Source organism: Salmo salar, chromosome ssa06 (genome assembly GCF_905237065.1).
Source record: "Salmo salar chromosome ssa06, Ssal_v3.1, whole genome shotgun sequence".
NCBI lineage: Eukaryota > Metazoa > Chordata > Actinopteri > Salmoniformes > Salmonidae > Salmo > Salmo salar.
Genome location: NC_059447.1, coordinates 49654311 through 49726399, shown reverse-complemented (window position 1 = coordinate 49726399; position 72089 = coordinate 49654311). Strand labels below are relative to the sequence as shown.

The window sequence follows — 72089 nt, the reverse complement described above, 5'->3', positions numbered from 1 at the left end:
ATGCCAGAAATGTTATAAATTGATTTGAATTTTAATGAGGGAAATAAGTATTTGACCCCGTCACACTACTTGTTATTCTGTCTCTCACTGTTCAAATAAACCTACCATTAAAATTATAGACTGATCATTTCTTTGTAAGTGGGCAAACGTACAAAAATTAGCAGGGGGTCATACTTTTTCCCCCCACTGTAACCCTCAGGCTTGTTTGAACAAATTGGATCAGTAAATCGGATGGAAATGTGTAAAGAAAGAGACCGACAACAATCTTTGTATTGTAGAAGAATAACGTTGGTCATGTCTGTTATAGTTACTCTATGACTCTGTCGCATAACTGAAGTTGTTTGTCTGTATTTTGCATCCTCGTCACATGAGCAAGCTCACATTTCCATATTTGGCTGTGATGATACAGCAACAGATATCTCTTCAAGTCGGAGTGTGAGCTCACCTAATTTAGTTGGATCATAAATCGGCAATGGCAAATCAGAACCTCCACAGCCCCAAAGCTTACTACTGCAAAAACATTAAATGGATAGCTTGACATAATTACATATTTTAAAAACAAATGTAAGTTAATGGCTCCAGTTGAACTTGTTTTACATTTCATGTTTTGTAGCTCAATTACTTGTTTTGAAATTATTTTGAGATCATATGTAATTTCGCTGAACTGTCCCTTTAGTGGTGTTTTTTAACAAGTAAGGTGTTCTGTGTTTGAGTCAGTCTTTTGAGACCATAAGGAGACTAGAATTTGAGCAGAGCCAGGGTATATGGCTATGATGTAGAGCTGGGTCATGTTCCACATTTATGAAACAGTTTATGCTTTAACCACACAATGGTTTGACGTAAACAACCTTACCCTTTACCGTGTTTGACCATTCTTTTAAACTATACACACACTTGCATAAGGGTAATGAAAAGCTGTTGGTAAAGCATAATGTTGAACCCCATAGATGGTAGTAGAACCTTATGTATAATTTGCTTTGCATTGCCACCCTGCATTAATACCCTCTCTGATTCAGAGGGCTGGGTTAAAATGGAAGACACAATTCGGTTGAATGCATTCAGTTGCGCAACTGACTAGATATCCCCTTTCCCCTTTCCCTTTACTCTTTGAATATATTGAATATTTGATGTCTTTCATCCTTGAAAATATGTGTGATATAAGCCTAGTGTTTCTAGAAATGACATCATACATTCATGTTTTCTAATACAATGACCTATGCCATAAGTTTGCATTCGGTGTATTGTTATAGCTGTAGACCCTCAAAAGTAAATGAAAATACAGTACATTTCCTTATTGTGATGCAAAATAAATGACAGGACTCTCTCTCTCTCTCTCTCACACTCTCTCTCACTCTCTCACTCTCTCACCATTGTCACATAGCCTTCATGTATTGTACAACAAGCACATCACACACTCAACGCTACACAGGTAACAAATGGTGATCAGCACATAAGACAGCAAACCCCTGGTTACCTTAGGCCTAATCATCATGCACCAGCCAAAGTCACAGCGGGCTGTCATTGGTTGCACAACCATTCTCTAGTGGTGCTCTATGCACTTTTGGCTGGAATCGCTGCTCTTGCCGCTCAGACGCTTGCTGAAATCCTTGTGTTCACCAGAGGAGGCTGTTGAATGCACTTGTCCATGGGAAAATCACTGTGCTGGCAGCAGTACATCGCCCAATGAGATGTCAGAAAAAAATAGAACAACATAGGCTAAAGAAATAAATAATTTTGAAATGGAGAAGAGGAGAAAAAACAGAGGGGTCATTGGCATTATAGAAACAGTAAAAACACAATAGAGAAACAGATATGTGGGCTGTATTCATACAGTGTGTTACATCCCTGATTTAAGTATAATTTGTGTCCAATAGCGGGGTGCCTTTTTTATTCCTGTATTTTCTCAGTTTTATAGTTTTTTCCCAGATCTCGTTGGTAGAATACAGAATGAATAAAAAAATCTGAATAACACATAAAATATGCTGAACCTATGCGTAGCATATGAATCAATGCATTTTTGCATGAAATATTGCATGAGAAGCCATTTTGAATCAGATCTGGCTTGGTTATCTAAATGCCGAGACAGCTACTCGACGTCAGCATGGTGGTAATGAGGCGGTAAGGTGAGCTTGAACCGCGACTTCTTCTTCATTAAGAATTTTGTGCTTGTATAATTAATGTCCTTCTGTACAGTGCTTACATATCTGTAGACCAGGGGAAAAACTTTGTATATCCATCCATTCTCACAAATCCTCTTGCAGCGTTTGCATCAGCAGGTGAGGTTTGATGAGGATGTTACTGCTTACAGGTTAGGAGCCATCATTAGTGTAAATATACCTTGCATTTCCATTCTTTCAAGTTCTCAATTGTATGCAGGCTCAAATCAATCTTCAGATTTGCAATGCAGCATTAAAGGTCAAAGGTGAGATGTAATATTTTTTCTTTAATTAAAATATCAGTCGAATATAAGTGATAGACAGAGCATTCAGGAAGTATTCACACCCCTTCACTTTTTCCCCATTTTGTTGTGTTACAGTCAAAATTTCAAATGGATTTAATTGAGATTGTTTGTCACTGGCCTACACACAATACCCAGTAATGTCAAATTGGAATTATATTTTTCACATTTATAAAAAAATTAAGCTGAAATGTTTTGAGTCAATAAGTATTTAACCCCTTTGTTATGGCAAGCCTAAATAAGTTAATGAGTAAATATTTGCTTAATAAGGATCCACCCCTTTTTTTATTTTTATTTTTAATTTTCACCTAAAATGACATACCCAATTCTAACTGCCTGTAGCTCAGGACCTGACCTTCATTTTTTAAATGTATTTATTTATTATAAGGATATGCATATTATTCTTGATACCATTTGAAAGGAAACACTTTGACATTTGTGGAAATGTTTCATTAATGTAGGAGAATATAACACATATCTGGTAAAAGATAATTACAAAGAAAAAAACGTTTTTTGTACCATCATCTTTTAAATGCAAGAGAAAGGCCATAATGTATTATTGCAGCACAGGTGCAATTTCGATTTTGGCCACTAGATGGCAGCAGTGTGTGAAACGTTTTAGACTGATCTAATGGACCATTGCATTCATTTCTGTTCAAAGTTTTGCATCAAGACTGCCCAAATGTGCCTAATTGGTTTATTAATAAATGTTCAAGTTCATAAGTGTGCACTCTCCTCAAACAATAGCATGGTGTTATTTCACTGTAATAGCTACTGTAAACTGGACAGTGCAGTTAGATTAACAAGAATTTAAGCTTTCTGCCAATATCAGATATGACTATGTCCTGGGAAATGTTCTTGTTAGTTACAACCTCATGCTAATCACATTAGCCTAAGTTAGCTCAACCATCCTGCGGGGGGGACACCGATCCTGTAGAGGTAAGTCACAAAATAAGCTGCATGGACTCACTCTGTGTGCAATAATAGTGTTTAACATGATTTTTGAATGACTACCTCATCTCTGTACCCCACACAATTATCTGTAAGGTCCCTCAGTCGAGCAGTGAATTTCAAACACAGATTCGACCACGAATTTGGAGGTTTTCCAATGCCCCGCAAAGAAGGGCATTAATTGGTAGATTGGTCAAAATAAAGAATACAATTTTAAAAAAGCAGACATTGAATATCCCTTTGTGCATGGTGAAGTTGTTCATTACAATGTGGATGGTGTATCAATACACCCAGTCACTACAAAGATACAGGTGTCTTTCTTCCTAACTCAGTTGCCGGAGAGAGGAAGGAAAACACTCAAGGGTTTCACCATGAGGCCAATGGTGACTTTAAAACAGTAACAGAGTATAATGGCTGTGATTGTAGAAAAGGGTATGCTTGTAATCGTTACGGACTGGTGAGTTAAGGATAAAAAAGAAATAGAATGGAGCTAATCACAGGCAAAATCCTAGAGGAAAGCCTGGTTTAGTCTGCTTTCCACCAGACACTGGGAGATGAATTCACTTTTCTTTTTTCTCTTTTTTTACCTTTCAGAAGGACAATAACCTAAAACACAAGGACAAATCTACACTGGAGTTGCTTACCAAGAAAAGAGTGAGTGTTCTTGAGTGGCCGAGTTACAGTTTTACTTGAAAAGCTATGCCAAGACCTGAAAATGGTTGTCTAGTAATGATCAACAACCAATATGACAGAGATGGAAGAATTTGGAAAAGAATAATAGACAAATGTTGCACAATCCAGGTATGGAACGCTCTTAGACTTACCCAGAAAAACTCACAGCTCTAGTCACTGCCAAAGGTGCTTCTATAAAGTATTGACTCAGGGGTGTGAATACTTATGTAAATTATGTAAAATGCTATTTTTGTCTTACATTTTCAAAAGATATGCAAACATTTCGCCAAGGTTTGCACATGACAGGGACTCCGTGAAGCTCTGTTTAGTCTTTCGAAAGTGAGCGCAAGTTTGGCCACATATGAACCCACGGCATTCATCCTGTGTGACTCAGTCGGTAGAGCATGGCGCTTGCAACGCCAGGAGTGTGGATTCAATTCCTGCTGGGGCCATCCATATAAAAAGTTATGTGCACATTACTATAAGTCGCTTCAGATAAAAGTGTCTGCAAAATGCCATTATATTACAGTACATACCACTTTTTTTTACCTAAGTAACATATAATTTACACTCTGAAGAGAAGCTCGATTCATGTTTCGTACCAAGATTTTATTTTTCAACAAAATAAAATATAAGATAGACAGGCGTACTAGTATGCTAATTATGATCAGTATTGGTTAACCGTATAATATATAGAGTGACCTCCACAGTGCAACAACAACAACAACATTAACAAAACAAAAATAAGGACAACAATACAGTTATTAAGAAAACGGCAGAAAGACAATTATATTGTCTTCAAATGCGCTACTGTTTTTCAGCCATGGTCTGAAAAGTCACCATTCATCGTTCTGGCGCCTTCTGAGAGCCTATGGGAGCGTTAGAAAATGTCACGTTATGCCAGAGATCCCCTGTTTTGGTTAGAGATGATCAAGAAGGCCAAGAAATAGTCAGAGAGCGCTTCCTGTTTGGAATCTTCTCAGGTTTTGGCCTGCCAAATGAGTTCTGTTATACTCACAGACACCATTCAAACAGTTTTAGAATCTTTAGGGTATTTTCTATCCAAATCAAACAATGATATGCATATTCTAGTTACTTACTGGGCAGGAGTAGTAACCAGATTGAATCGGGTACGTTTTTTATCCGGCCGTGCAAATACTGCCCCTTATCCCCAACATGTTAAGTTTCTAAAACTGTTATATTCATGTCTGAGACTATAAATAAATGTATATGGCAGGCAAAAATACGAAGAAAATCCAACCAGAAATCTTTTTTTTTGAGCTCCCAGGCTCTTATAATGGGATCCTATTGTTTCTATGTAAATCCGTCTTCCAGATTGCAATTCCTATGGCTTCCACTAGATGTCAACAGTCTTTATTCAAGCTTTCAGGCTTGTTTTTTGAAAAATGAACAAGTATTTGGAGTTTTTGTGAGAACAGCACTGGAACAATATCGGTATTTTGGCGCGCGAATGAGCGGGTGCGTGCTTACTAATTTTCCTTTCCTATTGAACATAGTACTTTACGTATGAAATATTATAGTTTGCTTACATTTAGAGTACCTGAGGATTAAATAGAAATGTCGTTTGACTTGTTTGGATCTAGATTAGCGGTAGCTTTTTGGACTCCTTTGTCTGCATGTTGAACGAGTGGATTACTGAAATCGATGGCGCCAACTAAACAGACTTTTTGGGATATAAAGAAGGACTTTATCTAACAAAACGATCATTCATGTTGTAGCTGGGACCCTTGGGATTGCAAAAAGAGGAAGATCTTCAAAAGTAAGTGATTTATTTAATTGCTATTTGTGATTTTATGAAGCCTGTGCTGGTCGAAAAATATGTTGTGGGGCGCAATCCTCAGACAATCGCATGGTATGCTTTCTCCATAAAGCCTTTTTGAAATCGGACAGCGGAGTTAGATTAACAAGAATTGAAGCTTTTAAATGATAAGTCACTTGTATGTTCATAAATGTTTAATATTACGATTACTTATTTGAAATGCGCGACCTCCAATTTCACTGGATGTTGTCGGCTTGTGTCCAGCTAGCGGGACGCCTATCCCTAAAGTTCAAAATAACAAACATTCAACATGGCCATTCTGTCAATGAAGCATGATTTGTGCCGCGCTCAAAACAACTGTTAACTCGGAACTACGAAAACTTGACTTCAGTGAGTTCAAGGCAACTGGGAAGCCAGGAATAAACGAGCTCTGACTGGGAAAATACATTTTGAACAGTCATCCAACTCAGAATTGTAAATCCGGCCTTTTTCTAGAGCTACGACCTGAAGATCAATGATGTCATCATGATTCGACTTGTTTTTTTCCGAGTTCCTAGTTGTGTTGAAAGCACCACAATTCCAGAGACTGCCAGATGTTGATGATAAAATTTGCCCACGAAGGATCTTTTGCCACTGAAGTGAGCACAGCAAAACAAGGTGAGTCCAAAATGTATTGTGTACTGCTGAATTAATTATGTAATATGTCAGGGAGATATGTATACTGTAGCTAAGAAAGTAATACTAACTCTATGTTGTTAAGTAAGATGTTAGTAGCCCATGTGCCTCACCTTAATAATTTGATCTATTTACCCCTCTTAATTTTGCCCACTGTTCTGACTTGGTGGTGCACATGTAGCCTATAACCTGTTTTAGAGAAACATAATCATTGAATATTGTAAGAGCTTTCATTGTTTGCTTTTATGCCCCCTTTATTTATCCTATGGTTCTGACTTGGTTTACAGGGAGAATACTGTAAGAACGGCCAATGTTCCTAATTCTGTTGCTGTATATTTTAGAAGTGCTAAACAAATAGTTATATTGACTATGTTCATCCTAGCTCGCTCATTAATGTCTTACATTTACATTTTAGTCATTTAGCAGACGCTCTTATCTAGAGCGACTTATAGTAGTGAATGCATACATTTCATTCATTTCATTTCTTACATTTCATACATTTTCTTTCTGTCTTAATCGAAATTACGGATTGTCTCTTTTCCACTTGTTGTCCCTTATACCATAGTTTGTACATCTCAATTGTCATTAGAAACCACATTTGTTTAAGCAAGACAGCCATATCAGCTATGTTTTTTTTTTAAAGGTAGTAAATAAATCTGAATGAACTGTTTCACAGCCAGACAAGGCTCCGCTGATAGCCAGGTGTAGCAGTGGTAAGATGTTGGGACTGCTGTTGGGGCAGCTTTATGTAGGCCGTTTGTGGGCACCGTTTGTCACCGTTATAATGCAATTTAGTGTTGTGTAGTGGCTTTTGCCCCACCAAAAATTACATGCGAAAATCGTCAATGCGCATGACGCAACACTGGATACAGCCTTTAGCCGTGGTACATTGGCCATATATCACAAACCCCAGAGGTGCCTTATTGCTATTATAAACTGGTTACCACCATAATTAGAACAGTAAAAAGTAACGTTTTGTCATACCCATGGTATATGGTCTGATATACCACAGCTTTTAGCCAATCAGCACTCAGGGCTCGAACCGCCCGGTTTATAATTAGAGTTAGCGATCTAGTTAATATGTTTTCAGTTTCCACTTCCTCATGTGTTGAACCCCAAAATTAATAACCATATGACATTAGTTAGTGAAAATAAAGTATGTAATTCATCTCTATTGAACAAAAACAATCTGGAAAATCTGGAGTCCTATAGTCTATAGTCTAATTGTCATCACAAAATTCATGTCAGTCACTTTATTAGGATGCACATCAAATAATCTTTAATCATGCCTTCCTGCTTGGACGTGTTAAATGAAATGAAACAACGTCTTTATTGAATACCTCAGTAGTCTATTCATTACATTTCTTAATAAAGCACTATGAATGTCTTTATACAATGGACCTAAATCATGGGCTGGTGCCACCAATTGTAAAAGTAAGTGGCACCAGTGACACCAGGGGGAAATACAGTATATGACAGGCAGTAATTTGTATATAGCGTAAGTCGTTAGCATGGCTTTTATAACGTATAAGGCTTAAGCAGACAGGCAGTGATGTGGGGTGGTATGGATTAAATGCTAGGGCTGAATTCTTGTCACAGTGCACCCCTGGCCCAGTGTCAGGCAGCAGCAACACACACACACACACACACACACACACACTGTGCCTATTGTCAGACTGCAACAACAGCAAAGCTGGAGGTTACGGTTGCATAACACAGCTAATGTCAACCCCATCGCATGAGATGAGACCCTCCCCGGAATCCATGTCACCGGCTGCCATTTTCTCTGAGTTGGAGGCATCAGCTTAACAATCACCCATTACAGTTGATTTGAAACATCTTTCACAACCAAGCAATCTCTGTCACCGAGACCAGTCTACTCAGTTCAACGGGTGTGAAATTAAAGTAAGTAGCGTTGTCGTATAAGATTGAATGGGGTTCAAAACGTCCTTATTCATATGATCAGAGACAAGAAAACACACCACGTATGCCCGTCCCCCTCCCACCCACACACACACAAGCACTCATACATTCACTTCTCACACATGCAGAGTGTTTGAATTATCTAGAGGCCTCTTCATGCGATTGCTCTCTGCTCTTGGGCCAGTTGATCCCCAGCATATAAATGCACCAGTTGATTAAAAGCCTTTATAGCTCCCACGCAGGGCCTTTGGGTTAGCTCCGCTGTGAGCAAAAATAGAGTGTGTGAAGAGGAGAGAGATGTTGTAAGTAAGATGGCTCCGATGGATATGGTAGGTCTGCTTCTAGCTCCTAAGCAATTCTGCAGTATGTTGCTTTGTGTGTTATTTCACCATCACACTGCACACTGTCCTATCCCATCTGGACAAGAGGAATACCTATGTAAGAATGCTGTTCATTGACTGTAGCTCAGCATTCAACACCATAGTACCCTCCAAGCTCGGGGCCCTGGGTCTGAACCCCGCTCTGTGCAACTGGGTCCTGGACTTGCTGACGGGCCGCCCCCAGGTGGTGAAGGTAGGAAACAGCACCTCCACTTCGCTGATCCTCAACACAGGGGCCCCAAAAGGGTGTGTGGTCATTCCCCTCCTGTACTGTCTGTTCACCCATGACTGTGTGGCCATGCACACCTCCAAATCAATCATCAAGTTTGCAGACGACACAACAGTAGTAGGCCTGATTACCAACAATGACTCCTCCTACAGGGAGGAGGTGAGGGCTCTGGGAGTGTGGTGCCAGGAAAATAACCTCTCACTCAATGTAAAAAAAACGGAAGAGCTGACCGTGGACTTTAGGAAACAGCAGAGGGAGCATCCCCTATCCAAATCGACGGGACCGCAGTGGAGTAGGTGGAAAGCTTCAAGTTCCTCAGTGTGATGATCTGAAATGGTCCACATACAAAGACAGGAGGCTGAAGATATTTGGCTTGGCCACTAAAACCATCAAACTTTTACAGATGCACAAATGAGAGCATACTGTCGGGCTGTATCACCACCTGGAACGGCAACTGCACCACCCACAACTGCAGGGCTCCCCAGAGGGTGGAGGGTCCAACGTATCACCAAGGGCAAACTACCTGCCCTCTAGGACACCTACAGCACCCGATGTCACAGGAAGGCCAAAAAGATCATCACAGACATCAACCCACTATCATCTAGAAGGTGAGGTCAGTACAGGCACATCATAGCTGGAACAGAGACTGGGAAAAAAAGCATCTATCTTAAGACCATCAGACTGTTAAATAGCCATCACTAGCCGGCTTCCACCCGGTTAAGCAACCTTGCACCTTAGAGGCTGCTGCCCTATATACAGTTGAAGTCGGAGGTTTACATACACCTTAGCCAAGTATATTTAAACTCAATTTTTCACAATTCCTGACATTTAATCTTAGTAAAAATTCAATGTCTTAGGTCAGTTAGGATCACCACTTTATTTTAATATTGTGAAATGTCAGAATAATAGTAGAGAGAATTATTTATTTCCGCTTTAATTTCTTTCATCACATTCCCAGTGGGTCAGGAGTTTACATACACTCAATTAGTATTTGGTAGCATTGCCTTTAAATTGTTTAACTTGGGTCAAAAGTTTCGGGTAACTTTCCACCAGCTTCCTACAATAAATTGTTTGAATTTTGGCCCATTCTTCCTGACAGAGCTGGTGTAACTGAGTCAGGTTTGTAGGCCTCCTTGCTCGCACACGCTTTTTCAGTTCTGGTCACAACTTTTCTAAAGGATTGAGGTCAGGGCTTTGTGATGGCCACTGCAATACCTTGACTTTGTTGTCCTTGAGCCATTTTGCCACAACTTTGGAAGTATGCTTGGGGTCATTGTCCATTTGGAAGACCCATTTGTGACCAAGCTTTAACTTCCTGTCTGATGTCTTGAGATGTTGCTTCAATATATCCACATAATTTTCCTTCCTCCATGAAGCCATCTATTTTGTGGAGTCCCTCCTGCAGCAAAGCACCCCCACAACATGATGCTGCCACCCCCGTGCTTCACGGTTGGAATGGTGTTCTTCAGCTAGCAAGCGTCCCCCTTTTTCCTCCAAACATAACAATGGTCATTATGGCCAAACAGTTCTATTTTTGTTTCATCAGACCAGAGGATATTTCTCAAAAAAGTATGAAGTTTGTCCCCATGTGCATTTGCAAACCGTATTCTGGCTTTTTTTATGGCGGTTTTGGAACAGAGGCTTCTTCCTTGCTGTGCGTCCTTTCAGGTTATGTCGATATAGGACTCGTTTTACTATGGATATAGATACTTTGTACCTGTTTCCTCCAGCATCTTCACAAGGTCCTTTGCTGTTTTTCTGGGATTGATTTGCACGTTTCGCACCAAAGTACGTTCATGTCTAGGAGACAGAATGCCTCTCCTTCTTGAGCGGTTTGACGGCAGTGTGGTCCCATGGTGTTTATACTTGCGCACTATTGTTTGTACAGATGAACGTGGTACCTTCAGGTGTTTGGAAATTGCTCCCAAGGATGAACCAGACCTGTGGAGGTCTACAATTCGTTTTCTGAGGTCTTGGCTGATTTATTTTTCTTTTCCCATGATGTCAAGCGAAGAGGCACTGAGTTTGAAGTAGGCCTTGAAATACATCCACAGGTACACCTCCATTTGACTCAAATTATGTTAATTAGCCTATCAGAAGCTTCTAAAGCCATGACATCATTTTATGGAATTTCAAAAGCTCTTTAAAGGCACAGTCAACTTAGTGCATGTAAACTTCTGACCCACTGGAATTATGATACAGTGAAATAATCTGTCTGTAAACAATTGTTGGAAAAATGACTTGTGTCATGCACAAAGTAGATGATCGACTTTCCAAAACTATAGTTTGTTAACAAGAAATTTGTGGAGTGGTTGAAAAACGAGTTTTAATGACTCCAACCTAAGTGTATGTAAACTTTCAACTTCAACTGTACCACTGGTATGCACCCAAACATTTTTATTGTTCTAATTAAGTTGGTTACCAGCATCAGGCACCTCTGGGGTTTGTGGTATATGACCAATATACCATGGCTAAGGGCTGTATCCAATACACTACATTACCAAAAATATGTGGACACCTGCTCGTCAAACATCTCATTCCAAAATCATGGGCATTAGCATGCAGTTGGTCCCCCTTTGCTGCCATAACAGCCAACACTCTTCTTGGAAGGCTTTCCATTAGATGCTGGAACATTGCTGTTCAGAGCTGACAGACAGGGTGGTTGAGTGGCCATTTTTACTAAACTTAATTTCTGTCTCTTTACTAAAATCCATTTCCCTTTGTCACGCAGAATGACGCTGGAGAGACGGACATGTAACGAGACAGGCACAGCGTCAGCAAACAGAAACTAAGACAAACAATCAATGCAGCAGCCGGGAACCGAGCAAGGGAACAGACAAATATAGGGGAGGAAATAACAGGTGATAAGTGAGTCCAATAACGCTGAAGCAAGTGAGGGAGGGCAGGTGTGAGTAATGATGGCAGGAGCGTGTGATGCAGGGAAATCTGGCGGCCTCAAGCGCCAGGGGAAGGGAAGAGCGGGAGCAGACGTGACAGTACCCCTCCATCTTGGGACGCCACCCGGCGTCCCACCTGGGCGAACCGTCCGAGACATGGGCGCTGGGCAAGCCGGTTGGGGCGTGAAAACCCGACGAACCGGCAGGAGCATGAGAGCCTGGCGAGCCGGCCGAGGCATGGGAGCCTGACGATCCAGCTAAGGAAGCCCGAAGATCCAGCAGAGCGTGACGTGGTATGGAAACCTACCAAGGCAACGAAACCTCTCGAGCCAGCCAGAGTGTGAAAGCCCGACGGGCTGGCTGAGGTACCCCCGGTTCCATCGGCGGCGGAATCCACCCTGACGTCACAAACAAAACAAAGAAAACACTCCTGGACCGGTTGGGCGCACAAAAACTGACGATCCAGCTGAGGCCCAACGTGGGATGAGCACCCTCCGAGCCAACCGGGGCAAGGAAACCTCTCGAACCAGCTAGGGCGTGGAAGCCCGACGAGCTGGCTAGGCATCCCTGGTTCCACCGATGGCAACCCAGAGCCGCTGCCACCATTCCAACCGGAACGCCAGTACTCCCTGATGCTTCGTATGTTTGGCTGCTGCATTCTGTCCTGCGGAATGACGCTGGAGAGACGAAGCAGGTACGGGGAGTAAACATTTTAATAAATAACTGACATAGACGAGACAGGAACACTGTCAAAGACTAAAACTAAAGACAAAAAACAATCAATGCAGCAGCCGGGAACAGAGCAAGGGAACAGACAAATATAGGGGAGGAAATAACAGGTGATAAGTGAGTCCAATAATGCTGAAGTGAGTGACGAGGGAGGGCAGGTGTGAGTAATGATGGCAGGAGCGTGTGATGCAGGGTAATCTGGAGCTCTCAAGCGCCAGGAGAAGGGAAGAGCGGGAGCAGACAGGACACCCTTGCCAAAAAAGTTGTGCTATATTATCTTTAATCCTTTGTCTGGGGAAATGCTTTATCCATAAGTTATAGGGGTCTACTGTCCTCCCTCGGGTAACCTTTGTGCACTCGAGGAGTTAAATAGTTTGTTGTCTTCTTTTACTAAATCAGAAGTTATTATTCTGGGTGACCTAAATTATGATTAGGAAACGCAGGCTTCAGGCAATCTAAAAAACATGTGTAATGATCTAAACCTAACCCAGCTGGTGACTAAGCCTACACGGCCCAACCCTAGAGATCCATCAGTCAACTCTGATTGATCTTATTTTAACGAATACACCAGAGTAATATATTTCTACTGGTGTCTTCACATTAGCAACCATTGCCCAATTGTTTGTGTTAGAGATGTGAGAATACAAAAATCTAAGCCTCGTGTCATCACAAAGAGGAACTTTAAAAACTTCCGTGAACAGACTTTTTTACATTATCTTTATTTTAGTGTCCTTGATTGTATTTCAGCTTTACCTGAACCTTATTAAGCTTTGAGCCTCTTTGCAGATGTCTTCAATACTATCTTATATAATCATGCTCCCTTCAAAAAATTAAGGGTTGAAGGTAGATTGAATGCCTGGTACACTCCAGAATTATCTGAAGTAATTCTTATTCATAAAAGAGATGATGCTTTGGTCAAGGCCAGGAACACCGGCTTAGGCCCAGACTGGCGAGATTTTAACACTAGAACCTCCTGGCCTTTCAGCCTATAAAAGTTGACAAAGTTACCGGGCGACCAATTTAGCATACACATCAGACGCATGTCAACCTGCAAAGTACGCAAACATAAGCACCAAGACTTGATAAATAGTGCATAAACAATTGTAAAGCATGAATTGCATGAAGAAATATTAGTGGAAATACAGTACCAGTCAAAAGTTTGGACACTACTACTCATTCAATGTTTTTTCTTTATTTGACTATTTTCTACATTGTAGAATAATAGTGAAGACATCAAACTATGAAATAACACACATGGAATCATGTAGTAACCAAATAATTGTTAAACAAATCAAAATAGATTCTTCAAAGTAGCCCCCCTTTGCCTTGATGACAGCTTTGCACACTCTAGGCATTCTCTCAACCAGCTTCACATGGTGTAATGGAAACTGTCGGCAAATACAATCCAGCAGCCAAACTCATCTGCTAGCCTTACGACGGAGCAAGCTGCATGAATGGGCAGCTAGGTGGGGTTCAGGCACTTATGAAAACCTACTGTCAATATGCCCTGCTCATTCATTGTTATTCCCACAAACTAAACTTAGTTTTAGCACAGGGGACAAGCAATATTCAAGACGCAAAGTATTTTTTTGTATCATTGACAGTTTTCACAACTTTTTTACCTGGTTATGCAAAAAGACAGCCATGCTTACTGAGATTGACAATACCATTGCGGTAACGGGAGGCTTTGCTATTCATTGGAACTTCAAAAGTAGAGCAGTGCATGCTGTGCACCAAGGCCAGAGATAATTGGATGTTGTTAATTGAAATGCATACCTCATGAAACTGGTTGAGAGAATGCCAAGAGTGTGAAAAGCTGTCATCAAGGCAATGGGTGGCTACATTGAAGAATCTCAAATATAAAATATATTTTGATTTGTTTAACACTTTTTTGGTTACTACATGATTCCATATGTGTTATTTCATAGTTTTAACGTCTTCCCTATTATTCTACTATGTAGAAAATATAAAAATAAAGAAAAACCCTTGAATGAGTAGGTGTGTCCAAACTTTTGACTGGTACTGTACATAGAGCAGCAGTCTCTAAGGTGCAGGGCAGAGTACCAGACGGTAGCCGGCTAGTGACAGTGTATAAGGTGGAAGGCAGGTACCGGACAGAGGCCAGCTAGTGATGACTGCTCAACAGTCTGACGGCCTGAAGATAGAAGCTGTTTTTCAGTTTTGATACTCCTGTACTGTCTCCGTCTGTTAGATGGTAGTAGGGTGAACAGGCCGTGGCTCAGGTGGCTGAGGTCCTTGACAATCTCATTGGCCTTCCTGTGACACCGGGTGCTGTAGATGTGCTGGATGGCAGGCATTGTGCCCCCGGTGATGGGTTGGGCTGACCGCACCATCCTCTGTAGAGCCCTGCAGTTAAGGGGGGTGCAGTTGTTGTACCAGGCATTGATACATCCCGACAGAATGCTCTCGATGGTGCGTCTGTAGAAGTTCTTCAACCTTTTGAGGTTGAATAGAGCCTGTTGCGACTTCTTCACTACGGTGTTGGTGTGGAGGGACCATTTCAGGCTCTCAAGGATATAAACATCAAGGAACTTTAATCTTTTCACCCTCTCCACTGCGGCCCCGTCGATTTGGAGGTGGGCGTGCTCTCTCTGCTGTCTCCTGTATTCCATGATCAGCTCCTTCATTTTGTTGACATTAAGGGAGAGGTTATTTTCCTGGTACCACTCCACCAGGGCTCTCACTTCCTCCCTGTAGGCTGTCTCAACATTTTTGGTGATCAGGCCTACCACTTTGGTGTTGTCAGCAAACTTGATGATTGCGTTGGAGTGCGTAGCCACGCAGTCATGGATGAACAGGGAGTACAGGAAGGGGCTGAGCATACACCCCTGTGGTGCCCCCGTGTTGAGGATCCCCGTGGCGGAGGTGTTATCTACTTTTACGACCTGGGGTATCCTGGCAGGATAGGGAAGGAGCAGTGCAATTGCGATTGCGTAGTCCCTGGATCTGTTGGGGTGGTATGCAAATTGCAGTGGGTCTAGGGTGAAACAGAGTATGTTGCAATCCCTTACGTCTCTCTGAAAGGAGATCCTTGCCCTGAGCTCATCTACGTTATTGTCCAGGGCCTGAACATTAGTGAGTAATATACTCGGAAGCGGTGGATGGTTTGCTCGCCGTCTGAAACTGACTAGAACCACAGCTCTCCTCCCTCTCCTCTGGTGTCATTCTTTTGGTGGAGCACACGGGATGCTCAGGCTGCCGCAGGAAATCCAAACAAAGGATCCAGATCATGTGGAGTAATGTAATAGCTGCCAAGGTTGGGGTGAGTTGTGACACAATGTTACAACTATCCCAAGTGAAATGTGGGTGCAATGATTTGAAACACACAAAGTTGTAGGCCCACAATGGAGTATACATGTGTACATGTTTCACAACTGTGAATCTGACTGAAAAGCTTCCTATGTGTACGTTGGCACTCACGCACACACACAATTATTGTTTTAGTTGTTGTACAAAGTCAAGTGTGAAAACAAACACAATATAACAATGATTGGTGTAGTTCAGTTGTTTGCATAACAACATTTTTGCTTCATTAGACTTCAACTGAAAAATGTTTTCATAAGGTTTGTAAGTTAAGTAGTTTCTTGGTTAAGAATAGTGCCACAATGTGTTAAAAATGACAATGGTCTTCTGATATTTGTTGAAATGCTCAATAAAGGTTATGATTTTTGCATTTTAAAAAACATTTCACCCCAAGCAGTGTTACAACTGACCCGGAGGTGGGGTAAATTGTAACATTTCACTCTTTGTATTTGAGGCAAAATCACACCTTGTACGTTTGACTTATAGAGATAATATCTATACCAATTTGTAACACACATATATGTAAGTTGTTTGTATCAAATGTTGAATGTTGTAGCTCAAACAATCTCTGAGAAATTGACAAAAAGGTGAAAAGTGTTACAACCATATCCAGTCGCCCCTAATAGCAGGGACGCCACCAGGATTGGGCTTTTGGTGTCACACCCTGACCTTAGAGCCTTTTTTATTCTCTATTTTGTTAGGTCATGGTGTGACTTGGGTGGGCATATCTATGTTTCTATTTCTTTGTTGGCCTAGTATGGTTCCCAATCAGAGGCAGCTGTTTATCGTTGTCTCTGATTGGGGATCATACTTAGGCAGCCCTTTTTCCCACCTGTGATTCTGGGATCTTGTTTGTGTGTAGTGTCTTTCTGCACTGCATATAGCTTTACGTTAGTTTTTGTATTTTTTTTATTTTTTTCCAGTGTAATTTTAAATAAAAAAAAATGTATGCCTACCACGCTGCACCTTGGTCCAGTTCTTCAGACGAGCATAACATTTAGGTCAGGCCCGAATCTTCTGCCCTGCTGCGATGGTTAAAAAAAATGTATAGTCAACTGAATGCACTGTTTAGTTCATAGAGCTGTGGTTACGTAACACTCCCAAAGTCATCCAACCATTGTAATAAATGTAAAGCAATTGCCGTGTGTGGTCAGATGATAATTTCAGCACCATTTTGATTCTGACAGCACCATTGTGCTGCTTTGAGACAAGCATGGGAACTCATCTTGATAAATCAATCAATGTAAGATTTTTGTTTTCACTGAATCTCCATTTGGAAATGTTACAATTAGGTTGGCAATGTTAACTAAGTTGTGGTGAGTGCACATGGTCCTTAGTCTAGGAATTGAAAGCAGTGCGGATCTTCTCTAAACACACACACACTAGGCCTATATAGCCTACCTGATGAGCTTCCCTGATGTTTTCCTGAACTTTCTAATACTTTTCTGTTGGCTTTCAGTCATTTTTCCTACTGACGCGAATACACATTTTGACACTTTTTCCATAGGCTATTCAAGTCATTTGACATATTTTCTTATTAGCCTATTGAACATAGAAACTGTGCTACAATGGTTAAACAGGTCAAAAGGCATACGTTGTTTCTATAACAATGCAGTGCCTATAGAAAGTCTACACACCCTTGAAAGTTTTCACGTTTTGTTGAGTTAAGATTTAGTTCTAGTTTTATGTCATTGATCTACAGGACAGGAAGGACACTGGACAGGGATTCCACCTTGAGGCCATTTGCGATTTTTAAACACTTAGAGTTCAATGGCTCTGACGGAAGAAAACAAAAGACGGATCAACAATATTGTAGTGACTCTAAAATAATGATGTAAATTACAGTGAAAAGAAGAATAGAGATATACAGATGCATATGTATTCAACAAAGCACTAAAGTAATATTGCAAACAATACTGCAAAGGAATACACTTTTTGGCCTAAATGCAAAGCCTTATGTTTGGGGGAAATCAACACAACACTTCAATGAGTAACTGCCTCCTTATTTTCAAGCATGGTGGTGGCTGCATCCTTGTATGGGGATTCTTGACATTGGCAAAGACTGGGGAGTTTTTCAGGATGAAAAGAAATGGGATGTAGCTAAGCACAGGCTAAATCCTAGAGTAAAACCTGCTTCACACCAGACACCGGGAGAGGAATTCACCTTTCGGCAGGACAATAACCTACAACACAAATCCAAATCTACACTGGAGTTGCTTACCAAGGAGACAGTGACGAAGTTACAGTTTTTAATTGAACTGCTTGAAAATCTATGGCAAGACTTGAAAATTGCTGGCTAGCCATGATCTCCAATACCTTGACAGAGCTTAAAGAATTTTGAAAATAATGAGTACATATTGCACAGTACAGGTGTACAAAGCTCTAATGAGATTTACAGCTCTGCTGTAAGGTGTTTCTAACATATAGTGACTCAGGGGTTGAATAATTATATATAATGAAGGTATATTAGTGTTTTATTTTTCATTAATCAAAAAAATAAAAATTCTTCCACTTTGACATTTGAGTATTTTGTGTAGTTCGTTGACAAAAAATTCTAATTAAATTTTAATCGCACTTTGTAACACAATAATATTTGAAGAAATCCAAGGGGGGTGTAGACTTTCTATAGGTGTCACGGTCGTCGTTGGTTAAGGAGGACCAAAACGCAGCAGGTATATGTAAGCTCATCTTGAGGTTTATTAACTCCAAAATGAACACCAAGAGAACGACCGATCACCACACAGTCTGGCAAGGCACAAGGCTAAGCTCAGAACAATCTCCCACAGTTAAACAGACAAACACACCCAACTAATATAGGACTTCCAATCAAAGGCTACACCACACAGCTGCCTTCAATTGGAAGTCCACCCCAATTAACCAAACATAGACATACAACTAACTAGATCAACATAGAAATACGTGAATCTCAAACAGTGCCCAAAAACCCCGGAATACTAAATCAAATGCCCTTACTACAAAAACACCACCCTGAACCACATAAAACAAATACCCTCTGCCACGTCCTGACCAAACTACAATAGCAATTAACCCTTATACTGGCCAGGACGTGACAATAGGCACTAAAACCACTTGGCTAAACCGGAAAAATAAGTGATTAGTTGGAAACACTTGTTCATTGACTTACTGAAATTATTCTCTTGTAATTGTAGGCTATTTCCTGATAGGCCTACTGTTGCAATAATATTGAAAATAATCTATCTACTCAATAACATCATATGGGGTTACTCACCACAATCCATTGAATAATAAGAAGTGTTCATCATTAGCTGCAGGAAGGGGGGTGTTGGAAGTGCTCCTGATAAATTGAAATCATTGTGCCAAATGATATAATTACTCCTGTCTGTTCAGAAATAAATGAAATCCTTGAAAATACTACACCAGATAACAATTTAGCCACATGTGTATTGTTTTGTCACATCATTAAGCGTGTTTTGATTTTATTTTGATTTTATTTTATTTAACTATTTAAAATACATACTGATGCCCCACCAAGCAACAATTACATACCGTAATTCAAAATTCAAAAGGTAATCGCACATGTGAGCTATCTCTGTTGCAGGTTCATGGAAACGGTTGAATAAGATGAGAAAAAATAAGAAACCCACACACTGCTTTTGCTAGTATCACCGCTTCGTGATACTAGCAAGAGCAGAGTGTAGGGTTTCTTCTTTTTTCTCAACAATTACCCTGTTTTGTTTCACCAAGCTGTTGAAAAATACTGTGATGAACTGAGATTTTAACTTTCACTTTGGTTACCATTACCACCCAATCAGAATATATAAAAATGAAAAAATAAATGTTGGTACTCAATTTCCAATTTCTATACTTTATTAAGAAAATGTGATTAATAATTCCAACTCAAATAAATGGTAATCTTCAAATCAATCTGAAGTGATTGAATCAAAAAGAGTTTTGATGAACTCAATGTTTTTAAAATCTGTTAAACATTTAAAGTACCATCTCATGATGTTTCAAACAACTCTCATTTCTCAAAAACATAAAGACTATTCCGTAAATCACTAACTTGTGATCATATGACCCTCACCAAAGACTCTATCTGCTTGAGGATGTGCATTCCCAGTCGACAAAACATGCCATGTGACATCATAATGATGGAGTTTTCTGGTTATAAATTGGTTTTCTGGTCGAGGAGATGGAAAATAAGCAGATTAAAACCAAGTAAAGACATATTTTTTCATAATGTCAAGACATCATATTTTGGTTTTTATGACAGCCAGATGTAGACATATTTTTCTGGATGCTAAAAAGGCATTTAAAAATCTAATACCCTGTCTAGTTCAGGATTTGTGCTTCTTCTTGAATGATATACACACGTTGAAAACCGACATATGGTAAGTCAATTCATATGAAAATACATATACATTTTAATATGAATTTGACGATGCAAATTTGAAGCCAATTCTAAGCCTACAAAACAAGGATCCCAGAAGTACAAATGTGTGTCACTTTCATAGGGTATTATAAATCTCCCTTAGACAACATTTAAGAGCATTATACCTATAAGAATAAATTATTTAGGTACCAAAAAATCTGGTGAGTAAGCATAAATTCCAGTGCCTTAAAGCACACAGTAATGTTATAAAGTGCAGCAGTAAATTAGACTGTCTACTACAGTATACACAGTGGTGAAAACATAAAACAAATGAATAACAAACATACAGTAAATCAATTATATGGATGGAAAAAAGCATTAGAAAGTTAATTACAATACTTTTTACAAAGTATGATAGGTCTTGAGTATTGAGAGAATGATACAGTAAGTAACTAAAGCAGATCAAAAGTGTTTGGCTTGAAACTGAACTTCAGTTACAGACACAAGACATGAGTCGACTGAGTTTTTAGAATACTTTAACTGAAAATATAGCTACTTCCCTAGTAAGTACATTGGTTAAAAACTGTATCCATATGAGAAATATATTTACATGTATTTTATTGATGACTACTGGGAGTTTTTATTGATGATTACCGAGAGTCACACTTCAATATATCTCTTGTGATATATTGAAGTGATACTATTATTTTTCAAAAATAATATTATCACTTCACCAAACATAAAATCAAGTGTGACTTATGATGCACAGTTTCTTAAAATTAATAATCCTCGCTTTCACATAAAAATATGTCTCTCATAGTGTCCTATTATCATCCAAACAATCTCCCAATATCGGTGATCAAGAACTTCAACCTTAAATACGGCAAAATGTGAAAGGATGCTGAAAATATAGCAAAGATATAGTTCAAGGGTCAAAACTTCGGCCTATTCTTGTTTTTCGAAAATCAGTGACATTAATCGATCACTTAAGTGCCAGTGGGAAACAAATCACCACAGGACAGGGATCCCATGAGGACTGTTAGTTGAGCGCTCTTGGTTTAGTCCATCTAAAATAGTGCCACAGTCCTTCCATGTGGTAGACAAGAGGTGGAGCTTGGTTTTATACGCATTGCGTCCTCCAGGCCTCTATAAGGAGCTTCGCCGCTTGCTGTGTCCTAGTCTGTATGGGGTGAGACTGTGCAGGCCCGTAGACACAGAGCTGATGGCAGAGTGGGGATGGTGCATGCTGCAGACGCAGCCGTTGGAGTGAAGCGAGTGGAGTGGGTCGGAGGAAAAGGCCTCCCCCTGCTCCATGTATGTGTCCGAGGTGGACAGGTCCCGGGGGATGATCATGGGGATAGAGTACTGCAGCTTCTCCCTGCTCTTGTACCACAGGCAGGAGCACATGGACTGGAAGTGGAGCACCTCCGCGTACACGTTTCGCAGCCCCCGCCCTGCTCCCCCCACACCACTGTTCCCTGATCCTCCACCACACCCTGAGGCAGCTGAGGAGGAGGAGGGCAAGTCGGGGGCGCAGCGCATGTGGTTGTGCCCTCCTGCCTGGCCGTTTCGGGAGAGGAGGGCACGCTGCTCGGCGTCCCGCTTCTCGTCCTCCGCGTTCATGGTCATGAAGCGCAGCACGACAAGATTGAGGAAGGCTCCGATCACGGTCAGGCCAGTGAGAATGTAGATGAAGCAGAAGGCCACGTACTTGGGGTTGGTCTGTAGAGCGTGATCCTTCTGCAGTGCCACATAATCCCCGAAGCCGATGGTGGTGAGCGTGATGAAGCAGTAGTAGTAGGCGTGGAAGAAGCTCCATCCCTCGAAGTAGGAGAAGGAGAGTGCTCCAATGCACAGCGTGCTCATGCAGGAGATGAAGCCAATGGCCACCATGTTGACCATGGAGACCTCGGTGCGCCGCATGCCAAGGCACTTCTTCAGGCGGTGCAGCAGGTAGCGCACCAGGGTGTTGATGCGCTCACCCAGGCTCTGGAACATGACCAGGGTGAGAGGGATGCCCAGCAGGGCGTAGAGCATGCAGAACACCTTGCCTCCATCCGTGCTGGGGGCCGCATGGCCGTACCCTAAGACAGAGAGAGAGACAGCAGTAGAGAGTCAGTGGGGTGGAACAGACTAAATGAAGTCAGTTGAGTTATTCAATTGAGTTCGTTGAGTTACTTTGTTTAGTGAGTGAGCGAGTTAGTCAGTCGCGTTAGTTGAGTTTCTTCTATAGTTGTTAGTCTTTTGAGTTAGTCAGTTAGTTGAGTTACTTAGTTGAGTTATTTAGTCAATGGAATTAGGGATGAAGGTTGAGAGTGCCACAGTTTTGAAATTCAACACTATTTAATATTCTTAATTTTGAGGGGCTCCAAAATTGGCAGAATGCAAGGGAGTTATAAATGTGCAGCAGTAGTAGTGGTGAGAATGGTTCAGTGTGAAAGACCCAGCAGATTTGCAGTTCTTGACACAAACTGGTATTCCTGGCACCTACTACCATACCCTGTTCAAAGGCACTAAAATATTTTCTTGCCCATTCACCCTCTGAATGGCACACGTACACAATCCATGTCTCAATTGTCTCAAGGCATAAAAATCCTTCTTTAAACCTCTTAAGGATTGGACCCTTTTTCAATGTTCGCCTAAACTGACATACCCAAATCTACCTGCCTGTATCTCAGGACCTGAATAAAGGATTTGCATATTTTTGATACCATTTGAAAGGAAACACTTTGAAGTTTGTAAAAATGTGAAACTAATGTAGGAAAATATAACACATTAGATCTGGTAAAAGATAATACAAACAAAAAAACATGCGTTTTCTATGTTTTTATCTCCATCTTTGAAATGCAAGAGAAAGGCCATACATTCAGATAGGAGTTTAGGTGTACTCTACATTTTGGCCACCAGATGGCAGAAGTGTGTGTGGAACGTTTCAGACTGATCCAGTGAAGAATTACATTACTGCACAATATTTTGTATCAAGTCTTGCAGGTGTTTGCCCAAATGTGCCGAATTGGTCAATTGATACATTTTCAAATACATAACTATAGAGAACATACAAAAATGCCATGGTAATAAAAAATGTAAGTTTACACACTCCCTGGAATGTCATACATGATGAATCATTAGCTTATACACTAACTTTCACACATCTAGATGGCTGGGTGGAGTGGGTGTGGAGTCAAAGACAGCAGTGGGGTCAAACTGTAGACCCCAGATCCTACATTTTAACATAAAAATAGATTTTATCAAACAAAACGATGCTACATTTTATCTCTGGGACCATCAGGATGACAAATCAGAGCAAGACTACTGAATGTAAGTACATTACTTATCTTCAGAGGTGAATGTATCAAACCAGTTGCCGTGATGAAAGTGTTTTGTTATTGTGCACTCTCCTCAAACAATAGCATGGTATTTTTTCATTGCAATAGCTACTATTAATTGGGTACCACATTGAGATTAACAATAATTGAAGCTTTCTGCCCATATAAGACATGTCTATGTCCCAGAAAGTTGTCTTTTGTATACAACGTCATTCCAGTCACATTAGCGCATATTAGCAACAACCGTCCCAGTTAGGGACACCGATCCCACAGTATACTGTCTCCCCCCTTCATTTACATGGATTGAAGTGGATTTAACAGGTGACATCAATAAGGGATCATAGCTTTCACCTGGATTCACCTGGTCAGTCTATATCATGGAAAGAGCAGGTGTTCATAATGTTTTTGTACACTCAGTTTATAACCATCTGGGAATGTTTATTACCAGGGACAGAAAGGCCACTTTGTCCTAAATTAAAAATATATTTTGTTTTTGAATTAGAAACAAAACAAGACACATCAATGAGAAATGCCACAAACGTGGCACCAGACCACATTTTGTTAATAATACAATTTCCATAGTGGAAAGAAAATAGGAAACTTGCAAAGTGGCCCAGAGAGTAAGGAGAAGAGAGGACTTAATAAAACTCACAAGCACACAGGTGCACCAAACACACAACCCTCTTTATTCCTCTCTGTCTTTAATTTGGGGAAATTATATAATTCTGGGGAAATAATTTTATGCAAGACCATGCCTGCAGCAACGAAGCAGTCCCTGACTGGTGTACCTGTCACGGCTGTTGTCGGTGAATGAGGACCAATATGCAGCAGGTACGTGAATGCTCATCTTGATTTTTAATTATCTTTCAAAACGAACATACAAAATAACAAAAACACGAACGATCAACAAAAACAGTCTGGTAAGGCACAAGGCGAAACACAGAACAATCACCCACAAATCACACATACAAACACACCCTAATATATGGAACTCTCAATCAAAGGCAGATAGACAACACCTGCCTTCAACTGAGAGTCCCAACCCCAATCAACCAAACATAGAAACACACAACCTAGACTAACCATAGAATACTAAACATAAACCAAAACCCGGAATTATTAAATCAAACACCCTTTACACAAAACACACCACCCCGAACCACAGAAAACAAATACCCCCTGCCACGCCCTGACCAAACTACAAAACAATTAACCTTATATACTGGCCAGGACGTGACAGTACCCCCCCCTTAAAGGTGCTACCCCAGAAGCACCTTAACAAAAAATAACCCCAAGCAACACCAACAAAAAGTCCCCTTTTCTAAAGGGAGGGAAGGGAGGGTGGCTGCCGTCAACGACGGCACTGTGCTACACCCCCCCTCCCCAACCCACCTATTTCTGGAGGTGGCTCTGGCTCCGGCCGTTCCAGGCTGTCGGGGCAGTCTGGCAATTCGGGAGAGTCGGGGCAGTCTGGCAATTCGGGAGAGTCTGGGCAGTCTGGCAATTCGGGACAGTCTGGGCAGTCTGGCAATTCGGGACAGTCTGGGCAGTCTGGCAATTCGGGACAGTCTGGCAATTCGGGACAGTCTGGGCAGTCTGGCAATTCGGGACAGTCTGGGCAGTCTGGCAGTTCAGGGCAGTCTGGGCAGTCTGGCAGTTCAGGGCAGTCTGGCCACTCCGGCAGTTCAGGGCAGTCTGGCCACTCCGGCAGTTCAGGGCAGTCTGGCCACTCCGGCAGTTCAGGGCAGTCTGGCCACTCCGGCAGTTCAGGGCAGTCTGGCCACTCCGGCAGTTCAGGGCAGTCTGGCCACTCCGGCAGTTCAGGGCAGTCTGGCCACTCCGGCAGTTCAGGGCAGTCTGGCCACTCCGGCAGTTCAGGGCAGTCTGGCCACTCCGGCAGTTCAGGGCAGTCTGGCCACTCCGGCAGTTCAGCGCAGTCTGGCCACTCCGGCAGTTCAGCGCAGTCTGGCCACTCCGGCAGTTCAGCGCAGTCTGGCCACTCCGGCAGTTCAGCGCAGTCTGGCCACTCCGGCAGTTCAGCGCAGTCTGGCCACTCCGGCAGTTCAGCGCAGTCTGGCCACTCCGGCAGTTCAGCGCAGTCTGGCCACTCCGGCAGTTCAGCGCAGTCTGGCCACTCCGGCAGTTCAGCGCAGTCTGGCCACTCCGGCAGTTCAGCGCAGTCTGGCCACTCCGGCAGTTCAGCGCAGTCTGACCACTCCGGCAGTTCAGCGCAGTCTGACCTCTCTGGCGACTGTTGACTGGCGGGCAGCTCTGACGACTGTTGACTGGCGGGCAGCTCTGACGACTGTTGACTGGCGGGCAGCTCTGACGACTGTTGACTGGCGGGCAGCTCTGACGACTGTTGACTGGCGGGCAGCTCTGACGACTGTTGACTGGCGGGCAGCTCTGACGATGACTGTTGACTGGCGGGCAGCTCTGACGATGACTGTTGACTGGCGGGCAGCTCTGACGATGACTGTTGACTGGCGGGCAGCTCTGACGATGACTGTTGACTGGCGGGCAGCTCTGACGATGACTGTTGACTGGCGGGCAGCTCTGACGATGACTGTTGACTGGCGGGCAGCTCTGACGATGACTGTTGACTGGCGGGCAGCTCTGACGATGACTGTTGACTGGCGGGCAGCTCTGACGATGACTGTTGACTGGCGGGCAGCTCTGATGAAGACTGTTGACTGGCGGGCAGCTCTGATGAAGACTGTTGACTGGCGAGGCTGGGTTGACGCACTTGTAGCCTGGTGCGTGGTGCTGGTACTGGGATTACCAGATTATGTACACGCACCTCCAGGCTAGTGCGGGAGCGGGAACAGGACGAGTCGGACTGGGTTGACGCACTTCCGGGTCCGCACGAGAGACAGGAGCTGGAAACCCAGGGCTATGGAGGCGCACAGCCGGTCTAGATCTTACCTCCTGCACAACCCGCCTTGGCTGGATGGAACTAGTAGCCCTGTACGAGCGGGGTGCTCGTACAGGGCAGACTGGGCTGTGCAGGGGCCTGATGGTAGCCGTGCGTAGAGCGGGAGTTGGGTAGCCTGGTCCTCGGAGGCGTACCGGCGACCAGATGCGCTGCGCAGGCATCCTCCTACCAGGCTGGATGCCCGCTCTAGCACGGCACCTGCGAGGGGCTGGAATAACGCGCACCGGACTGTGCGTGCGTATGGGTGAGATAGTGCGCTCCTCAGCGAAACATAGCGCTCTCCACCCCATACGCTCCTCCATATAACCACGAGTAGCTGGCTTCCGGCTCTTCTTACGCCTAGCCAAACTACCCGTGTGCCCCCCCCCCAAAAATTTTCTTGGGGGTGCCTCTCGTGCTTCTCCTTCAGCGCGTACTTGGCCTCGTACCACCGCCTCTCTGCCTTGGCTGCCTCAATTTCCCCTGCGGGCGTCGATAATCCCCAGCCTGATGCCAGGGTCCGGCCCCGTCCAGAACTTCCTCCCAAGTCCACTTCTCCCGCCAGTCCAACTCGAACTCCGTCTGCTCCTTCCTCTGCTGCTTGGTCCTTTGGTGGTGGGTGATTCTGTCACGGCTGTTGTCGGTGAATGAGGACCAATATGCAGCAGGTACGTGAATGCTCATCTTGATTTTTAATTATCTTTCAAAACGAACATACAAAATAACAAAAACACGAACGATCAACAAAACAGTCTGGTAAGGCACAAGGCGAAACACAGAACAATCACCCACAAATCACACATACAAACACACCCTAATATATGGAACTCTCAATCAAAGGCAGATAGACAACACCTGCCTTCAACTGAGAGTCCCAACCCCAATCAACCAAACATAGAAACACACAACCTAGACTAACCATAGAATACTAAACATAAACCAAAACCCGGAATTATTAAATCAAACACCCTTTACACAAAACACACCACCCCGAACCACAGAAAACAAATACCCCCTGCCACGCCCTGACCAAACTACAAAACAATTAACCTTATATACTGGCCAGGACGTGACAGTACCCGAAACAATAAAGTTGTTCTATTATGGTGATTCAGCCTCATAGAGAAGTTAACAAACTTTACAGTTTAGTGTGTAGGCTAGTTGAAAGATTTTGTGAGGACAACACTATATTTGTCATACATGGGGCAGCAGAGAAAAACTCCAAAAAGTAACCCCATCAGATAGGCAAAGAATTCTAAAGCATTTTAACAAGACCCACTAGCAGTATTGTATTGAGAATTTAATTCAGACTTCGGCAGCAATAACAGTTTAAGTTGGCCTGCCATTTTATCCTTAACCCCCCAAGGCCTGAACCTAGTATTGAGGTACAGAGGGACTTTGCATAATGACCAATCTCTCCCTCAAAAAATGTGTTCACAATTTTTAATCCCCCATATTCATTTTACCAGGCCTGTGCTCGGCTTTACGCAGCTTTGAGCCCTATTAACCTTTACACAGATTTTCAAAATTAAATTCCTGATATCTCCCAAATGTTTTTCTTACAAAACCTGTAGCAGGGTTTTAAACAATATGATCTGTGTTTGGTCACATTTCATGGATCTGGCAGCAGGTTAAGTGGTAAGTGGTTCAGTCATGTGTACAGATGAGAGTGTATAGACTAGTTTCCCTCGTCGTGACGTGTGCTTTCCGAGGCACCCACCTGATGCAGTTAACCGTCTTGATTATCCTGATTAATTGGGTGGAGATAAAGAGGCTTTGAAAACACATCAAGGATGGCATAATGTGCCTGTCAGGGCCCCCTGTCTCTGTCATTATTACATTTCTATTGATTACCGAGCACATTTTGTTCTCGCCAAAGAGAAGAGGAACACCAGCCATTTATCAACCCGCAGAGCACGTACAGTACATCACCTCGCAAATGGGCCAGGATTCACAAAGGGGGTGAATCTATCAAAGGAGGAATTTGTGGAAAGGCTGAGGTGCAGTACAGACAGACCCATGTCTGGCAAAGAGCTGGAAATCAAAGAACCTTGGTCATGAGTTCAAGACATAACATGAAATTGCAAGCATTAGGCAATGTCTAACAGGCCTTTCGTATTTTCAGGTATTACGTAATAGGGATTTTCACATGACAATGTAAACAAATGGGACTTGAAAAGGACTAACGGTATAAAGATTACGTAACAAGACATGATACCTACATCAGGGTTGGCGTTAATTCCAATTTAATTTTAAATGTCACTGAAGTTCCTGAATTATCTCATGAAGTGGAGAATGTATGTTGAATTCAATTCGTATGGAATTTAAATTATGGTAAAATATTTAATTTTAAGAAATTAATTGCAATTCAGTATTTTCAAAATTAATGGAATTAATGCACATAATTTCGCACATTACGACCAGAGAGACGACACAACACTACATAAAGAGAGACCTAAGATGACAACATAGCATAGGCAGCAACACATGAAAACACAATTGACTACAGGAATAGTTTTAAATCATTTCAAGTTGTATTGAAATTGTAGCAGATTTGTAGAATTGTTGGGGATAATAATTCATTGGGATATGAATAATAGGTCAATTCCAAACATTGGAATTGAGAGGAATTTTATTATCTCTGAATTGAAAGACTGCCATGGAATTTGAATTGAATTCAATGGAATTTACAGGGAGAGAGAATAACATTAGAATATAATTTGTGGAATTAACAAGAACTCTGGCAAGCCAACAAGATACACTAAGAGGGAGTGAAGACAAGCTACAAGAGTAGGGGGACCATGACAGCAGAAGTGCCCTAGCTGGGGTCATGGACTCTGGGCTTCATCCCTTACTAGATGTCCTCTGACATCTGGAGCTCCCTGGAGACATGTGCCAGGCTGGATGCTGAATGTTAAACTGCCACAGCAGGAAGCAAAAAGTAATCTGTGGGTGGCGGGTTCAACTCTAGACATCAGATGGACTGTAAAATATGGGACACCTGCTGGTTCAATAAGCAAAGAACATCTGCAACAATGACAATGGAGTTTGTTAGGAGGTCCCATAGCTTTGCGATGCTGCTAAACCATATTTGGCTAACCCAGTTTTCCAACAATGATGGCCACATTAAACTAGTCTAGTCATATTCCAAGCAAACTGGGAAAATTCCCAAAACATTATCTAAGATTCCACGTATTTGTTTACTTATTTTGTACATAATGTTGCCGCTACCGTCTCTTATGACCGAAAACAACTTCTGGACATCAGAACAGTGAATACTCACCACAAACTGGAATAAGCTTTTTCCTTTAATGAGTCTGACAAGAAGGATATACTGCTTTCCCGGGAACAGGCCAAAAATCCCCGTCATTTGCGTGAAGAAAATACAGAGGAAAAGGGGGCACAGGTCGGGCTGCCTTCTGAGAATCAGTAGGCGAGCGAGTAAACTCCCACTGCCATCGGTTCTACTTACTAACATGCAATCATTGGAAAATAAAATTGATGACCTACGATTACGATTATCCTACCAACGGGATATTAAAAACTGTAATATCTTATGTTACACCGAGTTATGGCTGAACAACGACACAGATAATATAGAGCTGGTGGGATTTTCCATGCAGAACAGAGAAGAAGCAACATCTGGTAAGACGAGGGGTGGGGGTGTATGTCTATTTGTCGATAACAGCTGGTGTGTGATGCTAATATTAAAGAAGTCTCGAAGAATTGCTCGCCTGAGGTAGAGTACCTTACGATAAGCTGTAGACCACACTACCTACCAAGTTTTCATCTATATTATTCGTAGCTATCTATTTACCACCAAAGACCCGATGCTGGTACTAAGACCACACTCAACCAACTCTATACGTACATACCCCAACCAGAAGCCATAGATTACCGGCAACATTTGCACTGAGCTACAGGGTAGAGCTACCGCTTTCAAGGAGCAGAACTCTAACCCGGAAGCTTAGAATAAATCCCGCTGTGCCCTCCGACGAACCGTCAATACAGGACTAAGATCGAATCGTACTACACCGGCTCCGACGCTCGTCGGATGTGGCAGGGCTTGCAAACTATTACAGACTACAAAGGGAAGCACTGCCGAGAGCTGCCCAGTGACACAAACCTACCAGATGAACTAAATAACTTCTATGCTCGCTTCAAGGCAAGTAACACTGAAACATGCATGAGAGCATCATCTGTTCTGGACGACTCTGTGATCACGCTCTCCGTAGCCGATGTGAGTAAGACCTTCAAACAGGTCAAAATTCACAAGGACGCAGGACCAGATGGATTACCAGGACGTGTACTCAGATCATGCGCTAACCAACTGATCTCCCTGTCTGAGTCTGTAATACCTACATGTTTCAAGCAGACCACCATAGTCCCTGTGCCCAAGAACACTAAGGTAACCTGCCTAAATGACTACCGACCCGTAGCAATCACGTCTGTAGCCTTGAAATGCTTTGAAAGGCTAGTCATGGCTCACATCAACACCATTATCCCAGAAACCCTAGACCCACTCCAATTTGCATACCACACCAACAGATCCACAGATGATGCAATCTCTACTGCACTCCACACTGCCCTTTCACATCTGGACAAAAGGAACACCAATGTGAGAAGGCTGCTCATTGACTATAGCTCAGTGTTCAACACCATAGTGCCCTCAAAGCTCATCACTAAGCTAAAGACCCTGGGACTAAACACCTCCCTCTGCAACTGGATCCTGGACTTCCTGACGGGCTGCCCCCAGGTGGTAAGGGTAGGTAACAACACATCCGCCACGCTGATCCTCAACACAGGGACCCCTCAGGGGTGCGTGCTCTGCCCCCTCCTGTACTCCCTTTTCACTCATGACTAAAAGGCCAGGCACGACTCCAACACCATCATTATGTTTGCTGATGACACAACAGTGGTAGGCCTGATCACCGATAACGATGAGACAGCCTATAGGGAGGAGGTCAGAGACCTGATCTTGTGGTGCCAGGACAACAACCTCTCCCTCAAAGAGCTGATCGTGGACTACAGGAAAAGGCAGGCCAAACAGGCCCCCATTAACAACAGATTTTTACCTTGTCAGCTTGGGGATTTGATCTAGCAACCTTTCGGTTACTGGCCCAATGCTCTAACCACTAGGCTACCTGCCTCCCCAATGATGTGTATTGATAACAACAAACAGCCCAGCAATCCAGGAACATTCCCAGAACATTAGCTAACATTCCCATTATGTTCTAGTTAGGATTTGAGCTAACTTTAGGATGATAACGTCCCACAATAATATTTTAGCACCAAATATTTTTTTCCAAGAAAATGTTTGAAATGAAATATCCTTGGAATGTTCTCCTAATGTTCACTAAAATGTTCACAATGTCTGAGAACTACCAGAGAATATTCCCCTAAGGTTCTCATTAGGTTGCCAGAGAATGCAATAATACAATGTTCTGCCTCAACAAAATGTGGGAGCAATAGTCCCAGTCGGTATTAGATAAAAAGTAGAGGCCCTGCCCGCCTGTCGGGAAAACAACCTGATGTTACCCCATTGGTTCACAGCAACTATTTGACTTTTTTATAAACGCAACTTCTTGTTGGCTGCTTCTTTTAGTCAATTACAAAGTACATTTAAGAAAAGAAAATGTCTTAAGATTAATTTTCAACATTGCCTGCTTCCAAGTGTTCTCCCTATTTAGAAAAACATATAACTCTAGGGCTTCCCTCACGCCCTTTTTACCTGTTCCTGTCTGTGGTTATTAAATGTTCACTCCCTGTAACTGATTCTCGTCTCCAGCGTCGATCCCTACATAAACAATAGCACACTTACAGTTGAAGTCGGAAGTTTATGTACACCTTAGCCAAATACATTTAAACTTAGTTTTTCACATTTCCTGACATTTAATCCTGGTAGAAATTCGGTGAATTTTGGCCCATTCCTCCTGACAGAGCTGGTGTAACTGAGTCAGGTGTGTAGGCCTCCTTGCTCGCACACGCTTTTTCAGTTCTGCCCACACATTTTCTATAGGATTGAGGTCAGGGCTTTGTGATGGCCACTCCAATACCTTGACTTTGTTATCCTTAAGCCATTTTGCCACAACTTTGGAAGTATGCTTGGGGTCATTGTCCATTTGGAAGACCCATTTCAGACCAAGCTTTAACTTTCTGACTGATGTCTTGAGATGTTGCTTCAATATATCCACATAATTGTCTTTTGTCATGATGCCATCTATTTTGTGAAGTGCACCAGCCCCTCATGCAGCAAAGCACCCCCACAACATGATGCTGCCCCCCCATGCTTCACGGTTGGGATGGTGTTCTTCGGCTTGCAAGCCTCCGCCTTTTTCCTCCAAACATAACAATGGTCATTATGGCCAAACAGTTCTATTTTTGTTTCATCAGACCAGAGGACATTTCTCCTGTCACACTCGTAGAAAAGGTCGGACCAAGGCACAGCGTGATTTGAGTTCCACATCTTTTATTTCTGTGAAACTTAAACAAAACAATAAACAAACTACTAGAAACGTGAAAGCCGTAGTGCACAAAACACTAACACAAACAATATCCCACAACCCAGGTGGGAACAATGGAGAACTTAAGTATGATCCCCAATTAGAGACAATGGACATCAGCTGCCTCTAATTGGGAACCATACCAAGAGCACCAACATAGAAATTAAAAAATGCCCTGACCTACAACACCATAGAGAACCAAGGGCTCTCTATGGTCAGGGTGTGACATCTCCAAAAAGTACAATCTTTGTCCCCATGTGCAGTTGCAAACCGTAGTCTGGCTTTTTTATGGCGGTTTTGGAGCAGTGGCTTCTTCCTTGCTGAGCGGACTTCAGGTTCTGTCGATATAAGAATCGTTTTATTGTGGATATAGATACTTTTGCTGTTGTTCTGGGATTTATTTGCACTTTTCGCACCAAAGTACGTTAATCTCAAGGAGACAAAAAGTGTCTCCTTCCTGAGTGGTATGACAACTGCGTGGTCCCATGGTGTTTATACTTGCATACTATTGTTTGTACAGATGAACGTGGTACCTTCAAGCGTTTGGAAATTGCTCCCAAGGATGAACCAGACTTGTGGATGTCTACAAATTTTTTTGAGGTCTTGGATGATTTCTTTAGATTTTTTTCCCATGATGTCAAGCAAAGAGTCACTGAGTTTGAAGGTAGGCCTTGAAATACATCCACAGGTACACCTCCAATTGACTCAAATTATGTTAATTAGCCTATCAGAAGCTTCTAAAGCCATGACATAATTTTCTGGAATTTTCCAAGCTGTTTAACTGCACAGTCAACTCAGTGTATATAAACTTCTGACCCACTGGAATTGTGATACAGTGAATTATAATTGAAACAATCTGTCTGTAAACAACTGTTGGAAAAATTACTTGTGTCATCCACAAGGTAGATGTCCTAACCGACTTGCCAAAACTATAGTTTGTTAACAAGAAATTTGTGGAGTGGTTGAAAAACTAGTTTTAATGACTCCAACCTAAGTGTATGTAAACTTCCGATTTCAACTGTACATGATCAGGTGCATCCTCTTTTCAATGCTGCTGAAAGGTTTTGGTACCCTTCTCCAGATCTGTGCCTCGATACAATACAAGGACAATTCTTTCGATCTCATGGCTTAGTTTTTGCTCTGACATGCACTGTCAACTGTGGAACCGTATATTTACAGGTGTGTGCCTTTCCAAATCATGTATAATCAATTGAATTTACCACCGGTGGACAATCAATGGAAATAGGATGCACCTGATCTCAATTTCGAGTCTCGTAGCAAAATGTGTGAATACTTATGTAAATAAGGTATTTCTGTATTTTTTTATTTTTACAAATTAGCAAAAATGTCTTAACCTGTTTTTGCTTTGTCATTATGGGTTATTGTATGTAGATTGATGAGAAAAAACATTAATTTAATCAATTTCAGAATAAGGCTGTAACGTATCAAAATGTGGGAAAAGTCAAAGTGTCTGAGTCCTTTCTGAATTCACTGTATATAGTTTTTTTGTGGTGTAGGTTTTATATAAGCCCTTGGGCTTCCAACCACACCTGCACACAGTTTTACATTTTTTAGTTTTTATCTGTATTATTGTCTATCACTTTTTTTCTTTGAGAGTATAAAAAATGAGTATAAAAAATGTGTTCTGGGACCATTCTTGCAACATCAGATGAATGTTTTTTGCACCCTAAAAGAAATGTGTAATTATCCACGAAATTTGTCAGTTTTTATGTTTAGGAAACGTATTGTTTGTGAAGTTCACACCAGACTGTTTCCACAACCAAATAAAACATTCTGGATACATTAAAGAACAGACTAAATGTCTTCTGGGATGTTCTTGCAACATCAGGTGAATGTTTTAGACAAACATTGTATTTATATAAGCATAACTTGACAGTTTTTGTGTTATGAGAGCATTTGCCACAACATAACGAATGTTCTGGGAACTTTCACAGAGCCCAAATTGGTTTGCTAGGTTGTCACTGTGACCTGCTTCCACATGACCTACTGTATCTGAGATACTTAGTGTAATCTAGAATCTTTTAACAGCACAGCCACTTAACATCAACCATCTCTAAACTCTTATAATGTATCATTTAGACCGTTGTGTTTTAGCCTGGTGCTACTGTCCATTTGTGCTTCAGCCAAGTCATTTATTTGTGCTAATTTATTGTGCCATGCTAAACATGTACAGTATGGTATGACAACGATAGAATATCTACAGCATATACCGTATGGGACCCAGGCTAGTTGCACCTGCCTAGGAACTGTATCGCTCTATGGTAGGTGCTCTATGGTGGTTTCTCTAAGACTTCTCTGCCCTCCCCCCAAGCCCATTTAAAGCTAAGTGTAGCATTCCCAGGCGTAATGCCAGTCTCCCTGTCACTACTTTAAACCATATACCCCGGAGGAGACCCGCCATCAATCTCTAATCACAGACACCTCAAACTGTCACACCCTGATCGGTTTCACCTGTCTTATGCTTGTCTCCACCCCCACCAGGTGTCTCCCATTTTCCCCATTATCCCCTGTGTATTTATACCTTCGTTTTCTGTTTGTCTGTTTCTACCGGCGTATTCCTGTGTTTCCTGTGCTCTAGTTTTTCTTAGTCTTTCCAGTTCTGACCTTTCTGCCTGTACTGACCGTGATCCTGCTGTCCTGTACCTGCCTGACTCTGATTTGGATTACGACCCTTTGCCTGCCTTGATTTACCTTTTGCCTGCCCCTTGTACTATAATAAACTCTGAGACTTATACTATCCGCCTCCTGTGTCTGCATCTGGGTCATATCCTGACTTCTGATAGTCATCTACAAAATATCTTCCAATACTCTACTCAGCAAATTGGATGTAGTCTATCACAGTGCCATCCGTTTTGTTACCAAAGCGCCTTATACCACCCACCACTGTGACCTGTATGCTTTAGTCGGCTGGCCCTCGCTACATATTCGTCGCCAGACCCACTGGCTCCAGGTCATCTATAAGTCTATGCTAGGTAAAGCTCCGCCTTATCTCAGCTCACTGGTCACAGTGTTGGCCCACCCGTAGCACGCGCTCCAGCAGGTATATTTCACCGGTCGCCCCCAAAGCCAATTCCTTATTTGGCTGCCTTAAAGGTTTTCTGCTGCCAACGAATTGCAAAAATCGCTGAAGCTGGAGACTTACATTTCCCTCATTAACTTTAAACATTTGCTATCTGAGCAGCTAACCGATCACTGCAGCTGTACATAGTCCATCTGTAAATAGCCCACCCAATCTACCTACCTCATCCCCATATTGTTTTTATTTACTTTGCTGCTGTTTTGCACACCAGTATCACTACTTACACACCATCATCTGCTCATCATCATCTGCTCATCTTTCACTCCAGTGTTAATCTGCTAAATTGTAATTACTTTGCTACTATGGCCTATTTATTGCCTTTACCTCCTCATGCCATTTGCACACACTGTATATAGACTTTCTTTTTTTTCTATTGTGGTATTGACTGTACGCTTGTTTATTCCATGTGTAACTCTGTGTTGTTGTTTCTGTCGCACTGCTTTGCTTTATCTTGGCCAGGTCGCAGTTGTAAATGAGAACTTGTTCTCAACTAACTTACCTGGTTAAATAAAGGTGAAATAAAAATGAAATAAAAAAATATTTAAAAAATATGAACGGGCCATGACTGACCCAGCAGACTCAGACCAGTTCCGCAACGCTGTCTCCATCCAAGGAGTTTCCATTGGTAGACACGAGGTAGTACTTCAAGACCTTATGGAAAGACCCCAGACCTTGGCGGAATGCCATGACCATGCTTCCACTGCATTGCTGGAGCAATTCCGCGGGTTATCTACTAAGCAGCAAGCATCAATAACCCCCCAGACTGTCAGTTACCCCGCTACCAGGGGCGCTTCTCCCCAATCTACCACGGCTTCCCAAGTTACCCTGAGCCAAGGAGACAGCACAGCACATTGTGCAACATGTCTTCCGGATCCATGGACTTCCGGTGGACATGGTCTCCAAACGTGGTCCTTAGTTCTCGTCCTGGTTCTGGAAGGCATTCTGCACCCTCATTAGGTTGTCGGCCAGCCTGTGTTCCGGTTTTCGCCCCCAGTCTAACAGCCAGTCGGAGCAAGCCAATCAGGACCTGGAGATGGGTCTTCATTGCCTCATCTCCGCCAACCCCACCACCTGGAGCCAGCAACTCGTGTGAGTGGAATACGTCCACAACACCATTCCCTGCTCGGCCACTGGTCTCTCGCCTTTCGAGTGTTCCATGGGATAACAGCCCCCGCTCTTCCCTGAGCAAGAGGAAGAGGTCAGCATACCCTCGGCCCAGATGTTTGTCCTTCGCTGTACCTGGAAGAGAGCCCGGTCCACTCTTCTCAAGACCACCTCCAGGTATCGCCGACAGGCGGACCGCCACCGGACCACTGCTCCCCGCTATCGTCTCAGGCAAAGGGTATGGCCGTCCACTTGAGATCTGCCCCTCTGGGTAGAGTCCCGTAAACTTTACCCCGTTTTATCGGTCCTTTTCCCATCTAAGATTCTTAAGCCCCTCTGCTGTTCCTCTTCTGTTGCCCCGCACCCTTTGTATACATCTCACCTTTCATGTGTCTAGGATTAAACCTCTGTCTCACAGCCCTTTGTCTCCTGTTTCTAGGCCTACCCCTCTCCTCTGTCTCATCGACAGCCATCCGGCGTACGTGGTGAGGCGCCTCCTGAGTGTTCGACCTCGGGGGAGGGGATTCCATACCTGGTTGACTGGGAGGGTTATGGCCCAGAGGAGAGGTGCTGGGTCCCCGCTAGGAACATCCTGGACCCAGCCCTCATCGCTGAGTTCTGCCGCCAGCACCCTGTTCAACCACGTATGTGCCCAGGTAGGACACCAGGTGGCACCGCTAGAAGGGGGGGTGGTACTATCACACCCTGATCTGTTTCACCTGTCTTGTGCTCGTCTCCTCCCCCCAGCAGGTGTCTCCCATTTTATACCTTTGTTTTCTGTTTGTCTGTTGCCGGTTCATCTTGTCCATCAAGTCCTAACAACGTGTTCCTTTGTTTCCTGTGCTCTAGTTTTTGTTTTACTTAGTCTTCCCAGTTCTGACCTTTCTGCCTGTCCTGACCATCATCATGCCTGCTGTCCTGTATCTGCCTGACTCTGATTTGGATTATGACTCTTTGCCTGCCTTAACTTACCTTTTGCCTGCCCCTTGTACTATAGTAGACTCTGAGACTCGTACTATCCGCCTCCTGTGTCTGCATCTAGGTCATATCCTGAGTTCTGATACTAACACCAAACGACTCCCTGATTGTTTATTCATGCACTTCAACACGGCGCTGGCCCATCACTCTCGCAATCTCTCTTCCCCCTCCGCTTCTCTCCATTAGCCCAGCGAGCTTTTGACCTATAAGAGACTCCTGCAACACTGTTGCTCTCACAGGGTTCTCCAGTGGTGTCCACATCTGCACTGTGAAACCAAGAATGCTGGGAATGACGTTTTGTTGGAATAATAATTACATTTGACAATGAAAGAGTTTAAAAATGTATCCTGAGTGAAAAAAAATGTTTTACTAACTTTTACTGGCTTCATTAATGTTCAATCAGCTAAAAGAGGAAAAAAAAGCTTTTGGTGAGGGGAAAAAAAGCTTTTTAGAAGTAGAGTATCTAAAACATTAATTATGTGATATAATTTCAATTTAGAGCACTTCTACAGTGGGGCCACAATGATCAGGACAAAACATTGACTTTAATATTTTTTTAACTTGAGTCCAATGTCATTCATTCAGTTGATTTTTGATTAACTGAAATTGCAGGATATTATTGGCCTTCATATTGAGTCTGATTTTAGGATACTACAGGGGTCTCTTTTACAGCTTAAACTTGTTTTAAACGCTAAGAAAACAAATGTCATGTTTTTTTCTAGGTTTAAACTCTCAGTTAGAAACACTTTTGTAATCACTAGCTTGGATGGTACTCAAATCAAACAGGTCTCTGCATATAAATATTTAGGGGTATGGTTAGATGATAAGCTTTCTTTTAAAAAACATGTTACTGAATTGGGAAAAAAGCTCAAATTCAAGATAGGGTTCCTTTACAGAAACAGGGCTTGTCTGTCCTTTGTAAATAGAAAACAAATTGTGCAGGCTACTTTTATGTCCGTTTTAGATTATGGTGATATTATCTATATGCATGCATCGGCAAACACATTAAAACCACTGGATGCTATTTACCATTGTGCACTCAGGTTTATCACGGGTGATAGTTACAAAACTCATCACTGTATCCTATATCAACATGTGGGTTGGGCCTCTCTATCTGTGAGGCGAGAGCAACATGCTCTCTTGTTTATTTATAAAGCGCTTCTTTTAAAACTACCTCCATATATATCATCATTAATTTCCACTAGATATACAAATTTTAAAACCAGATCACAGATGTGGATTACATTACAGACTCCTGCGGTCTCCACAGAGTTGGGTAGGACTGCCTTTAGTTCCTTTGCGCCTTATTTATGGAACAAACTGCAGATCCAACTTAAGTTAGACACTCTGGTGTCCCTTGCCCATTTTAAAAATGTTATGGAGGATCAATATGATGTTGTCTGTGATTGTTTCTGTTGAATTGTGTCTTTGTTTTGTATGTTTGAAATGTTCTTGTCTGTATGCCTAAAACTGTACATGTCAACATGTTTACACAGGGCACAGCCGTAAAAGAGATCCAGGTCTCAGTCTGTTTTCCCTGTTAAAATAAAGATTTAAAAAAATAATAATAATAATAAATTGATATCGGTTGATAATGGTGTAACGACCCTAGCCTTCGTAAGCCTGTTATGAAAGCACCCTGGGTTCCATCCCTGTTTAGGACAATACTCTCCCTCCGTTCGCTACAATGGCAAAAAAATATGATAGTGTATTCAATTGGCGATATTCTGCCACTCATGCATGTGAAAATGTATGGATCATGACATGGACCATGACAATATTTTGATAAATATCAAAGTTATATAAGAAATGCCATGCCATATCAGTTTTGGGATCAGACATAACGGCTAACTGGCCAGCTACACCGGACACCTACCTTTTGCGGAGTGTGAGGCACCCATATTCATTTCTATGAAAGCTGGGCGTAGGCACTTTGGCTGCATGAAAATCTTGAGTAGCTCAACATAAAAATCATCTTTTTTGTTTATATTTTCAAGATTTCGACATGCAGTTCACGACCAAGAACATTAGGACAAAGTAACTTGCTCTCTGCCCATGCCAGCAAAAAGTTACTCATCCAGTGTAGCAAATAGAAAGCCTTTACTGTTTTCTCGATGTCCTTATGTAGCTCCTATGTAAGAAAACAGTGGTTATCAGAATCCCCAGAATTTCCATATCGGCACATCTCTATACAAAATAATTAAGCCATCAGTTGTGGATCCCACTGAGTTGTTTCGTCATCAACTCCCTGGTTCAGCTCATTCAACCTCAAACAACCAGACATGACAAACATCAGCCCAGCGGGAAAAACGGGTTGAAAGGACATAATTAAAACCAGAAACTGTTACAACCAGTTTTGTACACTTGGTCCTTCAATGACGAAACAAACCTCTTGCATGTATCGGTTGTCGCTAGAAGCTAGTGCTTCGAAGCCCCATAATTTTCCACCGGTACAAATTGAAGTGACCTTAGCTGATGGGAGTCAAGGGCCCGGGGCCAAGGGCCGAATGGCTCTCATGTTTATGCCAGCCAGTGATCTGTGGCCACAGGGGCCCACGCAGGTCCACCAGCTCTCACAGACTCTCACAGTCTTGCACAAAGACCAGGCCATTTATTATCTGTAAGTTGATGTGATGGCAGAGGAGAGAGAGCACATTGGCAGCGGCGCTGTTTGGGTTAGGTTTAACTCAGTTACCCCTCCTGCGGGCTCTGGGCTCCTATGCTGGGCCCTTCAGCGTCTATGTTGCTCTCATCCACCCCACAGCTGAGTAATGTCATCATGTTCATCACAGCCCCAAAGAGACAGGAAGGAGAGGGGCGGCTAGATCAGAGAGTCGTGATTTGGTTGGCGCACCCCCGTCCACACCCGCCTCTACCACCCCCACACAAACATCTACACACACACACACACACACACACACACACACACACACACACACACACACACACACACACACAAACAGCTCAAAAAGAACAAATTCAACCCATGCATGTACAGGCTGTATCAGTTGGTTCTCTAGTAGTCTAGACCAATAGAGTAATCAGGCCCATTATTTCCTGCAGTCACTTTGAAAAAAAAGAAATAATGACAGGCGACTATTTCCATACACTGTTTCCCAAGGATCCTTTTTAGGGGATATGAGAGGAAACCTTGGCAGCAAGCGAGGCATTCCAAACCGAGTGTGAGATCCCAGGAAGATTAATCAGTCACATGGTTTGTAGACCTGATACACAGTCAACAAGGACACGTTGTCAGCATAGGGTTCAGCGGACATTTAACGGGCTTAGGTACATAGACGAGTTGAGTAAAGACAGTAGAAAGAAGGGTAAGAGAGCGGGAGGTAAGAGGAGGTGATAGGAGAAGAAATATTGAAAGAAAAGAGAACAGAGAAAATGTCCAAGAAGTGGACACAGTTTGATTACATATAGTACCAAGTCTAAAATAGAGTCCAAATAATAATGTTCTATAGTTCTCTTTTCTATTTGCATAGAATGGAATAGTAGTACTTTAAAGGGAAAGTTCAACATTTTGACAATTAAGGCCTTTTTTTCTGATGAACTCATGGATACCATTTTTATGTCTCTGTGTGCAGTTTGAAGGAAGTTGAAGGTAGTTCCTGGAGGCATTGCTGACTAGTGTTAGTGCAATGACTGGAAGTATACAGGAGCAGCTAGCATGCAGAGACATAAAAATGGTATCCATGAGTTCATCTGACTCTGGGTAAGTAGAATCAAGGGCTTACTTACCAAAATGTTGACCTATTCCTTTATTAATGATCAAATGCCCAATCTAGTAGCGAGGAAGGCTCAAATTTTTTACTGACTCTGTGTAGAGGTTTCTATATAGGCTTTTAGAGGGGTAACTAGAATGACGGCCACTTCCGTATCAAGTGTCCCATCTGAGCAATCCTCGTGTGTGTGTGTGTGTGTGTGTGTGTGTGTGTGTGTGTGTGTGTGTGTGTGTGTGTGTGTGTGTGTGTGTGTGTGTGTGTGTGTGTGTGGTGTGTTTGCGTGTGGTGTGTTTGCGTGCATGCATCCGTGCGGGCGCGCGCCCGTGTGGGTGCGTGCGCAGGAGAGCAAGAGAGCGGGAGATGCAACCTGCTCTATTTAGGTTGAGAGACTGACACTGACACAGTGACAGTGTGTGTTACTGGGTATGTACTTGAAAGCACATGTACACGCTTGACATTAAAAGACATTTAATGGATACAGTCAAATTAAACTGTCATATAAAAGATTTGCAGAATAACATTTCAATATGAAATCACTTTATTTTGCTTGGGGTTTAAAAGCCATCCCTCGTGGTAAAGAGCTGGCAAAGCCCCAAGCCTTCTGGCCATTGTAAACCCTGTGGCACACTACTAGCATTGCCAATATTGGACAGAACATTCCAAAACATGTCAGCAGACATAAAGTACATATCTAAGTCATGGGGTCTGACCAGGAAAAGCACTTGCTAACACTTTAATTAACGTTGACAGGTATGATATTTTATCACCTCTAATAAGCATTTATGAGCCCTTATATTGTCTTATTATAAGGCTTGTAACATGTTATGCAATTCCTCAATAATCTAAACATAGCAGTTATTTAGTCAGGATCACTATGAGATGAAAGTAAGACATGGTAACACATTAGTTAAAGCTGAAATATAAAATGCTTGATTACTATTTATAAGCATGTACAGTTGAAGTCGAAAGTTTACATACTCCTTAGCCAAATACATTTGAACTCAGTTTTTCACAATTCCTGACATTTAATCATCCTAGTAACAATTCCCTGTCTTAGGTCAGTTAGGATCACCACTTTATTGTAAGAATGTGAAATGTGTAACGCCCTGGCAATAGAGAGGGGTTTTTGTTCTTTATTTTGGTTAGGCCAGGGTGTTACATTGGGTGGGTGTTCTATGTTCATTTTTCGATATTTTTGTATTTCTTTGTTTTGGGCCGTGTGTGGCTCCCAATCAGGCACAGCTGTAGTTCGTTGTTGCTGATTGGGAGTCAGCCTGTTTTTCCTTTGGGTTTTTGTGGGTGATTGTCTTGTTAGTGTGTTTTCCTGACAGGACTGTTTTGCTGTCATCTTTGGTTTATTTTTGTCAAGTGTTCTCTTTTTTCAATTAAAATTCTAATGATGAACACATCCTCCGCTGCACCTTGGTCTAATTCTGATGATGGCCGTTACAAAATGTCAGAATAATAGTAGAGAGAATGATTTATTTCAGCTATTATTTCTTTCATCACATTCCCAGTTGGTCAGAAGTTTACATACACTCAATTAGTATTTGGTAGCATTGCCTTTAAATTGTTTAACTTGGGTCAAACGTTTCGGGTAGCCTTCCATGAGCTTCCCACAATAAGTTGGGTGGATTTTGGCCCATTCCTCCTGACAGATCTAGTGTAACTGAGTCAGGTTTGTAGGCTTCCTTGCTCGCACACTCTTTTTCAGTTCTGCCAACAAATATTCTATAGGATTGAGGTCAGGGCTTTGTGATGGCCACTCCAATACCTTGACTTTGTTGTCCTTAAGCCATTTTGCCACAACTTTGGAAGTATGCTTGGGGTCATTGTCCATTTGGAAGACCCATTTCAGACCAAGCTTTAACTTTCTGACTGATGTCTTGAGATGTTGCTTCAATATATCCACATAATTTTCTTTCCTCTTGATTCCATCTATTTTGTGAAGTGCACCAGTCCCTCCTGCTTCAAAGCACCCCCAAAACATGATGCTGCCACCCCCGTGCTTCACGGTTGGGATGGTGTTCTTCGGCTTGCAAGTCTCCCCCTTTTTCCTCCAAACATAACAATGGTCATTATGGCCCAAAAGTTATATTTTTGTTTCATCAGACCAGAGGACATTTCTCCAAAAAGTACGATCTTTGTCCCCATGTGCAGTTGCAAAATGTAGTCTGGCTTTTTTATGGCGGTTTTGGAGCAGTGGCTTCTTCCTTGCTGAGCGGCCTTTCAGGTTATGTCGATATAGGACTCTTTTACTGTGGATATAGATACTTTTGTACCTGTTTCCTCCAGCATCTTCACATGGTCCTTTGCTGTTGTTCTGCGATTGATTTGCACTTTTCTCTAGGACGGCTGTGTGGTCCCATGGTGTTTCTACTTGCGTACTATTGTTTGTACAGATGAACGTGGTACCTTCAGGCGTTTGGAAATTGCTCCCAAGGATGAACCAGACTTGTCTACCATTTTTTTCTGAGGTCTTGGCTGGTTTCTTTTGATTTTCCCATGATGTCAAGCAAAGAGGCACTGAGATCGAAGGTAGGCCTTGAAATACATCCACATGTACACCTCCAATTGACTCAAAAGATGTCAATTAGACTAACATAAGCTTCTGAAGCCATGACATAATTTTCTGGAAAATGTTTTTCCAAAATGTTTGAAGGCACAGTCAACTTAGTAACACAGTAAACTTCTCACCCACTGGAATTGTGATACAGTGAATTGTTGTCACGTCCTGACCAGTAAAGGGGTTATTTGTTATTGTAGTTTGGTCAGGATGTGGCAGGGGGTGTTTGTTTAGAGTGTTTCGGGGTTTGTTAGGCTATGTTCTAGTATGTCTATTTCTATGTGGTGTTTGCTGGGTTGACCTTCAATTGGAAGCAGCTGCTCCTAGTTGCTTCTAATTGAAGGTCCTATTTAAAAGGGGTGTTTTTTCTATGGGATTTTGTGGGTAGTTGTTCCTTGTTTAGTGTTTGTGCACCTGTTTAGTTTTTGTTCTTTTTTTGTATACGTATTTATTTGTTTCTCCTTCTTCAAAATAAAAAGAAGATGAGTATACATATTCCCACTGCATTTTGGTCCAATCCTTACGACTACCGTGACAATTATAAGTTAAATAATCTGTCTGTAAACAATTGTTGGAAAAATTACGTGTGTCATGCACAAAGTAGATGTCCTAAACGACTTGCCAAAACTATAGTTTGTTAACAAGAAATTTGTGGAGTGGTTGAAAAACAAGTTTTAATGACTCTAACCTAAGTGTATGTAAACTTCCGACTTCAACTGTATGTGCCTTTAAAATGTTGTATAAGGCTAATGTTATGTCTCTCTATTTAAATTAGTTTTACCTGCCTGACATCATAGAGAGGTCATAGGTGCTTATGATAAGTATTATAATGCATTATGATGTGGTCATAAGCACTTGTCCCTGCCTTCCTGCAGTGTCAGCATACCCCTGTCACTGATGACATGTGGGGCTGAACAGTGATGTGCACCCTTGAACGCATACAGCAGGCTATTTATGGCAGGCGCCTACCTGAGAACACCTGCCTGTGGCACACAGGACTGCTAACATGTCACACATATGGAAATATACGGAGCCAAGCAATGAAGCAATCTTGACAGGCCAGCTGTAATTTTACATGGTTATTTTATGCCTGCCTAGTGATCGAGTAATTTTCACTGTGCAGCCGGTTAATGTTTTTTTTTCAGTCGAAAGCTCTTTTCAAAAATAGCTTTTACTCGTCTCTCTCGTGCTCTCTCTCTCTCTCTCCAATGCTGGTGAGAGAGATAGAGGAGCTGAAGGGGGAGAGTAAGAGAACAGTGGAGAGAGAGAGAGAAAGGGGGAGTTCTCTTACTGTTCTCTTACTCTCCCCCTTCAGCTCCTCTATCTCTCTCACCAACTCTCTCTCTCCCATCTTATTTGGTGAGAGCTGTGCCCTTGCTCTATTGCAGCATGTCTAACGCAGTCATCTGGCTGCACCAGCTGATTCCTCTGATACACTCTTACACGAACGGGAATGCGATAAGGGATGGATGCTCCCTGGCACAGTGCCGGTCAATGAGTCACTTCGCTTTCAGGAACAGACGCCTGTAGCAAACCAACATCTGCTAAAGGCGAGGGGAGGCGCTGAAGGAGAGACTGGCAGACACACACCGATCCCTCGGATCACTTTACTCTCACCACAAAAATTAAATAAAAACAATGTAGAGCCCTCCTGGATGAAAAATAGGGAGATATGGTTTCCAAAGTTGATATGTAGCCAACAGTTCTCACACCTTCACTGGATGTGGTGGGGACAGGGTAAGGGCGGTCTGGGGATTGGGATGGAAAATGGACCCAGAGTGAATGGTTGAGTGGTTGGAATCAGTGCCAGCAGGTCTCTTCAGTGGTGGATGAGTTCGCTGAGACTATGGTTTGCATCAGCACATAGACAGACAGCCATGACGGTTGGTTGGGCTACAGGCTTTGGGTAGGACGCGCCCCGGGGCATCTACTGTACCAAAACAAACACAAACACACACACGGGTGACGCATCACTTATATACACACACGCAGACAGCAGGCAGGCAAGCTGCCACTGGCAAGCACGCACGCAACCACATATACACACACACTCAACCATGACAGTTGGGCAATGCTGTATGGCAAAGGTTCTATATCAGAGTCATGGATACCCAAACCCTCTCTGCACTTGTTCTCTCACTGGGCTTTGAGTGAAATGTAAACGCTATCACAATAGCGTTGCACAAACCTATTATAGGCGCATCCTGCATAATGACTAGTGACTTCAGATCCAATTAAATCACGTAATGGATCTTATTTAGCCGTTATATGAAAAGCAATTGTTCCTCCAATGTTTATAGTCTAATACAGGCCGGGTCCTCTTTTGTTTCCTTTCCGACATCAGTTTTAATATCATTATGCAAATATAAAAATAAGATATAATACAGTGATGTCAAACCAAATTAATTGTTCCTTCGCTACCGATTGTCTTGTGTTTTTCGTGTCCTCTCTTCTATCTTGTACATCTTATCCAAAAAAAGAAACCTCATCTTATGCAAAATATTCTCGATCTATTTCACAAGGCAGTAATGAAACTGATCAATCAGGAACATAACGTGCAGTGAACAACAATCTGTTTTGAAGGGATATTTTGTTGTGTGTGTGGTCCAGCTCTGGTCCAGGGTGTTAGTATGGCTTGCTGTTCAGGAAGGCTCAGCGTCAGCAAGCCGCACTAACACTCTGAACCAGAGCTTTGTGTGGCCCCGAGTCAAACAGCCAATGTAGCTAGTGCCTCAGGCTACCCAAATGCCAAGTGGGGATGGGCAGGGAGGAAGAGAAATGGCATTGGCAGGCCCAAACTGCCACTTGATCTGCATCCTAGGATCCTTACATTGCCAGGTACAAAACCTAACACCCTTTTTTCACCATCACACGTCCAAATGTGTAAAAAGGCAGGGAATAGAGGAATGGACATGATATCACAGTGATATCTAATGGAGGTCTCCAGCACCACATCTGGGTTCAAATAGTATTTGTTTTCCTTCAAATACTTTCAGAATTTTATTGAGCCTGCCTGGAATGCCATGTGGCTGGGGTTTGCACTTTGTGGACTATTCCATTGTGTTCCATTGTGCCAAGCATGCTAAATCAAGTGCAGCTAAAGTATTTTAAAAAATACACAAACATAAACAAGTACTCTCCGTGCCATGAAGGACACCTGGTGGATTCAAAGGCAGATGATATCCAAAGCCTCGCAGACTCAAACAACACCATAGATTCAGATTCAGATTGTTTAATAGTCAAATGTACAGGGTTGCAGGTGTGATTGCAGGGTTCAGTCAACATCTTAGGCTTCGCACTCCAACATGCAGGACTAGTGAAATAAAATAATGAAAATGGTAATAAAAAATTTGAAATAACCAGTGGTGGAAAAAGTACGAAATTGTCATACTTGAGTAAAAGTAAAGATACCTTAATAGAAAATGACTCAAGTAAAAGTGAAAGACACCCAGTAAAGTCTAAAGTCTAAAAGTAGTTGGTTTAAAATATACTTAAGTATCAAAAGTACAAGTACAAATAATTTCTAATTCTTTATATGAAGCAAACCATATGGCGCCATTTTCATGGTTTTTAAATTTACGGATAGCCAGGGGCACACTCCAACACTCAGACATAATTTACAAACAAAGCATGTGTGTTTAGTGATCAGTAGGGATGACCAGGGGGGGGGACGAGTAAAGGCTGTCGAGGGGATGGGGTGGAATGACCATAGAGGGAGTATTTGTATTTATTAGGGATTCCCATTAGTTGTTGCCAAGGCAGCAGCTACTCTTCCTGGGTTCTAAACACATTATGGAATGTACATTACATATAAAACAGTACATCATATAACATTATTACAGCACTTCATATCTACAATACAAAATGTATAATACCACCATACAACAATATTACAATGTACGTGTGTGTAGAGTGCATGTGCTAGCATGTGTGTACATATGCATGTGTCTGTACTTTTGTGTGAGTTTTCACAGTCCCCGCTGTTCCATAAGGTGTATTTCTACCTGTTTTTTTTATATCTGATTCAACTGCTTGCATCAGTTACCTGATGTGGAATAGAGTTCCATATAGTCATGGCTATATGTAGTACTGTACACCTCACATAGTCTGTACTGGACTTGGGGATTGTGAAGAGACCACTGATGGCATGTCTTGTGGGGTATGCATGGGTGTCCGAGCTGGGTGCTTGTAGTTTAAACAAACAGCTCGGTACTTTCAGCTTGTCAACACTTGTTACAAAAACAATAAGTGATGAAGTCAATCTCTCTTCCATTTTGAGCCATGAGAGATTGACTTGCCAAACACATATAAACTCAGTTTTTCACAATTCCTGACATTTAATGCTAGTAAATATTCCCTGTCTTAGGTCAGTTAGGATCACCACTTTATTTTAAGAATGTGAAATTTCAGAATAATAGTACAAAGAATCATTTATTTAAGCTTTTATTTCTTTCATCACATTCCCAGTGGGTCAGAAGTTTACATACACTCAATTAGTATTTGGTAGCATTGCCTTTAAATCGTTTAACTTGGGTCAAACATTTCGGGTAACCTTCCACAAGCTTCCCACAATAAGTTGGGTGAATTTTGGCCCATTTCTCCTGACAGAGCTGGTGTAACTGAGTCAGGTTTGTAGACCTCCTTGCTCGTACACACTTTTTCAGTTCTGCCAACAAATGTTCTATAGGATTGAGGTCAGGGCTTTGTGTTGGCCACTCCAATACCTTGACTTTGTTATCCTTAAGCCATTTTGCCACAACTTTGTAATTATGCTTGGGGTCATTGTCCATTTAGAAGACCCATTTGTGACCAACCTTTAACTTCCTGATGTCTTGAGATGTTGCTTCAATATATCCACATAATTTTCCCTCCTCAAGATGCCATCTATTTTGTGAAGTGCACCAATCCCTCCTGCAGCAAAGCCAGAACGCGTCTCCTTCCTGAGCGGTACGACGGCTGCGTGGTCCTATGGTGATGGTGTTTATACTTGCGTACTATTGTTTGTACAGATTAACGTAGTACCTTCAGGCATTTGGAAATTGCTCCCAAGGATGAACCAGACTTGTGGAGGTCTATAATTGTTTTTCTGAGGTCTTGGCTGATTTCTTTTGATTTTCCCATGATGTCAAGCAAAGAAGCACTGAGTTTGAAGGTAGGCCTTGAAATACATCCACAGGTACTCCTCCAATTGACTCAAATTATGTCAATTAGCCTAACAAAATAAAGGCACATTCGTCTTCCGTGTATGTATACTTCTGACCCACTGGAATTGTGATATAGTGAATTATAAGTGAAATAATCTGTCTGTGAACAATTGTTGGAAAAATTACTTGTGTCATGCACAAAGTAGATGTCCTAACCGACTTGCCAAAACTGTAGTTTCTAAGAAGAAATTTGTGGAGTGGTTGAAAAATGAGTTTTAATGACTCCAACCTAAGTGTATGTAAACTTCTGACTTCAACTGTATATACTGTATTCTATCCTATTCTACTGTATCTTAGTCTATGCCGCTCTGACATTGCTGGCCCAAATATTTATATATTCTTAATTCTATTCCTTTACTTTAGATTTGTGTGTATTTTTGTGAAATTGTTAGATTTTACTGTTAGATATTACTGCACTGTTAGAGCTAGAAACACAAGCATTTCACTGCAACCGCAATAACATCTACTAAACAGATATCCTCTCCTGATTTGTATACAGGAGGGGACTGAGGATGTACCCTTGTGGGGCCTCCGTGTTGAGGATCAGTATCGAGGAGGTAATGTTGCCTACCTTTACCACCTGGGGGCGGCCCGTCAGGAAGTCCAGGACTCAGTTGCATAGGGAGGAGTTCAGACCCAGGGTCATGAGCTTTTGTAATGATACCACATATGCCTTGTGTCCGACCCACTGAATTGCTCCTCCACTTTGACTCTATACTTGTGTTTCGGCATCTTGATCAATCTGCGTCAGTCATATTTGTACTGCTTAACCAAACTTTTGTCCCAGGTCACCTTGCTCTGTTCATGAGCAGCATCTCTCTCTCTTTCAGTTTTGCTACAAGGCTGCTATCAATCCACGTTTTTGAGTCTGGTACATTTTGAAAGATACTATCGGTATCACGTCATCTATGCATTTTTTTATGAATCTGGTGACTCATTGACATTTTCTCGAGGCAACCCAGAACATATTCCAGTCCATGTGATCAAAACACAGCGTGAATTCTAATTGGTCGGACAAACACTGTACAGACCTGATCACCGGAACTACCCACAGGAGTGATGGTTGCTGATAATGGGCCTCTGTACGCCTTTGTAGATATTCCATAAAGAATCTGCCGTTTCCAGCTACAATAGTCATTTACAACATTAACAATGTCTACACTGTATTTCTGATCAATTTTATGTATATACCAGCAAGAGGGCTGGAGATTAAATATGTATATGTAGGGTATATTACCTCGCTCAGGTGTTGCCTTAAAACTTGTGGACACAGACTCAGTTGATAGTGACACTAGCATTGCCTGTGGTTTCTGAAACCATCTACAGAAAAAAGCAGTTTGTAATATTCTCCCTTTTCGTTTATATAATCTAGCCCTCTACACATGGACTCTCTCCATCTCCATAGTATCTATCCTACTCCAGTGTTTCACAAACCTCTTTCCAAGTACCCCCAGCCAAATACACTTATTTGATGTGTTCCATTACAAGCACACCTGATTCAACTGGTTAACTAATCCTCAAGCCCTCGATTAGCTTAATCAGATGTGCTGCTGATACTTCAATTGTTAAAAATAAATGGAATTTGCTGGGGGTACTCGAGAAGGGGTTTGGAAAACACTGGTCTACTCAATTGCTACGTACAATTTGTTATTGGCTGTAGGCTACTGTACAAGTTTCCAATATCTTTCCCTTTCAGGTCATGGGAGGATAAACTTTACCCAGGAACCAAACTTTATCCTAAAGACAGCCATTTGATTATTACAAGTGTTACATCCAATCAATCCCTCAACAGACAGACCAGAAAAGGTTCACATTGCCTAGCCCTAACATATTTTCTGTTCGGTGGCTTTCAATCAATGGCTACTGATATCCTTACACTAAAACCTTCTCCAGATGTCTACAACACAATTCTAAAGGAGAGTTTGAGATACGGGTTTAACATTTTAAATGCTCTGTGCATCAAGTTAGAGTGTAGTTATGTTCCATGAAGGACAGTTTATAGAGAACATTACCTGCCAAAAACAATTATAAAGTATCTAAAAACTCTTCCTCCGTAAAATCAATCAAATGTCAAGCATATTTTTGGACAAGCTTTACTCGTTGCCAAAAAGCAATTCAACGCATAGTGTACTTTACTGCATTTCTGTGGCCTGTGTTTTCTAGACGTATCTTGTTTCTGCGATTGCGCTCTCTTAATCATAAATTTCCACTCAAAGGATTAGCACATAAATCATATTGCTATACCTGTCCATGAGTCACTGAGAGAAATGTCTGTCTGTCTGTCTGTCTGTCTGTCTGTCTGTCTGTCTGTCTGTCTGTCTGTCTGTCTGTCTGTCTGTCTGTCTGTCTGTCTGTCTGTCTGTCTGTCTGTCTGTCTGTCTGTCTGTCTGTCTGTCTGTCTGTCTGTCTGTCTGTCTGTGTGGTGAGTGTGTGTCTGTGTCTGTGTGGTGAGTGTGTGTCTGTCTGTACAAGCTCTGGGTAGACGAGCGGCCCATAATTCAATATTCTGGGTACATGAGATTATGTCCGTTGTTTCATTCAGAAAACGCCACCTGGCAAACCAAGTTCCTAAATTGGATTAAACAGACTGAACTGGTGGGGTCGAAAGCGACAATATTAAGTTGATTTGCCGGACTCTGCAGACGGTGCATTGCATTTACTTGAACCTGAATTTGTGAATGTCTCAGAGGGATTTGGATCGTATTTTGTATTGTTTAAAGCTGACCAGATCCAGGTAGCTTATCATCTTATGAATGAACACAATAATGTTTTGTTTAGCAAGGTTAACAAGCAGTCATTTTCCTTTAATTAAAACAACAGAGCATAAGAACACAACAGAAAAACATTCTACGAACATGTCAGGAGCACAGCCACATCTCCAATATCCTCAGTTTCACAGCACTACACGGAACGAGCTTTCGCAGCCAAAAATACTCTGCATCGTTTCATTATTTTCTCTCTCTGCTTTCCTGACGAAAATCCTGAAAATCCGTTAAATGTTTTGACAAATCCGATATCAAATTGACAAGGATTCATTTCCTTTCATCTCTGTGGGTTACATGAGAGGTGTTTCATTTTAACACTCCATGGTAGGAATGTGTGTTTTCCCTCTATTTGACAAAGGACATTTTCTGCCATGCCAGGGCTATGCCCGGCTTGTTGCTGGTACAGTAGTAGGAGTGGCTACTGCCTGGCTCTGACTGGTTGTTCTATAGTGCCACTGACACTCAGGGCTCCAGTGCTCCTTGTCACTTTGAATCTATGTTTTTATGTTTCCTTTATGTAAGGGCTTGAGGAAGCAAAGGCTAGGAGGCCACTATTCTCTCTTAATAATACCACTTATAATATAACGCTCACTCATCATGCCTCCGCAAGTACTCATGGCTATCATTTTATTTTCTGAAATTAGGATAAGTGCCTTGTCATCCTTTAGAGGTATTGTTTTGATTCAGAGTGAAAGAGGAGGGGAATGCTAATGGGGGTGAGGTGGTGGCATCCAAACTGAATAGTTCAAAGAATGTTTGAAAAATTATGTTTTAAAGGGATAGATAGTTCGGCAAAATTACATATTTCGGTATTTGTTTCTTTACCTTGAAAGCAGTCTATGGACAAGGAGTGACTGCAATTCACACTTTGTTTCGCTAAACACCCCACTACTATTAGCATTTTCAGGCCAAAAGATTATAGCTAATGCCCTTTGAGCATGTTTTAAATGTCGTACCCATGACTGCTTTCAAGGTAAGGAAACAAAAATCTAAATATGTAATTTTGCTGAACTATCCCTTTAACCCTTTATACTTATGGGAATTGGCATATATGGGTAGGGCTCAATTGAAACGTTTCTTACAGAAGAAATATGAAAAGCAAGTGCATAACCGTATTAGCAATTGAAAGGGAACAGTTTTGAGATTATAGGAACATTATTAGACCAAAGGTCAGGACACAACAGTTCACCTAATACTCTGGATACATTCAGCAACATGATACAAATATTTCTAGAAAACCTGGGGTAAGTGCAACATAAGACAGAATAATTACAAGGGTTTGAGAAAGAGAATTAATGGGCCCTCGAAGTGGCCACACATCTCTCCAAAGTGTGCACAGTTCCTAAGTAATTTCAATGCACTTTTATGCCTCAAAGAAGAGTCTTCAACTATAAGGTGTTTTCATGAGCTCTCCTAGCAAGCACACTTATAGTTGTTTTGTTTGGAACACAACCCTGCATCCCCACCATAACACAATTACTGAAGTTTACACAATCCCCAAAAACGGTCCATTATAAATCGCAATCAGGCTCAGATGGGCATAATTTGACCGTTTGACTATTGCCAACATGATTAGCTAAGTATAATAAATAAATATGGCATTACAGTGTTAGGCTTTCACAATGCAATACAGGGAAACAGATCATTATTTTGATGTGCATGGAAAGGAGACATGAGTGCATTCAGGTGCGTGTTTCTACTGAAAATTTTCTTCACAATAGACAAACCTAGGATAATTCTATTCAGAATAACCCAGGGTGACTTTACATCAAACAAAGTGATCATAAATGTTGACACTGTATATGACATGAGTGGAAATGTGAAGTGCACATTTGGACTCCTGGCTGTTCTCCTCAACGTCTCATCTTTCAAAATACATAGTCCTCTTAACAACGGCATTTCCCTCAATCAGACAACAAAAAATGTGCTAAAGTTGCCTAACTAGCAAGAGGGATAGGGGCAACTGCTTGTTGCGCGAGGTGCTCATGTTCAGAACATCTGTCAGTCAAAAAATCTGTTGATAAGCAAATGCTTGCTAAGGTTACACTTACTACGGAAGTCCTAAAGCCCTGGGCAAAGAAAATGATAAAAGATGACTCTTGGAATTCTCATCCAAATGACTCTCATTTGAACGATTTAGTGTCTTGTTTGAACGACTTAGTCTTTTTCCCTATGTCGTTCAAATGACTTAATTGTTCTTTTGTCTACTTAGGCATCATTTGTTATGCAGAGCTAGCTGTGTTTGTCAAACAGTTGCTGCAGCCATTCATTAACTGATTACATCCATTGATATGATAAACTCTCCTTCCAGACTCACATTAAGCATCTCCAATCCAAAATTAAATCTAGAATCGGCTTCCTATTTCGCAACAAAGCATCCTTCACTCATGCTGCCAAACATACCCTCGTAAAACTGACCATCCTACCGATCCTCGACTTCAGCGATGTCATTTACAAAATAGCCTCCAAAACTCTACTCAACAAATTGGATGCAGTCTATCACAATCCCATCCGTTTTGTCACAAAAGCCCCATATACTACAGTGAGGGGAAAAAAGTATTTGATCCCCTGCTGATTTTGTACGTTTGCCCACTGACAAAAAAATTATCAGTCTATAATTTAAATGGTAGGTTTATTTGAACAGTGAGAGACAGAATAACAACAAAAAAATCCAGAAAAACGCATGTCAAAAATGTTATTAAATTATTTGCATTTTAATGAGGAAAATAAGTATTTGACCCCTCTGCAAAACATGACTTAGTACTTGGTGGCAAAACCCTTGTTGGCAATCACAGAAGTCAGACGTTTCTTGTAGTTGGCCAACAGGTTTGCATACATCTCAGGAGGGATTTTGTCCCACTCCTCTTTGCAGATCTTCTCCAAGTCATTAAGGTTTCGAGACTGACGTTTGGCAACTCGAACCTTCAGCTCCCTCCACAGAGTTTCTATGGGATTAAGGTCTGGAGACTGGCTAGGCCACTCCAGGACCTTAATGTGCTTCTTCTTGAGCCACTCCTTTGTTGCCTTGGCCCTGTATTTTGCGTCATTGTCATGCTGGAACACCCATCCACGACCCATTTTCAATGCCATGGCTGAGGGAAGGAGGTTCTCACCCAAGATTTGACGGTACATGGCCCCGTCCATCGTCCCTTTGATGAGGTGAAGTTGTCATGTCCCCTTAGCAGAAAAACACCCCCAAAGCATAATGTTTCCACCTCCATGTTTGACGGTGGGGATGGTGTTCTTGGGGTCATAGGCAGCTGTCCTCCTCCTCCAAACACGGCGAGTTGAGTTGATGCCAAAGAGCTCCATTTTGGTCTCATCTGACCACAACACTTTCACCAGTTGTCCTCTGAATCATTCAGATGTTCATTGGCAAACTTCAGACGGGCATGTATATGTGTTTTCTTGAGCAGGGGGACCTTGCGGGTGCTGCAGGATTTCAGTCCTTCACGGCGTAGTGTGATACCAATTGTTTTCTTGGTGACTATGGTCCCAGCTGCCTTGAGATCATTGACAAGATCCTCCCGTGTAGTTCTGGGCTGATTCCTCACCGTTCTCATGATCATTGCAACTCCACGAGGTGATATCTTGCATGGAGCCCCAGGCCAAGGGAGATTGACAGTTCTTTTGTGTTACTTCCATTTGCGAATAATCGCACCAACTGTTGTCACCTTCTCACCAAGCTGCTTGGCGATGATCTTGTAACCCATTCCAGCCTTGTGTAGGTCTCTAATCTTGTCCCTGACATCCTTGGAGAGCTCTTTGGTCTTGGCCATGGTGGAGAGTTTGGAATCTGATTGATTGATTGCTTCTGTGGACAGGTGTCTTTTATACAGGTAACAAACTGAGTTTAGGAGCACTCACTTTAAGACTGTGCTCCTAATCTCAGCTCGTTACCTGTATAAAAGACACCTGGGAGCCAGAAATCGTACAAAATCAGCAGAGGATCAAATACTTTTTTCCCTCATTGTACCCACCACTGTGATCTGTACGCTCTCGTTGGCTGGCCTTCGCTTCATACTCATCGGCAAACCCACTAGCTCCAGGTCATCAACAAGTCTTTGCTTGGTAAAGCCCGCCTTATCTCAGCTCACTGGTCACCATAGCAGCACCCACCCATAGCACGCGCTCCAGCAGGTATATCTCACTGGTCACCCCCAAAGCCAATTCCTCCTTTGGTCGCCTTTCCTTCCAGTTCTCTGCTGCCAATAACTGGAACGAACTGCAAATATCACTGAAGCTGGAGACTCATTTCTCCCTCACTAGCTTTAAGCACCAGCTGTCAGAATAGCTCACAGATCACTGCACCTGTACATATCCCATCTGTAAATAGCCCATCGACCTACCTCATCCCCTTACTGTATTTATTTATCTTGCTCCTTTGCACCCCAGTATCTCTACTTGCACATTCATCTTCTGCACATCAATCACTCCAGTGTTTAATTGGTTTATTGTAATTACTTCGCCTCCATGGCCTATTTATTGCCTTACCCCCCTTATCCTACCTCATTTGCGTTTTAGGACCACTATTGTTTTCACTATATATTTTACCTCTTGGGGATGTCATTCGAAAACATAATGTTAACTTTCACTGCTATGCGGATGACACACAGCTGTACATTTCAATGAAACATGGTGAAGCCCCAAAATTGCCCTCACTGGAAGCCTGTGATTCAGACATAAGGAAGTGGAAGGCTGCAAATGTTCTACTTTTAAACTCGGACAAAACAGAGATGCTTGTTCTAGGTCCCAAGAAACGAAGAGATCTTCTGTTGAATCTCACAATTAATCTTGATGGTTGTACAGTCGTCTCAAATAAAATTGTGTAGGACCTCGGCGTTACTCTGGACCCTGATCTCTCTTTTGACGAACAAGGACAGTTTTTTTCCATCTACGTAACATTGCAAAAATCAGTCATTTTCTGTACAAAAATGATGCAGAAAAATGAATCTATGCTTTTGTCACTTCTAGGTTAGATTACTGCAATGCTCTACTTTCCGGCTACTCGGATAAAGCACTAAATAAACTTCAGTTAGTGCTAAATACGACTGCTAGAATCTTGACTAGAACCAAAAAATTTGATCATATTACTCCAGTGCTAGCCTCTACACTGGCTTCCTGTTAAGGCAAGGGCTGATTTCAAGCTTTTTCTGCTAACCTACAAAGCATTACATGGGCTTACTACTACCTATCTACCTACATACCTACACGTATGCTACGGTCACAAGACGAAGGCCTCCTAATTGTCCCTAGAATTTCTAAGCAAACAGCTGGAGGCAGGGCTTTCTCCTATAGAGCTCCATTTTTATGGAATGGTCTGCCTAACCATGTGAGAGACGCAGACTCGGTCTCAACCTTTAAGTCTTTATTGAAGACTCATCTCTTCAGCAGGTCCTATGATTGAGTGTAGTCTGGCCCAGGAGTGTGAAGGTAAATGTAAAGGCACTGCAGCAACGAATCGCCCTTGCTGTCTCTGCCTGGCCGGTTCCCTTCTCTTCACTGGGATTCTCTGCCTCTAACCCTATTACAGGGGCTGAGTCACTGGCTTACTGGTACTCTTCCATGCCGTCCCTAGGAGGGGTGCGTCACTTGACTGGGTTGAGTCACTGACGTGGTCTTCCTGTCTGGGTTGGCGCCCCCCCTTGGGTTGTGCCGTGGTGGAGATCTTTGTGGGCTATACTCGGCCTTGTCTCAGGATGTTAAGTTGGTGGTTGAAGATATCCCTCTAGTGGTGTGGGGGCTGTGCTTTGGCAAAGTGGGTGGGGTTATATCCTGCCTGTTTGGCCCTGTCCGGGGTATCATCGGATGGGGCCACAGTGTCTCCTGACCCCACCTGTCTCAGCCTCCAGTATTTATGCTGCAGTAGTTTATGTGTCGGGGGGCTAGGGTCAGTCTGTTATATCTGGAGTATTTCTCCTTTCTTATCTGGTGTCCTGTGTGAATTTAACCTGTCTGGGATAGGGGGCAGTATTTTCACGGCCGGATAAAAAACGTACCCGATTTAATCTGGTTACTACTCTTGCCCAGAAACTAGAATATGCATATAATTTGTCGATTTGGATAGAAAACACTCTAAAGTCTCTAAAACTGTTTGAATGGTGCCTGTGAGTATAACAGAACTCATATGGCAGGCAAAAACCTGAGAAGATTCCATACAGGAAGTGGCCTGTCTGACAATTTCTAGTCCTTCTGTTGCATCTCTATCAAAATTACAGCATCTGTGCTGTTACGTGACCCTTTCTAAGGCTTCCATTGGCTCTCTAAAGCCTTCAGAAAGCGGAATGACGCGTCTCCTGTCTCTGGGCAGATAACAGGAGCAGAGTTTGTAAGTGGTCTGCCTGGGGACAGTGAGACTGGAGATGCACTTTCACGAGACTCGCCATTTTTTTATTTTCCTCTTTGAATGAATACAACGTTGTCCGTTTGGGATATTATCGCTATTTTACGAGAAAAATAGCATAAAAATTGATTTTAAACAGCGTTTGACATGCTTCTAAGTACGGTAATGGAATATTTTGAATTTCTTTGTCACGAAATGCGCTCACGCGTTACCCTTCGGATAGTGACCTGAACGCACGAACAAAACGGAGGTATTTGGATATAACTATGGATTATTTGGAACCAAAACAACATTTGTTGTTGAAGTAGAAGTCCTGGGAGTGCATTCTGACGAAGAACAGCAAAGGTAATCCAATTTTTCTAATAGTAATTCTGAGTTTAGGTTGCCCCGACGTTGGCGGGTGTCTGAATAGCTAGCCTGTGATGGCTGAGCTATGTACTCAGAATATTGCAAAATGTGCTTTCGCCGAAAAGCTATTTTAAAATCTGACATAGCATTTGCATAAAGGAGTTCTGCATCTATAATTCTTTAAATAATTGTTATGTATTTTGTCAACGTTTATCATGAGTAATTTAGTCAATTCACCGGAAGTTTTCAGTGGGTATGCTAGTTCTGAACATCACATGCTAATGTAAAAAGCTGTTTTTGATATAAATATGAACTTGATTGAACAAAACATGCATGTATTGTATAACATAATGTCCTAGGAGTGTCATCTGATGAAGATCATCAAAGGTTAGTGCTGCATTTAGCTGTGGTTTTGGTTTTTGTGACATATATGCTTGCTTTGAAATTGGCTGTGTGATTGTTTTTGGCTATGTACTCTCCTGACATAATCTAATGTTTTGCTTTCGCTGTAAAGCCTTTTTGAAATCGGACAATGTGGTTGGATTAACGAGAGTCTTATCTTTCAAATGGTGTAAAATTGTCATATGTTTGAGAAATTGAAGATATAGCATTTTTTAGGTATTTGTATTTCGCGCACGAGATTCCACTGGCTGTTGAATAGTGGGACGCTAACGTCCCACCTAGCCCAGAGAGGTTAAGTATGCTCTCTCTAATTCTCTCTTTCTTTCTTTCTTTCTTTCTCTCTCTCTCTCGGAGGACCTTAGCCCTAGGACCATGCCTCAGGACTACCTGGCATGATGACTCCTTGCTGTCCCCAGTCCACCTGGCCGTGCTGCTGCTCCAGTTTCAACAGTTCTGCCTATGGAACCCTGACCTGTTCACCGGATGTGCTACCTGTCCCAGACCTGCTGTTTTCAACTCTCTAGAGACAGCAGGAGTGGTAGAGATACTCTCAATGATCGGCTATGAAAAGCCAACTGACATTTACTCTGACCTGTTGCACCCTTGACAACCACTTTTTATTATTATTTGACCATGCTGGTCATTTATGAACATTTGAACATCTTGGCCATGTTCTGTTATAATCTCCACCCGGAACAGCCAGAAGTGGACTGGCCACCCCTCATAGCCTGGTTCCTCTCTATGTTTCTTCCTAGGTTTTGGCCTTTCTACTGAGTTTTTCCATCCACTGTGCTTCTTCACCTGCATTGCTTGCTGTTTGGGGTTTTAGGCTGGGTTTCTGTACAGCACTTTGAGATGTAAGAAGGGATATATAAATACATTTGATTTGATTTAACAGTTCTTTGATAGGGCTGCTTTGTATGCCCGAGCATGTAAGTGGGCCAACACGACCTCATGGTTTTACCAATTTGACTTCAGATTCCGACATTTATCCACATTTCTCCAAAAATCACATTTCAAAGTTGCTCCAAACGTCAAATGTTTTTGGTACCATGGGTTGCTCCTGCTCAGCATCATCCTTCCGAGGGTCATGTGTTTAATCCCAGTGGTAGGCATTTTTTGTTTGTTTGTTTGTTTGTTTTAACCTTATCCCAAACCTTAACCTTTACCTTAAACATTCAGAATGAACGCCTACATTTTACAGTGTAGTTCTTTTTTATTTAACCCTATACAAAACAATCATTAACTTCGACATTAGGAGTTAATGAAGGACGACGCTGAGCAGGAGGGGAGTAGCAACCCAGGGTGTCAAAAACACTTTGAAATTTGATGTTTGCCGCAACTTCGAAATGTTACATTTAAGTCGTTCACACGAGGTACTAAGTCATTCAAACAAGATACTGAGTCGTTCGGGAAAATATATTTTCAACAGTCTAAGTTTTTAAGGGGGTTTTGCCTTTGGAATCAGGGCTTCTGTAGGTTAGGTTTAGAATAAGGGTTAAGGTTAGGGTTAGGATAAGGGTTAGGGCTACGGCTATGGTTAGTGGATAGCTAGTCAAAATGTTGTTGACAGTTACTGAACATCAACTGAACATTACAAACCATCTATTTGGGACAATCCAAAGTGTTACTGAAAACTTTAATTCTGGTAATTTTTTGTATTATTAACAGTAAAATATTGTGAAACATTTCAATGCAGCATGCTGTAAATGATGATGCATTGTGGGAAAACTTTTGCTGTAATAATTGCTGTATTTCAAATGGTACTGTAATTCCATACCATAGAATACAGTACCAAACTGTATTTTTAGAGCGCCAAAAACCTTTTGACCACTAATGGGTGCATGGTATTGTTGTTGGTAAATGGGAGTAGTGCCCCATCAATTTACAATTTATAGGGGACAGATTGGAGAGGTAACAAGTCGTAATCCTAAAATTAATGTTTGAGCATTTGCCATGTCCTTTCAACTGTTTTTTCCCTGTAGTCACTACCAGTTTGAAAGCCTTAGTTAAATGCCCACACCAGTAGATGTCCAGAGTGTACGCATAATGTTGCACAAGAATTTAAGTCAATAAGTCATCGTTTAGTCAAAGTATTATATACTTGGGCTTGAAGTGACAAATCCAAACTTCCCACTTTGTGCAAATCCATGTGAATGTGGTGTCTTCTTTCAGGGCTGGATTTTATTTAAATGTTACCACCCACCAGCATGGTCTTGTTTATTAATCAGAAACAGCTGCAAAGTTATTCCTCTTCGCGACTCAGATGAGCCAAACTGCCTTGCAGTCAGTGAAAACAGAGTCAGTGAAAACATATGGTATTTTTTGTAGTTTAAAAAAAATTAGAATACCTTTTTACTAACGTTTTAGCTAGTCTGTATTAAATATATATGGAAACTTTGGAACTAACAGTAGATGGCGAAGTCCTCAGAGCATGTGCAGACCAGCTGGCTGGAGTGTTTATGGAGATATTCAATCTCCACATATCCCAGTCTGTTGTCCCCACTTGCTTCAAGATGTCCACCATTGTTCCTGTACCCAAGAAAGTGAAGGTAACTGAACTAAATGACTATCATCCTATAGCACTCACTTCTGTCATCATGAAGTGCTTTGAGAGGCTAGTTAAGGACCATATCACCTCCACTTTACCCAACACCCTAGACCCACTACAATCCACATATGGTCCCAACAGAGACAAAGATGACGCAATCACCACTCCACTGCACACCGATTTATCCGACCTGGACAAGATAAATACCTACAGTGCATTCGGAAAGTATTCAGACCCCTTCACTTTTTGAATTTGTTACGTTACAGCCTTATTCTAAAATGGATTAACTAAAAAAATCCTCATCAATCTACACACAATACCCCATAATGACAAAACAAATACAGGTTTTGGGATTTTTTTTTTCAAAAGTATTAAAATTGAGCTCAAGTGCATCCTGTTTCCATTGATCATCCTTGAAATGTTTCTACAACTTGATTGGAGTCCACCTGTTGTAAATTAAATTGATTGGACATGATTTGGAAAGGCACACACCTGTCTATATAAGGTCCCACAGTAGACAGTGCATGTCAGAGAAAAAAACAAGCCGTAAGATTGAAGGAATTGTCTTTAGATCTCCGAGACAGGATTGTGTTGAGGCAAAGATCTGGGGAAGGGTACCAAAACATTTCTGAGGCATTGAAGATCCCCAAGAACACAGTGACCTCATGATACTTAAATGGAACAAGTTTGGAACCACCAAGACTCTTAGTAGAGCTGGCCGTACGGTCAAACTGAGCAATCGGGGAAGAAGGGCCTTGGTCAGCGAGGTGACCAAGAACCCATTGGTCACTCTGAGAGAGCTCCAGTTCCTCTGTGGAGATGGGAGAACCTTCCATCTCTGCAGCACTCCACCAATCAGGCCTTTATGGTAGAGTGGCCAGACAAAAGCTACTCCAAAGTAAAAGGCACATGCAGCCAGCTTAGAGTTTGCCAAAAGGCACCTAAAGGAGAAACAAGATTCTCTGGTCTGATGAAACCAAGATTGAACTCTTTGGCCTGAATGCAAAGCGTCATGTCAAGAGGAAACTTGGCACCATCCCTACGGTGAAGCATGGTGGTGGCTGCATCATGCTGTGGGGATTTCCTCAGCGGCAGGAGCTGAAAGACTAGTCAGGATCGAGGGAAAGATGAACAGAGCAAAGTACAGAGAGATCCTTGATGAAAACCTGCTCCAGAGTGCTCAGGACCTCAGACTGGTGTGAAGGTTCACCTTCCAACAGAACAACTATCCTAAGCACACAGCCAAGACAATGCAGGAGTGGCTTCGGAACAAGTCTCTGAATGTCTTTGAGTTGCCCAGTCAGAGCCTAGATTTGAATCCAATCGAACATCTCTAGAGAGACCTGAACATAGCTGTGCAGCCAATTTCTCCCCATCCAACCTGACAGAGCTTGAGAGGATCTGCAGAGAAGAATGGGAGAAACTCCCCAAATACAGGTGTCAAACTTGTAGAGTAATACCCAAGAAGAGTAGAGGCTGTAATCGCTGCCAAAGGTGCTTCACAACAAAGTAGTGAGTAAAGTGTCAGAATACTTATGTAAATGTGATATTTCCGCTTTTTAATTTTAAAACAGTTTTTGCTTTGTCATTTAAGGGTATTTTGTATAGATAGATTTTTTTATACTTTTTTTATTTCACCAATTGGTGAAGGTAGGTAACAACGCCTCCGCCACACTAATCCTCAACACGGGGACCCCACAGAGAGCATGCTCAGCCCCCTCCTGTTCTCCCTGTTCACCAATGACTGCATGGCCATGAACGTCTCCATCTCAATCATCAAGTTTGCTGACAACACAACAGTGGTAGGCCTGATTACCAACATCGATGAGACAGCCTACAGGGAGGAGGTGAGAGCCCTGGCGGAGTGGTAACAGAAAAATAGCCTCTCCCTCAATGTCAACAAAACAAAGTTGCTGATAGAGAGAGAACGCCCCCATCCACATCGACAGGGCCGCAGTGGAGAGGGTTAAGAGTTTCAAGTTCCTCGGCGTGCATATCAATGACAACATGAATTGGTCCCTTCACACAGACAGCATGGTGAAGAAGGCGTAACAGCACTTCCTCAACCTCAGGAGGCTGAAGAAGGTTGGCTTGGCCCCTAAGACACTCACAAACTTCTACAGATGCAACATTGAATTATCCTATCAGGCTGTATCACCGCCTGGTATGGAAATTGCACCATCTGCAACTGCATGGCTCTTCAGAGGGTGGTGAGGTCAGCCCAACGCATCACAGGGGGCGCACTGTCTACCCTCCTAGACATCTACAGCACCCGGTGTCACAGGAAGGCCAAAAAGATCCTCACGGACCTCAGCCACCAGAGCCACGGCCTGTTCACACTGTTACCATCTGTAAGGCGGAGACAGTACCGTTGCATCAAAGCTGGGAATGAGAGACTGACAAACAAAATCAAATCAAACCTAATTTTATTTGTAACATGCGCTAAATGCTTACTGACAAGCCCTTAACCAACAATGCAGTTCAAGAAAGAGTTAAGAAAATATTTACTAAATAAACTAAAGTAAACATTTTTTTATGAAAAGTAACTCAATAAAATATCAATAACGAGGCTATATACAGGGGGTAACAGTACCGAGTCAATGTGCGGGGGTACAGGTTAGTCGAGGTAATTTGTACATGTAGGTAGGGGTAAAGTGACTATGCATAGATAATAAACAGCGAGTAGCAGCTGTGTAAAAACAAAAAGGGGGGGTGGGGGTAAATGTAAATAGTCCGGGTGGCCATTTGATTAATTGTTCAGCAGTCTTATGGCTTGGGGGTGGACCTAGACTTTAGCCATGACCAGCCTTTCAAAGCACTTCATGGCTACCGACGTGAGTAATACAGGGGGATAGTCATTTAGGCAGATTACATTCGCTTTCTTGGGAACAGGGACTATGCTGGTCTGCTTGAAACATGTAGGTATTATAGACTCCGTCAGGGAGAGGTTGAATGTCAGTTGGTCCACGCATGCTCTGAGTACATGTCCTGGTAATCCGTCTGGCCCCGCGGCCTTGTGAATGTTGACCTGTTGAAAGGTCTTGCTCACATCGGCTACCGAGAGCGTGATCACACAGTTGTCCGGAACAGCTTCACTGTTGCTTGCCTCGAAGCAAGCATAAAAGGCATTTACCTCGTCTGGTTGGCTCATAAAAGGCATTTAGCTCGTCTGGTAGGCTTGCGTCCTGTATCGATGCTTTGCCTGTTTAATGGTTCGTCTGAGGGCTTAGCGGGATTTTTAGCCTCTTACATCTAGACGTTCCGCTAGCGGAACACCTGCTCCAATATCCAATGATAGGCATGGCGCGAAATACAAACTCCTCGAAAATCCGAAAACTTCCATTTTTCAAACATATGACTATTTTACACCATTTTAAATACAAGACTCTCCTTTATCTAACCACACTGTCCGATTTCAAAAAGGCTTTACAGCGAAAGCAAAACATTAGGTTATGTCAGCAGAGTACCCAGCCAGAAATAATCAGACACCCATTTTTCAAGCTAGCATATAATGTCACAAAAAACAAAACCACAGCTAAATGCAGCACTAACCTTTGATGATCTTCATCAGATGACACTCCTAGGACATTATGTTATACAATACATGCATGTTTTGTTCAATCAAGTTCATATTTATATCAAAAACCAGCTTTTTACATTAGGATGTGACGTTCAGAACTAGCATTCCCACCGAACACTTCCGGTGAATTTACTAAATTACTCACGATAAACGTTCACAAAAAACATAACAATTATTTTAAGAATTATAGATACAGAACTCCTTTATGCAATCGCGGTGTCCGATTTTAAAATAGCTTTTCGATGAAAGCACATTTTGCAATATTCTGAGTATATAGCTCGGCCATCACGGGCTAGCTATTTTGACACCCACCAAGTTTGGTACTCACCAGACTCAGATTTACTATAAGAAAAATTGGATTACCTTTGCTGTTCTTCGTCAGAATGCACTCCCAGGACTTCTACTTCAATAACAAATGTTGGTTTGGTTCCAAATAATCCATAGTTATATCCAAATAGCGGCGTTTTGTTGTGCGTTCAAGACACTATCCGAAGGGTAACGAAGGGTGACGCGCCCGGCGCGTTTTCGTGACAAAAAAAATGCTAAATATTCCATTACCGTACTTCAAAGCATGTCAAACGCTGTTTTTTCTCGTAAAAAAAGATAGAATATTCCGACCGGGAGTCGTTGTTTTCGTTCAAAGACTGAAAATGTAAACATGGAGTCGTCTCGTGCACGCGTGCGCTCTCATTGTTCTCAGATCGACCACTTACCAAATGCGCTACTGTTTTTCAGCCATGGCCTGCAAAGTCATCATTCAACATTCTGGCGCCTTCTGAGAGCCTATGGGAGCGTTAGAAAATGTCACGTTACAGCAGAGATCCCCTGTTTTGGATAGAGATGATCAAGAAGGCCAAGAAATGGTCAGAGAGGGCGCTTCCTGTTTGGAATCTTCTCAGGTTTTGGCCTGCCAAATGAGTTCTGTTATACTCACAGACACCATTCAAACAGTTTTAGAAACTTTAGGGTGTTTTCTATCCAAAGCTAATAATTATATGCATATTCTAGTTTCTGGGCAGGAGTAATAATCAGATTAAATCAGATACGTTTTTTTATCCGGCCGTGAAAATACTGCCCCCTATCCATAACAAGTTAGAAGATTCAGATTAGTGTCCCACTCTTTGAAAGCGGCAGCTTTAGCCATTAGCTCAGTGCGGATGTTGTCTGTAATCCATGGCTTCTGGTTGGGATATGTACTTGATGAAGCCGGTGACTGAGTAGGTATACTCCTCAATGCCATTGGATTAATCCCGGAACATATTCCAGTCTGTGCTAGCAAAACAGCATTCACGTCATCCTACCACTTCCATATTGAGTGAGTCACTGGTACTTCCTGCTTTAGTTTTTGCTTGTAAGCAGGAATCAGGAGGATAGAATTATGGTCAGATTTGCCAAATGGAGGGAGAGCTTTGTATGCGTCTCTGTGTGTGGAGTAAAGGTGTTCTAGAGTTTTTTTTCCTCTGGTTGCACATATGATATGCTGGTAGAAATTAGGTCAAACGGATTTAAGTTTACCTGCATTAAATTCCCCAGCCACTAGGAGCGCCACCTCTGGATGAGCATTTTCTTTTTCGCTTATGGCCTTATACAGCTCGTTGAGTGCGGTCATAGTGCCAGGATCGGTTTGTGGTGGTAAATAGACGGCTGCGAAAAATATAGATGAAAACTCTCTTGGTAGATAGTGTGGTCTACAACTTATCATGATGTGCTCTACCTCTTTTCTGTCCTGCTGATGCACGGAAAACCCAGCTAACTGTATATTATCTGTGTCGCCGTTCAGCCACGACTCGGTGAAACATAAGATATTACAGTTTTTAATGTCCCGTTAGTAGGATAGTCTCGAACAGAGATCATCCAGTTTATTCTCAAGTGATTGCACGTTGGCCAATAGAAAGGATGGTAGTTTTTAAAAGTGTCATATTCTTCCCGTGGGTGTATATGAACAGATTTTAACAAGGTTTCATGTTGCTAAAATGCAGTCAGTTCCACTTTAAATGCAATAATGTTTCACACATAAGTTATTTTCAAAAAGATGTCTAACAGCAAGCGCCCTACAATACATAACACTGTTCCACTCAGCAGATGATGATCATTTGAAACTTAACTTCTTGTTGAAAGTTATTCTTAAAAGGGAGAAGGTAACAAATTAGCAACAACATCCTCTTTGATAACATCAGCTGCAGCCGCTGCAAACTAGCCAACAGCAAAAGTTAGCTAACTAGACCATAGAAAAACTACTGCTCGCTATTGCACATTGACCTGTCGGCCTTCAAGAAGGCAGAAGTTAACATACTTTTTGTAAAAACAGGCCCACCCATTAAGTCAAAATGTGATTAGTTGATTCCACTGTCACTCCAAAATGTTGCCCTAATACGGTTGAACGGCAGATGCCTTTATCTAGCTTTTGATGGCCTAGCCAATGGCTGACTTGAGTAGATTTATCTCCCCAGAGACAAAAGAAAGAAAAAAAATTATCTTCAGAGTTAAAAATTGAAGAGATAAAATCAGAACATGATTGAAAATAATAATATCATTATCGTTATTATTATATTATTGTAATTATTATTTTATAATTCCTTTGCTCTTTTCTGAAGGAGTAGAATGCCCATTGTTCCCCACTGTGTTTGGGTTAGTAATCATTTGTAGAGTGGCTCTGTTTTCCCTCAACATGCATTTTTTTCTCTATTTTGAATGTCTAAAGAATCCTAATGTTCTTCTGAATTATGAACACAAAAATACTGGACATTTTGAACTCTTATTATGTTGGTGATTTCAACACCATTATCCCAGAAACAATAGACCCTCTCCAATTTGCATACCGCCCCAACAAATCCACAGATGATGCAATCTCTATTGCACTCAACACTGCTCTTTCCTACCTGGACAAAAGGAACACCTACACTACCGGTCAAAAGTTTGAGAAGACATACTCATTCAAGGGTTTTTTCTTTATTTTTACTATTTTCTACATTGTAGAATAATAGTGAAGACATCAAAACTATGAAATAAACCATTTGGAATCATGTAGTAACCAAAGAAATGTTAAACAAATCTAAATATATTTCATATTTGAGATTCTTCAAATAGCCACCCTTTTCCTTAATGACAGCTTGGCACACTCTTGGCAAAAATAAAGAAAAGCCCTTGAATGAGCAGGTGTTCTATAACTTTTCACCGGTAGTGTATGTGAGAATGCTATTCATTGTCTACAGCTCAGCATTCAACACCATACTGCCCTCAAAGCTCATCACTAAGCTAAGGACCCTAGGACTGAACACCAACCTCTGCAACTGGATCCTGGACTTCCTGACGGGCCACCCCCAGTTGGTAAGGGTAGGCAACAACACATCCGCCGTGCAGATCCTCAACACGGGGGCCCCTCAGGGGTGCGTGCTCAGTCCCCTCCTGTAATCCCTGTTCACACATGACTGCAAGGCCAGGCACGGTGTCCACATTACCAACAAACTATCATGGTCCAAACACACCAAGACAGTCGTGAAGAGGGCACGATAATACCCTTTCCCCCTCAGGAGACTGAAAAAATTTGGCATGGGTCCTCAGATTCTCAAAAAGTTCTACATTTGCACTATCGAGAGCATTCTGACTGGTTGCATCACTGCCTGGTATGGCAACTGCTTGGCCTCTGACCGCAAGGTACTACAGAGGGTAGTGTGTACGGCCCAGTACATCACTGCCAAGCTTCCTGCTATCCAGAACCTCGATACCAGGCACTGAGAGAGGAAGGCCCTAAAAATTGTCAACGACTCCAGCCACCCTAGTCATAGACTGTTCTCTCTGCTACCGCACGGCAAGCGGTACCGGAGCGCCAAGTCTAGGTCCAGAAGGCTTCTTAACAGCTTCTACTCCCAAGCCATAAGACTACTAACCAGCTAATCAAAGGGCGACCCAGACCCCTCTTTTACGCTGCTGCTACTCTCTATTTATTATCTATGCATAGTCACTTTAACTCTACATACATGTACATATTACCTTGACTAACCGGTGCCCCCACACATTGACTCTGTACCGGTACCCCCTGTATTTAGCCTCGCTATTGTTATTTTACTGCTGCTGTTTTATTATTTGTTACTTTTATTTTCAATTTTTTGCTTATATATTTTTTACTTAAACTTCTTAAAGCATTGTTGGTTAAGGGCTTGTAAGTAAGTATTTCACTGAAAGGTCTACATCTGTTGTATTCAGCGCATGTGACAAATACAATTTGATTTGACAAAATTACAATCATGGTCTTGAATTTAACTCACATTTTACTGATCTCGTTCTTGACTCTGTCTTGGAACCCTTGTCCTTCTCTCGGTCTCGGTCTTGACTCGGTCTCATTTTCAGAAATGGTCAGTGTTTTCGGGTTATGCAGTGTGTTTCACAAGAGATGTAGCTGTGTGTCTGCCAGAGATGTGACTTCATTGTTATGCATTATCATGGGGTTATGACTTGGTTTAATTGTGTTTCTACAGTATCTAGTGTGTGTGTGTGTGTGTGTGTGTGTGTGTGTGTGTGTGTGTGTGTGTGTGTGTGTGTGTGTGTGTGTGTGTGTGTGTGTGTGTGTGTGTGTGTGTGTGTGTGGAGTATACAATATACTGTCAGAGTAGGTGTGTGGATGAGAGGCCAGTTGAATAGTGCAAACTCTGGTGTTGCCATCAATAGTTAATGGTGAATTGAAAAGCCAAACACTGTGTCACAGCCAGCCAGTGGGCTCACAATTACAGCATGCGGTTTCAGCTTCTTGGATCGGGTTTGCATGCAATTAGTCCTCTACATGTGATAGGGTTATCACCACCTTGGGTCACCAGGCACAACTGCCCCATGTCACCCAATACAGAGCCGTGCCAGAGGTGGGGACCAGAGTTGAGGCTGGGGATGAGGGTGATGGTCTGGAGGAAGGTGCATTGTATTTACTTAATATAAAAGGTGATAGTGGGAAATGTGTGATTGAGGGATGAAGGTGAGTGAATTTCCCCCATCATGTAGGCTACATTTCTCTTTAGAATATTACGTTGAGACTTTTATAAGACCACGCTTTGGTTAGGCTCACCATTTGCACCTGATACTTCTGAATACCCATTATTCCAACGCCTCTTGCAAAGATTATGATTGCAACCTGTTAAAGATAATACTTATTCTACGGTTGTGATGGATTGCTTTGTAAGACATACTCCATACCAGAAGTCCAGTCAAAAAAGAAGCAGGGTCCTAACAAGATTAAACACCATGTTTGCAATGGTATCTCACTATAAAACAGATAAAAGTTGATCTTAATCATTTCAAAACCTACTGCAAACTCTCATAGCAGGGCCGGCCCTAGGCATAAGCGACCGCTTAGGGCCTCGTGGCTGCTAGAGTGCTCCCAACAAAAACATATATATATACATTTAAACATTTCGCTTAGGGTCCCCAAAAGGCAACTATTTAGAAATATTCTGTAAACTAATTTTAAATGTGTCTGTTTGCTTTAGTAAAGCCTACGCTAATAATAATAATAATAACCCAATAGACTGAAGCAAATGGGATTGTTCGTCAACTAAACATAGCATGAAACGTGATGGACTAAATGTCATCTTCAGCAAGGTCATAAAGGCTAGTTTGAATGAATCCCTTCTCGAATTTGCAAAGCCATAGCACATAGCCTACGCATAGCATAGTCTATTTTGGTGTTTGCTTTGATTAATGCAACACATTCAAATGCAAGACGTCAACTGCTATAACAAATCTTACCTATGGTCGTGATCACCGTGATTGCAAAGTAAAAAGATCCAGCGAATTTCCACTGTACCCCGGCTTTGTGAGGCTTCAGCTGCAACACCACCCTCTCCAGCTCATCGAAGTTGAATTGAGAGAGATTGTAGGTGTTCATAAGCTCTTGTTTTCGGTCGTACACTTTCTTCTTCTGGGTTTTCTCCTTCTTAGATTCCAAGGCATCGAAGACAGCAGCACCAACTAACAGGTAGGTGAACGTGCAAATGATGAGCGACAGGGTCCTCACGTTTTGTCTCTTCATGGTCAGGGTGAGTAGACGGGCTCCAAAAGTTTGAACGCGAATCTTGAGGAAGGGGAGCTCGGCTGGTTCATGGCTAGGCTGTCTCTATAGACAGGGACAGTGGCGCTATGAAAGCTCTCTGATTACCTTATTTGCCGAAGCGCCCATTTATTCTCGGAGCTGTTCGTTTCAGCACCACCCACTCCTATTGCGAACCCCCCTCACACTGCGTGCCTTCTGAGTGTGCGTGCTCAGGGTCTGTGCGTATGTCTGCAGAGAGCGGGAGGTAGGCAACTGTAGACGGAAA

At 42.2% G+C, this 72089-nt stretch overlaps 1 protein-coding gene across 1 annotated transcript; it reads right to left on the bottom strand.

Annotated features, from left to right (window-relative positions):
• Nucleotides 1–21518: 21518 nt before the first annotated feature.
• Nucleotides 21519–71803, bottom strand: LOC106607594 (potassium channel subfamily K member 3). Its single transcript, XM_014204681.2, has 2 exons — nucleotides 71521–71803; nucleotides 21519–22456 (listed from the first exon to the last, which is right to left on the bottom strand). Exons 1-2 carry the CDS (start codon nucleotides 71801–71803, stop codon nucleotides 21519–21521), a joined length of 1221 nt encoding a protein of 406 aa, XP_014060156.1.
• Between the last annotated feature and the right edge of the window lie 286 nt (nucleotides 71804–72089).

Coding starts and splice junctions, on each gene's coding strand:
- LOC106607594 (XM_014204681.2), bottom strand. CDS start 71,803: ATGAAGAGACAAAACGTGAGGACCCTGTCGCTCATCATTTGCACGTTC. Junction 22,457..71,520: donor CACGGTGATCACGACCATAG/GTAAGATTTGTT, acceptor TCTCTGTCTTAG/GGTACGGCCATGCGGCCCCC.